This window comes from Psittacula echo (assembly GCF_963264785.1).
Source record: "Psittacula echo genome assembly, chromosome: 1".
NCBI classification, from domain to species: Eukaryota; Metazoa; Chordata; class Aves; order Psittaciformes; family Psittacidae; genus Psittacula; species Psittacula echo.
The window spans coordinates 85,786,540-85,844,907 of NC_137735.1; the positions used below are offsets into that span (position 1 = coordinate 85,786,540).

At 38.7% G+C, this 58,368-nt stretch overlaps 1 protein-coding gene across 2 annotated transcripts; it reads left to right on the plus strand.

Annotated features, from left to right (window-relative positions):
- Window positions 1-215: 215 nt before the first annotated feature.
- Window positions 216-49,485, plus strand: IFT56 (intraflagellar transport 56; the record flags this gene model as incomplete). Of its 2 annotated transcripts, XM_080635342.1 has the most annotated exons (17): window positions 216-353; window positions 755-847; window positions 7,495-7,609; window positions 14,972-15,021; window positions 16,634-16,779; window positions 20,241-20,412; window positions 20,799-20,873; window positions 22,089-22,191; window positions 24,902-24,957; window positions 26,751-26,804; window positions 27,165-27,228; window positions 33,494-33,582; window positions 40,406-40,489; window positions 42,728-42,797; window positions 45,569-45,675; window positions 47,412-47,545; window positions 49,097-49,485. In XM_080635342.1, 17 exons carry the CDS (start codon window positions 216-218, stop codon window positions 49,206-49,208), a joined length of 1,662 nt encoding a protein of 553 aa, XP_080491468.1. In that variant the 3' UTR covers window positions 49,209-49,485. The 2 variants fall into 2 exon arrangements, with proteins under 2 accessions (XP_080491468.1, XP_080491469.1); XM_080635343.1 differs by lacking the exon at window positions 755-847.
- Between the last annotated feature and the right edge of the window lie 8,883 nt (window positions 49,486-58,368).

A 58,368-nucleotide genomic window follows, 5' to 3' on the forward strand; every position in this document is an offset into this window, starting at 1 on the left:
TCCAGTCGTGAGCCGGCACCTATTCACAGCTGCGCTCAGGCCTGCGCCGAGGCCCTCCCCCGCTCCGCGGTTACCCTGGCAACGGCGCCGTCGGCGGAGAGAGGAGTGCGGGCCTGGCGGCAAGATGGTGAGAGGTGGCGGGATGTAGGGCGTGGCGCCTCCCCTATTTCGGTCGGGGGAACCTCTGCTTAGGCTCCGCTTTGATCTTTGTCCAGATGCTTTCCCGGGCCAAGCCGGCAGTGACGGATACCCCGCCGCCGTTAGACAGGCGAAGGAAGAAAGGGAAGAAGGTGCCGCAGCTGGAAGAGCTCCTAGCCCTGAGGGACTTCACTGGCGCGATCGCCTTGCTGGAGGTAACAGTGGCGACGGCCTCGGAGACCTCAGCCCGAAGGCGCCGCCGCCCCCCGGCTCTCCCGCTCCCCTCGGGAGAGCGGTATCGTTGTTGCCAGGCCTGTGCCCGACACGGCTGCGGGGCAAGGAGAACCCTTCCCCGCCCTTGTGTCCCCCTCTCTTCCTTCCGCACCCGTTAGGCCCTGTTGCAGCAGCTTTCCCCTCGGTTCGCAGGACTAGGTTTGGCATGTGAGAGTTGCCGGCTGCTCCCTCAGAAATGTTAGAGCAGCTCCACCCCTGTAGCATCCACAGCTGTCAAGCCGTCCATGAGATAAGATGGCCTAGTATTAGTTCGATGATCTCTGGGGCTTTATAAACTGTGTGGCAGCAGACAAAACTCTTACGTTATTTCTTCTCTACAAAGTTTAAACGGCAGGTGGGTGAGCAGGAGGAGGATACTGACCTTTGGATCGGATACTGTGCCTTTCATTTGGGTGACTACAAGAGAGCACTGGAGGTAAGGTGGGGAAATACAGCTCCCCGAGGTTGGAAATCAGAATGTGATAAAGTGATGACAAAAGGAGGAAGATGTTCTGTAGGGAACAGTTCTACCAGCCAGTTAAGATACAAATGTATGGTAATAAGGTAGGTTTATGTTTTTGTCTCATCGTGTATTCTTTCTCTAGAGGTTGATGCCCCTGCCCATTTAATGTACTTTCTTGTTGTTCTTTACGTTTTCTTGTATTGGGTAATTCAATGCAATGAGACATATTTATTCTCTAGAAGCTTTAAGTCACTAAAAGACATGCTAATTATTCAAATACGCATACATTTTTAATATTTGCACCTAAAATGCTGTTTTGTCACTTTCAGTGCATGAGTAAGAGAAAGAATACGCAATTCTTTCTCTTATGTCCATTTATGTCCCCAGTGAAACCCAGTTTGTTGCAAATCAGTTTGTTGCCAGTGTTCCTCAGATCCCTCTATCTTCTTAATTGTGCTAGCACATTTCTCTGTAGAAGTTTTAGCAAATTTTCATGGCTGCTTGGCTGTGTACCTCCAAGAGCTGGGGTACACAAGGGAGTGTTGTGGAGTGGTGTGGTGGTACCCACAAGGCTGCATGCTAGTCAAGATTTGAAAAACAACTCCATCTCTCCCTAAGTATTGTTTGTCTCATTGCTGTATTCCTACAGGTGTGAATTGCTGGGTCCTTGCAATGCTGTAATGCACCATTTAAGGGCTTATTTGTTTCAGTCAGTATCAGCTAGGGAGTTCTGCACTGCGATTCACTGTGAAGCAGAACTGTGAAGTATAACTGGTTTTGCAGATTCTTGCTTTCCCTATTAAGGAAATATTAAAACCAGATGATAACTTGAAGTATTAACAAGCAAAAATAACCACAGAGAAATACATTCTAGAGCAATGGCTCTAGTTTCTATCTTGGGTAAAATTAGGTGTTTAACTATAGTAATACATGGTCACATGCACAAGATGCAGATGTAAAACAGAAATAGAATTTCTGAAGTTTCCAAGTAAATTCACAAGTCACTTTCCCTCTTAAAAAACTGAAGAGGAGACAACCATTAGAGATGTTAGAAATGCTCAGTGAATCAAATTGGCAGTACAGAATGCAGAATAGTAGTACAAGACATAGTGGTAACTTGAGTTGCAGAATTTAAAGATTATGAATGTAACAATCAATTGCTGTAGTTAATTTATATCTAAAAGTTAGGTGTTAATGGGCAGCGAAAGTTTAAAAAAACAGAAAAATGTTTGTATACAAATGAAGAATAGCTTGCAATTTCTTTGAAATCATTTCTGCTATTTGGAATATCCAGTGGGTGCTTTTAAAGCCAGAGTAGATTTTTAAATGTTTCCTTCAACGAAAGAGTAAAAGCTTTTTTTTTTTTTGTTTCGTTTATTTGGGGTTTTTTTGATAGATTGGGTTTTGTATGTGGCATTTGATTCACCACTAGGTGATGCTGTTGATTCAGGCTTTTAAAAACTGTAAGTCCTCTTTTTCCCGGTTTTCTGCCCAAGTAAGGACAATAAAAGGTTTGTATGCATGGTTTTCGGTTGGTTTGTTTGTGTGCATGTTTTAAGTGAGAAATCCCAGGGCCTATCTTTTCAGATTTAAGACTTATCTTTGACACAGTGGTGAGTCCTGATAACTTTGTCATTTTGTGGTGGCATGTGGGAAATGAGCCTGTGCATCTCAACCTAGTTTCTTTTGAGACAGAACACCATAGTTGTAATTCCCAAGCCTGTAGTAATTGAGGAAGAGAGTGCTGACTGTAGAGGCTGAATTGCCTTTTAGTTCTGCTTCAGGGTTGAAGTATAATGCTCTATCTTCTCTGCTGTTACAAAGGCATTGCTGCTGTATTCTCAAGGACAAATTCCTTTATTATCTGTATCCTCTAGATTTTGGAGCACTCTTTAGGGAGTTCTAAGAGCACTGTAAATAAAATACTATGGGTAGAATATTCTGCAGAATTCGTCAGAGTAATATTCCACACAATATAAATGATTCACATTCTGAGTTGCCTGCAAGTGATAATGCATGGTCTATGTCACTATATTCCCAGTTTGTGGTTTGTAGTCCATATACCTAGTGAGGATCTTCAGAAATTATGCTGCTCAGTAATACTTTCATTTATAATGATCCTTTCATAGTGACCCAGGTGTGCTGGTTGCATGGCAACTTTTGGAGAAGGTTGGGAATTGGGGTCAGGTAGCCATCATCCACTGCTGGGCGAAGCAGGGACAAAAAGAAAAACACACAAATCTCCAGCTGCAAGAATATATTCAGAAAAAATGACAGCAAAATATGTGGCACACTCACATGAGAGATTTCACATTCTCTTATCATAGACAAACCAGCAGTAACATAATCTCTGGGTAGAGCACTAACCGCAGCTTCACTAGCGTCACACTTTCCCCTTCTTAGTAAGTAGATGCCTTTCTCAAAGGATATGCCACTGACACTGGCCTAGTGGGATCATCCCTCCTGCTGTACATCAGTTGACAAATGGTACTGCACTGGGCTCAAGTCTTCCAACAGTCATGGTGGTGGTCCCTCCCTGGGGACTTTCTAGCTTCCTTCTCTGACAAATTCAGTTTTATTAACACTGAGTGGCTAGTGTTTTTGTGGCATTGTATGGCAACCAGAACTCCCCTAGTAATGACAGCATCTAATTACTTTTCTGGAATCTTCCATATCTACTATTCCTAATGGGGAAAACCCCACCTGTCTTTCTGCCATGACTTGTTCACAGCACTAATCTTACAACTTTCCTGAAAAATTTCTCAATGTCACCCAAGGACCAGAATCAGTCCAATGATTCTTTTTCTGAGATGCCTGATCTTATAAATTGTAGCAGCTGGGGCCTAGCAGAGTTATAATATGTTTGAGGTATTAACAACTTAAGAGAGGAATTGGCAAGGGCAGGTCCACTGCTAGGTTGGATTCAAGAACAGGTTTCACATTTGCACTCTGCACCTTCTGCCTGGGTTTAGGAATGCAGTGGTGATGTGGTACAGCTGCCAGACATGGTAATGCCATTTTGGCCCATCAGCTGCACATGTGAGAGCAAAGCATGATCCCTGGGCCAGAGCCTTCAATGCATTATTTTGGTTAAAATCTCACAAACTACAGTCAATGATTCTTGCAGTCTCTCTGACAGTGTGTGCTTGCAGCCCACAAAGCCAAGTATAACTGGGGCTGCAACAAGAGGAGCATGGTCAGCAGGTTGAGGGAGGGGATTCTTCTCCTTTACTTGGCTCTTTTAAGATCCCCACCTGCAGTACTGCATTCAGTTCCGGGACCCCCAACATAAGAGGGACATGGAGCTGCTCAAGCAAGTCCACGGAGCAAGGCCACGGAGATGCTCAGAGGGCTGGAGCACCTCTCCTATGAAGACAGACTGAGAGCCTTGGGCTTGTTCAGCCTGGAGAAGAAAAGTCTCTGTGGAGACCTTAGAGCAGCTTCCAGTACCTAAAGGGGTCCTCCAAGAAATGTGGAGAGGGGCTTTTTACAAGGGCATGTAGTAACAAGACAAGGGGGAATGTCTTTAAACTGACAGGGGAGATTTAGGTTAGACATTAGGAGAAAAACTCTTCACTACATGGATGGTGAGACACTGGAACAGTTTGCCCAGAGAAGCTGTGGCTGCCCCATCCCTGGCAGCATTCAAGGCCAGGTTGGATGTGGCTTGTTGTAACCTGGTCTTGTGGAAGGTGTCCCTGCTCATGGCAGGGGGGTTGGAACCAGATGATCTTTAAGGTCTTCTCCAACACAGACCATTCTGTGATTCTGTCTGCTGCCTCCTTCCTCAAGGAGACTCGGGAGTCATTCCACTCTTCACTGGACTGGACTTCCTGCCTACCCTCAGGATAATTTCAGTCAAATAGTAAATCAGGAAAGGAATAGGGCTGTACTAAAGTAATGGTTCATCCATGAACAGAATCAGGTCTTGCTTGAGTGCTTTCGCAAGAAATGTGAGAATACAGGTACACTCAGTTCCTGAGAGATGAAGCTAGGAAATAAAAGATTAATTTTTGTCTTGGTGAAGTTTTCTAGGCTTCTCTGACATAGCCAGGTTACAATGAGTACCTCCACACCTCCTTTGAGCACTTGTGCAGCAGCTCTATAGGTTGGCCTGTTACTGGCTCTTCAAAATATGTGTTTATGGGCAGACAAGGAATAAGGCCACGAAGCAGAATCCTGCTGGCCACAGCATTGTCAGTAGGTGTCCACAGTTGTAGGCAATCAATCTGTCAGCCTGCTTTTGAGGAAAAGTGCATGTGTCTTGTGAAAGGCATGGGAGCTGCAGGAGGTTGAAATAGCAAGAAGTTGTTATGCTCCTGGTTGGCAAAAATATGTCACAGGTTGACTACTGGGAAAGCTTTTGGAGTATTCAGTTTGTTTGAGTTTGTTGGGGTTTTGGAGAGGAGAGTGAAGGTACTTGTGAAGTAATCCCTGAGAGACTGATGTTGAATGTCTTTTAGTGAGGAAAGGGGCAATAGTGCATAGTCTGGGCTAATGGCCCAAAACTACAGGGTAAATAGCACTAATAGTCCTAATTTTTATTTACTGTGTTTCCATAGGTTCACTTTGGTACTTCTAGAGCACTCTTTTATTTATTGCTTGCTTTGAATGGCCAAGCCAGAACATGACATGTGTTTATGCACTTTGTCTTTTCTAATTAATCTGCCTGAAGCTATAGTCAAAAGAGACTTTTGAATACATTTCATCTGGACAGGTTTTGAAAGATTCCAGATGGTCCCAATAAACAGCAGTGGCCTGTCTCTTAGAGCTCTGTGACAGACCTATATCAAGATTGATCTGGCCTCAGTAGGAAAGATTGGCCTCTAAGTAAATATTTTGGTTTGGTTGGTTGTTTTTTGTTATTTATTTTAAATCTTGAAGGACAGTTAGTCCCTGAAGTACTAGCAAGACTCAGCTGGCTTTTAAGAGCATACCTTACTAATATTTTCTCTGTTTTGGAGTGCAATTTACTTCTACTTGGCAAGAAAAGAAAAAAAATCTTTATGCTTGCAAACTATAAAGTTTATTGTTGTCAGCATATTTCTTTTCTTGGGATTCACTGACCTTTGGGCATGGCTTATTTTATCTGGTGCTATTGTTACATCTGTGCCTTTCCCCAAGAGGTAAGAAGTTTTTTACCCATAGCAGCACAACCTGGTAAATTCTTCCTAGGCAGAGGGAAATTCCAATTCATATGTTTGGAGAAGAGAGTACAGAGTCAGCAAGGTGGTTGTGTTGCTGGGAGGGATGAGAGGCTGATGGTGACTGGGAGTACATAGATGGCATTCTTTCAGATCTGGTGAGAACTTTGCATGACCCTGCTTGCTTTGCCGTATGTTGCTGGTTGGACATGGCCGAATGGAGAGCAGGAGCACCAGCAGGAGGCACTTTCACTGGGATGGTCCTTCCTAGTAATTAAACAGAAACCTGACAGAGGGAAAAAAAATATTCAGGAATGTCACTGTTCTGTAGCTGCAAAGTTGAGTTTTTTCGATTAAAAAAAAAAAAAAAAAAAGTAGATTGAAAAATTCATCTGTTAAATGTTTTTGTTCCACAAAGAGCAAGAAATGAAGCAGTCTGTGTGGCAGTATTAAGGGATATGTAATGAACATGGATGTGTAAGATATCACAATATGGTATCTACTGGTTTTCTGTTGCTGTTGGCTGTAAATCTTAAAATGGGAAACGGTGAAGTTATGCACAGTTTAGTAATGTTTAATTATATCTATTAGGAAATTTTGAATTTGAACAATACTGACTTGTAGGTTTGTATTTAATGCAGGTTTCCAAACAATTTTGGTCATGCATCCCATCAGTAAAAAAGTTTTGAACAAACCCACCCAATATACATATATGTATGTATAAATACATAGTACTATACTAACATGTAACTATAAAAATACACAAAATAGAAATTTAAAAATACAAGGTAAAGATTAAATAAGCACTATTTTTAAAATATTTACTTTAGTTATTAATGGTACCAAAAAAATTCTTCCTGCACACAATGGTATTGTCTTGCACCACTGCTGGGGTGCACTGTTGCATACACTCCACTTTGGAGACCACTGGTTTAGTCTATGCTAAGACACTACCTACAGGTTTACAAAAGCATGTTTTAACACTTGCTCCAGTAAATATTCACAAAGAGATTTCTCTGGCATTTATAGCTCCCAGGCTTTGACTGGAGGAGAACTTAGGAAAGCATCAGAAAAGACTGCTGAAAAGTGGGTTATTTTGATGCCTTTATGAATTTAATACATTAATCTTTTATAAATATAAAGAATGTACTTATATACAATTATTTATATTGTATTTTATATATATTTATAATTTCAGTATTGACAGAATTCATGCTCATACCAGTGAAGATTTATAGTGCTGCTTGTTCCTTTTTTTTGTTCCTATTGCTGTTAACAAAAAAGAGCTAGGGACATAGGTTAAAATGTAATAGTTTCATTGTTAGAACTGCAATGAACTTGAGAATAAGTCATTTAATCTTAAGAATTTAATGATACGTTGTAAAATGGTGAAAGAAATATGGTATACAGATGATATTTAACACAAGTCTGTGTGATTAAGCATTTTTAAAAAATCAACCCTCTCTTCTGTTACAGGAATATGAGGCCTTAACCAAACAACCAGCTTGCAATCCAAATGTTTGGGTGAACCTTGCCTGCACATATTTCTTTCTGGGAATGTATACACAAGCTGAACAAGCAGCCTTGAAAGGTAAGATGTATGTCTCTGATGGAAGGGATTACTCCTGGACTTGAACACTTAAAGTGATTTCCTGACAAAGTATTTAATGCTTTTTAATATATATATAGGAATAAAGGAAGGACACTTTTGAGCAAAGTTGGGTTGTTTCTTTTTTGTATGTTTGTTTGTTTGTTTCCATTTAACAGGAGACTTTTATTGCAGTTTGGTTCCTAAAAATACTGTGGGCAGGTGGAGCACCTGGAGCTGAAAAGAAGCACCTGGAAAATAAATTATCGTATTAATTTCTAAATACAAAACCTAGCATGTGCTGACCAGCAGCAGTAAGTTACTTTTCTTTTGACTGATTTAATGTCTCTGAGCCAGTGCAGATGAAGCTAATTAGGCAAGTGAAATTAGCACAAAATGCGGAGCTGAGAGAGTTCAGCATTATCCCTGATGTGAACAAGAGCTCTGTTTACATGGTTTGAGTGACTTAGTAGGTGGTCTTGTCACCTCATAAGTCAGATATTGGGTATGTGATTCTTCAAGGTGTGGAGTTCACTGCAATCACATTGTTACGTTTCTACTTTAATCTGAATGGGATAATTTAAAGAAGAGGAATGAAATTAGATTCCAAGGCAGTTTTCACTGCCTAAAAATGTTTCTGCAGTTGAATTGTTACCCATCACTTTCTTTTTATCTTTGTGATATATATTGTCTTCCATAGCCTTAAGTATCCTGGTGCTTTCTAAATAGAATTAATAGTAATGATACCTTGTTCAGCATCTGACTCTTGCCTTTGAAGGATAAAACTCTTACAGATTTTCTCCTCTCTTTCTTTCTGTATTTAGTCTTCTAGTCTTGAGCTCAAAATAGGGTAGGGAGGAAAATAACTGTACTTTCTGCTACTGTGGAGGAGTAACTTCAAAAAGGACAGTTTTGTAGTATCCCTTTAAATCGTCTGGAAGACCATTCTGTTTGGAAACAACACTGGAATGTTTTGCTTGTAACTATAAAAATTCACAGAGCTTTGTGGTCTGTATTCTTCAAGAGGTGTGTCAAATTCTAATATTCACAAATAATTCCATTTTTAATGTACCACAACTTTGATCTTTAGAGATTACAATATAGGACTTGAACTGGAATCTGAAAGTACTTGGACAATACAGCTTGAGGTGTCAGTATAACTCAGACCATGGGGGAAGCAAGCAGCTGCACCCTGTACCTGTTGGAGTCATTGTCATCAGCTTCTCATCATGTGAATTACAGTAATCTATTTTAGAGGTGACAGATGCACATCTGGGCATGCACCTTTATTAACTGTGAGTTTGCTCATGATGAGTGGTAGGGTAAGAGGTGCTGTTAGTGGTACTTGGGTGCTGGAGGCAAAGGCAAGGATATTAAGAAAGGAGTGTAAGATGTAGAGAGCATAGCCGAGGGAGCTAACAGAGAGTAACTGAGTGCTCATGCTAGTCCTGATTTTATGTAATTGTTTAAAGGCAGCATGCCAGTTCTTTTAGTGAGGTGCTACAACTTTTTTGTGAGTACTGTAACACTGATGATTTCTGGCTACTTAAGCTTGGTGAGGAGGCAGACACAGCTGAAGATTTGTAGCACTTGTCATTTCTCCATTGAAGGCTTCAAAGTATTGTATATTCCTCTTCCCACTCCCATCGTTTCAGTCTTTCTACATTGAGATTGAATGGTTTTCTTTTCACTCAAGACAGACAGATCCTCTTCTAGGTTTTCTTTAACATCTCAGGATTGCATCAGTGATGGCTGTTTGTAATATATTATTGACAGCTGAGGCCATAACATCTAGAGACATCTTACATGATTTTGCAAAGATCCTAAAGAAGCAAAATATTTCATTGGATATAGACACAACAGGTGAAGTCTCTAGAAGAATACCATTTATCCAGTACTGTCTTGAATGATAGACAGCGTTAGTGTTGGGCTGCTTATCTTTGTTATTTTGGGATTATTTTCCTAATTTCTTGCATATTGCTTGCTGTTTATTTCTGCAGTTATGTTAAGCTCCTGAAAGTAACATAGTACTAAAGCAAATGAGGGAGAAATAGTTAATTTTCAGCTATAATTCTAAATTACTACAGTGATGGAATCTCTTTGTGAAAGGGAACGTAACTGTCAGCTAGCTTTCTCTAATAAATCTTCTACACAAGCATGTAAATATCTAGAAATCAAATAGAAGCTCCTTCTTGCCATGTGCTGTTGCTGTTGCTTAAGAAAATTATTGTTAACTGTCTGAGGAGAAACATGAAGGATACTTAAAAATTAGGAAATTAGCATTAAAAGCCATAAGGTAATTATTGCATTTCATATGAGATATATAGTCCATAATCTCTTGTAGAGCAAGGTTTTACATTTGGTTTGTAATATATGTGTTCTTTTAGCTTGTCGTTACTTTATTGCAACTTCATGGTACATTCTCTCAGGAAAGTATAAACCTGTATATCAGAAGTCATATAAACCAGAATTAATGCAAATATAACCTCAGAAGTAGAGCAAAAAGGCAATAAAAAAAATCTTTCTTTGAAAGTTTTTCATTACAGTTGTACTTTACCTCCTCTAGGCTTTCTTCCAAATTCCTTTCATGTATTTCTGGCTTCTCCCTTTTCCCTGCTGTCCTCTTACATTGCAGTTGTTAATGTTCTGTATCTAAGGTGGAGTTACTTCAAGGCAGCTACTGTTGTTTCATAGTCATCCCATAGTGAAGCTGCCAAGGCATGCTTTTTTTACTCCTTCTGCCTCTCTGCTGTCATACATTGGCTGAATGTGTTTTCCATGTGTGTGATAGCCCTTCTAGCCTTGGGAGAATAAGGCTGAAAGTCTTCATCTTGGTTTAATAAGTAATAACAAATACATATTTCTTTTTGATTATAAAACCAAATAACCTTATGGTGCATTTACAGTTCATGTGTCTTGCAGAGGATAATGAGTAGAAGCTTAGCCTGGCACGTTTGCATGGTGGTCCTGGCAATTGGTCCTAGTGTTTAGAAGCCTGCGTAGTGCTCTCAGAAGCCATTGGCTAGCACTGCATTAAGAAAAACACAAGAACTAACTGTTCTTTTAAGCCACAAAATGTACATAAGTGAGGCTGCAGTTAACTCTGTTATGAAAGGCAGTCTTTTCTGGATAAACGGGATTTTACAATTAAATTAAGGATTCATGTGCAGACAGAGTTATGTTGCTCAACCAGTCATTAAAGTTGTTTGTAGTTTGGGGATTTTTTTATTTTTTTTTCCTCCATTCTAATTTTTGATGGCAAACTTTGTAATTACATTACTTCTTCACAACTCTGCATGTGTCGGATCTGAATGTGGTTTAACTGAACAGTTAAACTTCTCATTTCACAGCGTATACTGGAAGGAGCAATGTTGTACAAAAGCAGAACAGAAATGGGTTAGTAAAAGCAATGACGTTTTCCAAACCAGTTTTGCTTGTGCATGTACTAATGTTTGCCAGGTGTCAGAGAGTTGTCACCAGTGAAAATGTGCAGTTACAAGCGGGCATGGAAAAGTTGCTTGAGAGCAGTAATTCGTTTTCATTGCATTTAGCTGTGGTTTTGAACCGGCAGATTTAGATATATGGAACTTTCAAAGTGTGTAAGTGAAAATATCAATTTACACATATTTAAACTTTAGAAACTACTAACCCTATTTTCTTGCTTTCTTTTTAAAGTATCGTGAAAGCTACAGAACAGTAATAATTGATAGTGTTTGCTTCAGTGATCTTTAACTTTCTGTGTTTAAGCATGACTGAAATGAAATGTGTATATATTGCAAGTAACTGAACATAGCTGAACTAGCTTTTATGTATTTGGGAATGGGAAAATTTCAGTGAGTGTCCTCTGTAAATTTCATTCAGGAAAATTCTAAACAGTCGAGCTATTCAAGTGTGTGTAAGTGTTAACCTTGCTGCCTCACCGTGGCTTTTCCAAACATTTTTCCCATACCCTTGCATATTCCTTCCACCATTGAAAATGTGGTTCTGAGGCACAGAGGGCTTCATTCAGCTACTGTATTCAGGTGAGCAGGGTGTTGTTTCTCAGGAACAGGAGAATATTTCCTCTGGTGCTATTTTCTGTGCTGTCAGGCTGGAGCCTTCTTAACCCTGTTTCATTCCTACCAGCTCCTGCTATGTATAAGTTGTGTTCTATGTCCGTTAATGTGTGAAGTGCTGCTACAGCATATGCATTACATCTGCTAGATGGGATTTGTTAATACTGGATGCATGACCAGCATTGCCTTGCACTTTTACAAGAGGGCACATATGCCACATTGTCCATTACTGTGTTTCATGATCTTCTTACTGCCTGTGGCAGCAAAATGGAACCCACAAGGAGTCTGAGCTGCCATTTCTAGTGAGCTTAACTTTTTGTTTAGTAATTAGTGAAGATAACTGTCTTCTGTTCATTATACTTTTACGAATACTTCACTGGTACCTGTTCAGTGTCAGCACATAAAACTATACAGAAAACTTTTAAGATCAATGTCAACTATGACTTTAGTGCCTGGAACATCAGCACTAATCATGACAAAAATTCTAGTGTAGGAATATTGATGCGTTTCCTAGCTTGAAAGAGATATATTCTATCTAGCTATCTCAGTCATGTCTTTAGCACAAGGACAATACTAGATTTGGAGCAGGATCCAGTTTATTGCCATGCAGCATTGTCATCATGTTTGTTATTATCCCTAGATTGCTTAGTACTGATAAAAAAAGTAATAATTTACAATAATCTTCTTGAAAAAGTAGAATAGGAAAAGATCGCGCTTCCTTGTGACGTCAATACATCAGCAACGATGAAATTCAGTAGCAGCAAAGAGTAGTAAAAGAACAAGCCTAATGTCCCTTAAAAGTCATTATCTCTGATGAGGCAGTTGTATCACTTCCTGCTTCAGTGATTGACAACAGCTTTATCCAATATTCATAACCATATTCTCTCTGGAAAGTAATCTGATCTTACGCATATGTTTCCTTGTCTTCCTCAAAAAATGCATTTGGCACTGGCAGAAAAGAAACTGCTGATATTTAATGTTTCCATGGCTCTGCTTACTATATCATAGGGGCTGGTTTTTTCTTTTGTTTTTTGCCCTCTCCTTCTTTGGCTGACATTAAGTGTCTTATTTTAAAGACTATCAAATGGATAGTATCATATAATATCATATGACAGAGAACATTTTTTTTCTCCCTCCGTATATCCATGCCCACCATCAGTACTCGGGTTTCATCTTTTGCCTGGTTTTAGATGTAAAATAACATGGACTAACCCTTCAGTTTTTGCCAAGAAGTAAATAATAATTTTAATGTCAGATCAGATGCCAGGTTTAAGAAGGCAGCACCGCAGTCATTGGTTGACCAGTGAAACAAGAATTCCTTGGTTTAGATTCTTGAGGGAGTATTGCTTGCAAGTCACAATTTTCACAGCAAAATTAATGCTAAAAACCACTCAAAAAAAAAAAAAAAGAAAAGAAAAGGTGTCTTTGCCCATAGCACTGTGATTATACAATACGTTATTTTCAGTGTAAATCCCACAATCTGTCCTGCTTATATTTTTGGAGTCTTTGATGACCGAATGTTTTAAATTGTGAGGGGTTGTTGTGGTTGGTTTAAATTTCACACAAAAGCACATGTGGGGTCCATGTGCAACCCTTCTAAACTTTGATATTAAAACCTATCAATTAATGCTGGGGCACATGTAGAGTTGCCACACTATCATTACCAACAACATTTTGAAGAACATGCGTCTACATTAAGGTACCTTAACTTTCTAACTCAGTGAATGAAAAAATTTCTGACACAATGGTACATTCTAGTTATACTGTTGCTACTGTTGCTTATACAATATTGATTGTAGATCAGAAAAAAACCTTTCTGTTTTTTAATAATTAGGCTAATGAAAATTCCCATTTTTTTATCCTAGATTGAAGGCCATGTAACTTCTTAAAAACTTGATGCTCTGTTGTTAAGATGTGGCTTTCTGGGAGCGCTCTCGTACTGCCTTGGCTTTTTTGGGACATTTGTGTTGTAGCAGTTGTTAAAAGATACAACTCTCTGTCCTCTTTTTCTAGTAACGGGGTAAAATAACACAGCTTGGGAAGGAGGAAGTGAGAGAAATAATTGCTGTACCTATCAGGAGTATGTGGGCAGGCTTACACTGCCAGCCTGATGAGAATGTCCTGGGTTTTGGCAATGTCCACTGTTACAAAGGGTGTTTTTACTATGTAGAGAAAGAGTAAGAAGCCTGAAAATCTGATCTTACATGCTTAAAAAAAATAAATAAACCTAACTTATTACTAGAAAATTCCATCTTGGGAGGGCGGAGGGAAGAGGTTTTGGTGGTTTGAGCCCTCTTTCATGGTTTAGGATGTCAGAAGAATTACAGCCTTGTGTTACAGGCCATTGCTTTGCTAACTCTGCAACTTTTGTGGCTTCATAAACATAGTAAGTCATTCTGTTTTTTTGAAAGATTCCATGTTCATCCTTTCTGTTGAAACATAGGTTGCCAGCTGGTTGGTCTGAGCAAGAATGAGAGTGCTCATTAGCTGAGCAGGCTAAAGAAAATACAGGAAACAAGGGAAAGCTTTTTGGAAGATTGCTTGCAAAAGAAATTAATAGCTCTGTTGGATGAGGACCTTTGTCACTCTCAGTGAAGCACAAGTCTCTCTCTAGTGACTTGAAGCTCTACAGTTAACAATTTGTGTCATATGGAGTGAGTTAAATGGAATTTCTAATCCTGCTTCAGCAAGAAATTTCATGAACTTCAGGGGCTTTATAAAGGATATGTCTCCCTTAAATCTCTTTCCATATCTTAGTTTGAATCTTAGCTGAGCATAATATGATGTGCATACATAACAAAATGATAGCAGCAATGGCTTTCACAATACACTGGAAGTTGACAAGATTCCTAAAATTATGAATCACAACTTATTTTAAATGTGACACATTGTAGAAGGAGCCTTGATTATGAGCTTATCTGTTGCTGCTTTTTATTCTCTGAAAGATGCTGTGCTATGTGTCACAAAAAAACCCACAATTATCCAGACGGCCCTGCAGGGAAATGATAGTGCAATTCCTAGATGTTTAAAGGCTCGTGGAAGACAGAGGCCAATGAAAAGTTACTTTCAAAAGAGATTTAAAAAGAAATGGTATGGGAATGAAGATAGGAAGCAGGAAGACCCTTAAACCACTCTAAAATTGGCAGAATATGCCATGGGGCATGACCTGCAAAGGCTACATCAGTGAAGAACTGTTCTTGGTCTAGTTAATGAAAGAATATGGGTGCACGCATGTTTGTTGAGAAAGAAAGTTAAAAATAAAAGACAGCTTGAGTTCTGTGCAGCGATAATTACTGAATTTTCCTTTCAGCACCTAAGAGTCGTCTTCAGAACCGTTTACTCTTTCACCTGGCACATAAGGTATGATGTCTTTTCTTCACTCCTGCTTTGTTTGTTTTCTTTTCAATTTGATAATGTGTAATTTATGCTGGCAACCTGGCAGAATAATTAAAATGTCTGTGACAGCAAGAGAACATTTTCCATAACCACCCTTCTGTATTAAAATGTGGATGAGAAAGTGAGTGTGAAAACATAATCTTAAAGTCGGTGCTCTCAGCATGTATCTGAGGAAAGTCTTACAAACACACTTCACATAAGTCATACAACAGGAACCGCATGATATTTTTGATCACTAGGAACCTGGAACTCAAATAGAATCAGAAATGTATAAGCCACTATTTTTCTTCTTCTGTGTACCAAGTTTTTGTAAGTTGCAGCTGCCTTATATTTAGCAGTTTGACCAAAGTGCTCTGTATGCTGTTACTGATCCTCCTAAGTCATTCAGTATCCAAGAAGTTACATTGTTTATAGCATGAAATTTACATTAATTTCAACAAGAATTAAATGCTTATTTCATTTACCACACATAGCTATGTTCCCTTAAATTTGGGGTTATGTTATACTGTGTTATACTTAACAAGTATTGTGCTACTGAAAAGACTGAGTTGAAAGAAAGTATAAATCCTGAACGTTAGCTTCGACATCAGATTCTCTTTACTTAAATCTTTGTTAAGAGGGAAGTCTTAAAACATTTTTCCAGTGGGGCTGACACTGATGTTTGTGATAAAGAGAAGTTGAGTAATTGTTAGTTCATTTGATTAGTCTTTGGAATATAAAGGGTTTTATAAAACTGTGAAGCTCATTGCCTTTAGTTCTCTTCAGCAACTTCTCTTGCCTTTATGCTGGGGTATCATTTTGTGACTGGCTTAAAGAGAGAGGAAAAGGATTCGAAGAAAACCTGAAAGATAGACGAAAACCAAATACATAATATATTGTGGGTGAAAGAATTCATGATTAGTGTTTAATCGGCAAAGGGAAGCACTGGAATAACTAATTTGAGTAGAGGGATTAGGTGAATAGCTTCACCTTTACTATTGTAATACAAATATAATGGGTATGTTTAACTCTATTCCTTGATTTTATCCTTGTGTGCATGTTATGTGCTATTCAGCAATTCTTTAAAAATAAACCATTTAGATAAAGAAACTGGAATTTTAAGAAGCTAATGAAAGAGATTTAATGCTGTAAATAAGTCTTGTGAAAATTAGTGCTTGTGTGTTGGCAAGTCTTGAATTTTTGTGCTATGCGTGAGAAATAAGATTTGGATCTGCAAACAGTAAAATTTCTGCTGGCTCACATAATAACAGTCAAATTTTGTGTTGCAAAATTCTGTTTGTGAAATAATTTTGCTCTTTCCCTCTTATCCACCAAGGCATGTGACATGTAATTATGTATAAATCACACTTTAAAGGAAACTGTCTACATAGTTTTCAGCCTCACTATTTAGTTTTAACTGGCCTGCCTTCTCTAATATTTGCTTTCTCCACTGGTCAAATTAACTTTAATATAACAGAGGTTTTCCAGATGTTTAGTATTAATCACCTGCTGTTTGCCAGCAAGGACGAAACTAATCCAGCTAATTAAAATGTTTTTCTCACTGAACTCATCTGAGAATATGTCACATTCTTTTTAGTTCAGTGATGAGAAGAAACTGATGAGCTCTCACCAGAATCTGCAGGACATTACAGAAGATCAGCTTAGCTTGGCATCTATCCACTACATGCGGTCCCACTACCAAGAAGCTATTGATATCTACAAACGCATTCTTCTTGATAATCGGTGGGCACCTTTACTCTGAACCTTATTGCAATTTCTCTGATGCTGTTGGTATTTGAATTCTATTTAGCTGCTTGGTTTCTGAAAGTAGGAAATTTTCCCAATCACTATGTCCCTTTCCCACCAGAAAATGCGCACAAGTTGCAAACCCCTCAATTTTGTTCATTGCAAAGCATTATTGAAAAATTCATTTTTAAAAAAAGTCTGCTCTCTTTTGCTTTAAGTGATATTTTTTGTAATTAATTCTGAGATTATTTTTTTTTCATTTTGTTACTTACTTCTGAAATGATACATGGTTATGTACCTGCTTCGTCTTTTTCTTTCCCCCCCTGTGATGGCCAGTCTGGTGACTCTTGTTTGTGGTTACTGACTTCTTCACCTTTTAGCCTTTCTAAGAAGGGTTTTTATGTAGAGAGTTCCTTGTATTTCTTTAAGTCTGGAATTCTTTCAATTTCTGTTTAGCATAGAATCATAGAATGGTTTGGGATGGAAAGAACCTTAAAATCATCTAGTTCCAACCCCCCTGCCATAGGCAGGGACACCTCACACTAGACCATGTGGCCTAAGGCTCTGTCCAACCAGGCCTTGAACACTGCCAGGGATGGAGCATTTACCACTTCTTTGGGCAACCTGTTCCAGTATCTCACCACCCTCACAGTGAAGAACTTCTTCCTTATATCTAACCTGAACTTCCCCTGTTTAAGTTTAAACCCATTACCCCTTTTCCTGCTATGACACTTGCTGATGTTTTTCCTATCGTATTCTGCAAGTTTTTAATTTGGAATTTAACAAGTAACAAATTGAGTTCTCAAGTGGCTGAAATAATTGTTTAGTAAAATAAAAACTGCTGTCCCAGGATGCATAGCTATCTTTTTTCCATTTGAATGCTTTAGAGAAGTCCATGATAATGTGTGTATATATGTTGCGTAATGCTCAGGAAAGAGAATTTTAACTTCCAAGACCCATAGAAAGAAACACTCAAAGCTAAACGGGTAACCTTCACAACAGTAACACTTTTATTGTTTCCACAAATGCCTGTCTATCTTTTGTGTCTAGTTCTTCTGGCTTGATAGCTTGTAATGGCAAGGATTTTTTGAGATAATTGTACTTGATATAAGATAATAAGGTCCATTAAAATATTTTCAAACTTCTATGTCATATTGAATGTATTTGCATAGAAAATCCTGTTCTGTCAGGCCAAATAGTGCTTGTCTTCTGTGGATTGTCTTAGTGTAAAGTTGCCACCATTTCCCCAATTTGCAAACCAAAAGTTTTACAGGTAATTCTTTAAAGCTGCAGTAGCTGCCATTGAAAACACTAATGCAAATCTGGATCTGTGCAATCTTAGCTGACTCCTAGAGCTCTAATAACTATAAGCATTTCTCGGAAACCCCAGTTTAGGCTCTTCAAAAGGGTTAAGCAAGGAAAAAGAGATAGTGGGGTTGCATTGTATGTCAGAGAGTGCATTGACAGCCTTGAACTCGATGTGGTGAGTGAGAAGGCTGAACATTAATGGGTGAAGATCAGGGAGAAGGCCAACCAAGCAGATAATCCTGGTAGGAGTTTGTTACAGACCACCCAGCCAAGATGAAGCTACAGATGAAGTGTTCTTCAAACAACTGGAAGAAGTTTCATGATCACTTGCCCTTGTTCTCGTGGGGACTTCAACCCCCCACTTGTCTGCTGGAAGTACAACACAGCAGAGGAGAAACAATCCAGGAGGTTCTTGGGGAGTGTGGAAGATAACTTCCTAATCCAGCTGGTTACTGAGCCAACTAGGGGAGATGCCTGCCTGGATTTGCTGTTTGCAAACAGAGAAGGACTGGTGGGTGATGTGATGGTTAGAGGCAAAGTGATCAAGAAATTACTGAATTTTCAGTCCTTAGAGAAGTCAGAAAGAAAGTCAGCAGAACCTTCACCTTCAACTTCCAAAGGGCTGACTGGCCTGTTTAGGATTCTGGTTGGCAGAATTCCTTGGGAAACATTACTGAAGGACAAAGGGGCCCAGGAAGGCTGGATGCTCTTCAAGAATGAAATCCTTAAGGTGCGGGAGCACATGGTCGCTATGTGCTGAAAATCAAATTGGTGGGAAAGAGGCCAGCCTGGCTTAACAGGGAGATATTGCTAAAACTCAGGAAAGAAAAGAAAATTTATCACCTGTGGAAGAATGGACAGTTACCCCATGAAAAGTACAAAGATATTGTTAGGTTATGTAGAGGAAAAGTTAGAAAGGTGAAAGCACAGGTGGAGCTAAATCTGACCACTGCCATAAAAGATAATAAAGCATGGCCTGGATAGATGGGTTCTTTGCTGGGTTGGAAACTGGCTGGATGGTCAAGCCCAAAGAGTGGTGGTAAATGGCATCACATCTAGTTGGTGACCGGTCACTAGTGGTGTCCCTCAGGGCTTGATGTTAAGGCCAGTGTTGTTTAATATCTTCATTGATAATCTGGATGAGGGAATCAAGGGTACCCTCAGTAAATTCGTGGACAACACTAGGTTGGGTGGGAATGTTGATCTGCTGAAGGACAGGAAGGCTCTGCAAAGGGATCTGGACAGGCTGGATTGATGAGCTGTGGCCAGTGATATGGAGCTCAACAAGGCAAAGTGCCGGGTCCTGCATTTGGGCCACAACAACTTCATGCAATATGCCAGGCTTGGGGAAGAGTGGCTGGAAAGCTGCTCATTGAAAAGGACCTGGGGTGCTGATTGATGGCTGCTGAACATGAGCCAGCTTGTGCCCAGGCAGCCAAGAAGGCCAACAGCATCAGAAACAGTGGGGCCAGCAGGGCCAGGGCAGTGATCATCCCTCTGTATTCAACACTGGTGAGGCCACACCTCGAATCCTATTCAGTTCCTATATCCTCGAATTCAGTTCCAGGCTCCTCACTACAAAAAAGACATTGAAGTGATGGAGCTGGTCTAGAGAAGGGCAGCAAAGCTGGTGAAGGGTCTGGAGAGTAAGTCTTATGAGGAACTGCTGTAGAAGAGAAGGCTCAGGGGCGACCTTGTCTCTCTCTACAACTACCTGAAAGGGGGTTGTAGTGAGGTGAGGGGTTGGTCTCTTCACCCAAGTGACAAGCTAATGGACAAGAGGAAATGGCCTCAAGCTGAGGGTAGGCTTAGACTGGATATGAGGAAAAAATTCTCCACAGAGAGGGTGGTGAGGCATTGGCACAGGCTGCCCAGGGAAGTGGTGGAATCACCATCCCTGGAAGTGTTCACAAACCGTGTAGATGAGGCCCTCAGTGATATGGTTTAGTGGTGGTCTTGGCAGTCCTGGGGTAATGGTTAGACTTGACTTGATGATCTTAAGGGTCTTTTCCAACCTAGTTGATTTGGTGATTCTGTGATTTGACATGCTTGTAAAAGATGTAGACGTGAGAGCTTTATCACTGATTTTAATGTTCTGTAGTATAACTGTGGTGGAATTTAAATGTTCTCTTTAATCCTCTTTCCCACAGGGAATACCTGGCCTTGAATGTATATGTGGCCCTATGCTATTACAAACTGGATTACTATGATGTATCACAGGAAGTGCTAGCTGTTTATCTTCAGCAAGTTCCTGACAGTACCATTGCTCTTAACCTTAAGGCTTGTAACCATTTCCGCCTTTACAATGGGAAGGCTGCTGAGGTATCTATTGGACAGCCCTTCAGTTCACTTTTATTTTAGCTTGAGATTCTGTACAGGGTTGTTTTGGGGTTTTTTTCCTTATCTGTCTTAATGAGTAATGTTGATATAGGTCTTTATTTTGTCATTGTGTCCTTCTCTTAGGAATGTCACCTCTGTCAGTTTTCCTGGTGTTAAGCCATCTGTCTGCATGTGTGCCCAGTAGTCTTACACTTTTCCTACTTACGACCTTGTGTCTATATATATTACCCAATTGCTAAAACATTACATAAAACTGGGAAGGCAAAAACCTTCCAGTGATCCAGCACTGCTGGAGATGTCTTTCTGTCAGGCTCGTATGAAACTCCATTTATGCTTGTGTTAAAATTTTGGAATATATGTAATCCCAGGCAGAGCTCAAGAACTTGACAGAGAGTGCTTCATCATCATTTGAGTTTGGCAAAGAGCTCATTAAGCACAATCTGGTGAGTAATGTATTTCTTGGGCTTAATATGAACTACACTCAGTTGTAGAGCTTTTCTTGATGATTCATAAAATGGAATATTTTGGGACTTGCAGACCAAATTGAATCTCTGCTGCCATGTAAATCCCACTCCAGACATCCTACCTATATAGTCAATGCACCATCAAGTGTATTTTTTATCCATGGCATTTTTTCCTGTCAGTTTGAGACTGTGTCAAGAAAATTATAATGCTGTTGGTTTTAACCCCAAAGGCATATTAAAATAATTTATGTCCTGTAATAACACCTTTGCAAGATATTTTGTGGAACCCAGTCAATAAGGACACTGTAGAAACAAGTCAGAATGCATGACCCTGAACTCTTAGTACAAAAACAATATGAGTGGAATTAAGATTAGTGGAATTAAGGTAACTCAGAGAAAATGGTCTTCATCCTAAAAGTACTTAAGAAAGAGTTGTCAGGAAAAAGCTGCAGTGTTCAGCACACTGCTGTGTGTTCTGCAGTTAAAAGGACTCTGATCACCTGTTAATCTTGCCTGCAGTGGTATTATTTGCTGATCAACCCCTAACAGTAGATTGCTTTTATTTAACGATGAGGAGTTGCTTGCTTTGTATTTTTTCAAGAGTAGTCACAACAAGCTAACACTTTTTTCCCCAAGAGTTAAAGCTGCTTTCCAACTGAGCTTTTGTAAGTCAACATTATTTATTTTGAATTTCTGTCTTTTTGCCAGTGGTTTACTGAATAAGTATGTTAGATTCTGTTGGAGGAACTGTTATGTGAAACTGGAATGTAATTGACTGCTCCTAACCAATTTAGGATCTTGTGGCATTCTAAATAAATGCAGAGTTGTTGGCCTAATTTTTCCATATGAACACTTCATAAGCAAATTGTAATTCTATGTGTATTCCCCTCACTCTTGTCTCAGACCATATTATTCTTTAAAATCTTTGATATATAATGTATCACTGCTTTGAGTTGCTAAAAGCTGGAATAAGTTATTCTTTACTGATGAATTAAGTACTTTATATTCTTCAGGATAAAGATTGTCACACAGCATAATTCTGTAGTTATATTAAAGTAGGGAATATGGTAATGTCAGTACCACTGCCCTTTTCCTATTGTTAATATAGGAATTTCAGGATTAATTTCCTTGAATTAAGAGATCATAGACAAGGTTTTGATAACAAAATTATCAATATGCTGCTTTTCTCTGCAGGTGGTGTTCCGAGGAGGAGAAGGGGCTTTGCAGGTCCTGCCTCCTCTGGTTGATGTAATTCCTGAGGCAAGACTGAATCTTGTGATTTACTATCTCCGGCAAGGTAAATAACACTTTTCTCTGGCTCTTCCATAGCTTCAGGGATGACATTAATTCATCTGATCTCAACTGACTATTCAATTAAATGGTTTTTTTTGTCTTTGTAGTGAAATGCAATTTATTTAATTTTCTGTTCCTCTGGAAAATAATGATCTAAGAGCTCCCATGGTTTGTAGAGAAGGGCTTTCATTGTGTGCAGTCAAATAAATCTACTTCAGCAGAGTATTAGAGGTTCTTGGGCTGCAGAAGATGACTTTGGGGATGATGGTGTTTATATGTTTATAGTGAGAGTTATACTAGTTACACTATTTCTGTAAATATGACACAGAGTATGAGCCAAAATCACTGTAAAAAAAGGCTATAGTTCGTGAGCAAGAGATTTCGTTCCAAGTCTACTATACAACTCTCAAAGAATGTGGGTAGATAGTCAGAACCAGTTGGAAAGCATTGTTTCTCTTCTTAGTTGTCTGGCTTCTTTCAATTTTATATGAGTTTACTTTCAGAGCCATTCCTATTCCTTCATTGTGTTCCTTTATTCAACTGCAGCTTGACTGGCTGAGTACTGAGTAGGTGTTAACTGCAGTCATCTAATATAAGGTGATGTGATAACTGCTTTTCCATCCTCTACTTTTTTATAATGTTATTTTGTCACCTTTTAAAGGTGACAAAAAAACCAAAACCTTTTAAAGGTGACAAAATAAGTTTAGATGACCAGAGCATCTGAAAGCAGAAAAACGTATTTTATTAATTTTTAAATAAATAAAGTCCATGCCTATTTTTATATTTTTCCCCCAAAAAATATTGAAAAATTACCAGGAAAAAAGGTGATCTATACTTCTGACAAAAGTAAGTCACACCACCTTGTTCTTTGCATCACAGTAAGCTCATCAGACAATCTGAGCATACACAAGCATAGTACATTGAAAAAGCTTCGTGAGTGTGATTGACTTGGAGTTTCAGATACTGATTCTGAGTAACATCTGTAGGATTTGTAATTAACAAGACTGGTGAGATTTAATCTTTTTAGTTGAAATAAGTTCTCTTTGGTGCTCAGTATCCAGGACTGCTTCTTTTGTCTTCATATACAATTGAAAAACTGCCTCATTGTTTCAGTTCAACTCAGATTGTGGCAAATTTTAGAATATTCCACTACTGATAACTATTAACTGTTACAGAAATTTGTCTGGTGGCAAATACAAATTTGCCACAATACAATAAAATCGCATTATACAGCGTCCACTACTATCCCCTTATCCATACAAACAGTCATACATTGGGTTAGTCAGTACATTTTAGCATTGGTAAATCCATGCCTGCTGTTCCCAGCCACCTTTCTGTGCGGTATTTTGTTGCCAATATCACCATAGGTAATACCAGTATTATTACCAATAGTATTGTTAATAATACTATGTTTCAAATTAAGTTTTACTTACACAGAAGGAAAGTACATCTTCTGCATCACTTAAGAATCAGCCTTGTTTACAAATTTGCTGTCAACCTAGCAATAATTTTCATTAGTTCCTGTTCCTCACTGTGGTATACAAATGACTTGCATACTGACAAAGGAGCCAGTACAGCTTACTCTCCAAAACTTAAAGGTTTCTGATAAAGGTAGGCTTGTGTTACAACATGCTCTGAGCTGGACTGACTGAAGTACAAACATGCATCCCATTTTTTTTTCAGCTTTTTAAGGTAGTGACTTTTAGCAGAGTTTGGGGGCTGTTAGAGCCTGAAGAGCATAATTCCGTGCTGATGGTCTACATTAATGAAAATTAAGGCTGCTGTTATTTTTTTTTTTCTCCTGTTGGTTAATGGTGAGCTGAGCTAGCCAAAATTAACAAAAAACCCCCTATTTTTAATTAAAAAAAAAGTCTTCTGGCTAGTCTGATACCTTGTGCTGGCTTACTACATGACTGCTCAAGGGAATGGGTACAGAAGCAGAGGGGCTGGATGGGAGCCCTGCAGCTCCAATATATATTGCCTTAAGTCACACTAGAGTACTGTCCCCACAGTGTATGGATGGTATGTACTAACAAAAAATAGTTTTGCTTGATGAGGCTGGTACAATGCTGTATTAACAAAATTTTGCCGATAAAAAGGGCACCTTCACTAGATTGGTTTATGAAGCTGACCATAGTGCCAACGTCTTTTTTGATTTAGGTGTTTGAGATCTTTACAGTTTGTTTATTTCTTGGGTGGAAGGAAGTTGTTCATTGAATTTAAACTTTACATTTAAACTTCTATACCAGTAGTGCTTTTTGCTTGTTAGAATTAGGATCAGGTAAGAGCTGCTAGATAGATTTTGAAATGTTGACAAGGAAGAGATGAAGTTTACCTCCAGATTCATGTTATCCTATCCTCCTTAAGGGGTAAATAAATATGAGAAGAGAAAAGACAGGAAGATGATGGATTTATTATCTTGACCTTGTACTGTTGAGAAGGCAGCCACTGGATAATGAACAAGGGGAGCAAGTCATCTCTACTAGGAAGATTGTAGTAATAAAGAAGCTATTACTTGCTCCATGTTTGTTGAGTTCTAGAAAACCATCACCATTGTGATATAAATTCACAGTGATTTATAGTTATCTTTCTCCTCCTGTCTGACTGCTTTATTTCTTAGTCTATGACTACTGGGGAAAGTTGTAGAGGACAAGTGACTTGTTCTAATACAGTGTGCTATGGGTTGTCATGCATTCTAATGTCCGGTATTTCAGATGATGTGCAGGAGGCTTATAACCTGATGAAGGACCTGGAACCTACAGCTCCACAGGTAATTGGAAACTGATGTCATGGTACATAAAGACAGAGGTTATAAATGGATATGAAATCTGCCACATACAAAACTGGTATCCTGAGGACAGCTTGTCCCATTCCCACTCTTAAAACTCTTGTGTTTTGCATCTTTATCAACAATAGACTTAATGTGCATGCATAAATTATATATGTGCATATATGAATACTTAGGATGTTTTTTACTGTACCTCTTGGGGTTAACTAAGAATACAGCTCTGTTGTGTACAGACTTGATTCTGGGGAGCTGACCATTAGTGCATAGATGAAGGCCCTCTTCCAACTACAGCTACTTGTCACTTCTGCCCTGGTGATGGTTACCATCCCTCAGATCTGCTAGCTTAGATGCTTATGTGGATTATCCTGAAGCCATTTCTGTAAAAAATAGCTAGATTAGATTAAATGGTTTAAGTAACAGGTCCTTTCTAATCCTATCCCACTTTGGCTGCAATGAGTGAGAAGTGCAGTGTCCCTTGGCTGCTACTGTAATTTTCTTTTGTGGCTGTTCCAACATCCTTAGTCTCTGATCTATTCCTCTTTGCAGTTTATTTTCCAAAGGTCACACAGCTGGGCATGAAAGGGACCTTTCATGAGTCTGTGTGAGGATTAGATGGAGGGAGGGGAAAGGAAAACCTCAAGAACACAGATCTGGTGATTCAGTGCTAAGGAGTGTCTTCTGCTGTTGCTTTCCACTTCTTGCATTTTTCAGTATAGCAAGACTTGAACGGTTTTCAGCATCTATTGGTCCTTTAGCCTCTGTTTCCAACATACGTGCCTAATATACATAACATAGTGTCATTCTTTTCACATTTTGAAACAAGAATCTTTGTGGGTTTTTTCCCCCTGTTTTCTCACACTTGGAAGGAACTCCCCACTAAGACTTGCAAAACTACTTTTATATCCTTCTTCAGGTCTTCACAGATTTCTTGTTTGTCGTGATACCTATAGGGTGGCAATTTAGCGTCTGTAAGACAGTTGGTAAGAGTGCTAAAATTATTGTTTAGCATGCTGCCTAGTACTTTGATTATTTCTTTGCACTCCATTGCTGGTCTATGTAGGTGTTTCTCCATGTTTACATCTGTGACATTGCTGGCCAGATTTATCAAAAGTACCTATTAAAGCAGGCTTATAGAAATAATTCTTAATTAAAAGATTTTAGTAAGACAAATGAGTCTGTTAAATGCTGAGAAAATCTTGTTTAGAGAAGAATTAAACTATAGTTGTATCTCAGAGTAGAGATTACAGGGTACTTTAGTCATGTTCCTAATTTCAGTAGAGTAATAAAATGACCACAGAGCACAAACCTAGTGACATTTTTGCCCTGATGAAAAGTGCAATGCATTTTGGAGCAAGGATGTTAGTGGTTATACTTAACCAATACACATACTTGATCTGAGATCTGTGCCTTAATATAACGATATAGCACTTACGATTCTTGGTTATATGATTGTGAAGAAAGCATGATAGTATGTTATGGTGTTCCTTCTGGTGCATTGTCTTTGAGCATAAGACTAACCAGAAACCACATTACACCTTTGCATCCCACATACTTAGCAGAAGTGACTAACTAGTGAGTAAAATGCATTTTTTGGGGGTAACTTTGTCCTACTGTGCTGAAGCACCATCATAGTATCATGTTAACCAGCTACCTATTAAACTGATTTGGGATAGAGTTGAATTTAGGAAGAAAATATGTACACATACGTGGCTCTTACTCGTCTCCTGAAATCTTCACTTTGTCCTCTCTAATGCTTTTAACTTTTTTTCCCCCAGGAGTACATCCTCAAAGGAGTGGTAAATGCAGCAGTTGGACAAGAAATGGGCTTGGTAAGTGAAGCCCATGAGATTCTCCAACTTCTCCAAGAGCAGAATATGAACAGATCTGTAGGGACTGGAATGGAGTAAAAGAGCCAGTCATTTAATTGCAGGATCTCTGAGTCTCTTAATCTTCTTCTGTATAATATTCAATCTAGAATGAGTGAAATGCAAATCTCTGTTGCTAGTCCTGACAATAAATCAAGATGAATTTGGCTTTTCTATCCTGCTTACAAAAGGCCTGTTTGCCTTCTAGGCATATATAGTGGTACATCCCCGTCTGTTCCTCAGAGTGTATTTTCATTGTGTATTGGAGCATCAGCTCTGGAACTCATGGTGGGTTTGTTGTTTTTTTTTTTTTTTGTCTCCCAGAGAGATCATCTGAAAATTGCTCAGCAATTTTTCCAGTTGGTGGGTGAATCAGCCAGTGAATGTGGTATGTTTGAAATGTCCTTTCTCCATTATGTAATCCTTTTTACAGTATCCAAATATATACCATCATATCTCTGTCTAACTGCTGACTGTTAGCATGACACTTGCTAGGTATTTTATTGCTATAGTGTGAGTAACAGTCTAACATAGATTTGAAAACAAATTTGCAAGCTTAAATTAGGAGTCTCAATTGATTCTAAACCTTACTACGTGAATTTGGCTGGCAAAGAGGCTATACTGCAAGCTGCTAATCTTCACTGATAGATTCTGTGGCAGTTTGCCTTTAACTAATAATCCCTATTACAGAAACAGAAAACAACAGCATAATTAGAGGAAGCGTGTGACTGAAACCTCACAGGTACAAATCTAGGACTGCTAGCGGATGCCTGTCGAGTTCATAGAGTCCTAGCACTGTGTGTGCCCTGGAACTGAGGATGATAAAAATGTAAAGAATTGGACTACAGAGAGAAATGGAGGCTCTGTGACTAACTCTTTGGTGGCATTAAAAAAACAAGAAAGCAAAAACAAAACTTAACAAAATCAATATATTTTCAATATGTACTTATTCAATAATGTACCGAAACAAGACTTTGTTTTCCTTCTCCTTACCAAAGTAAAACCAGAATCCTAAATAAAAAGACAGTAGTTGGAACACAGAAATTAAGCCAAAATGGCACTTCGATTGCAGGCATTGTCACTAGGACTGTTTCTTTAGGTGGATAACTTAAGCATGTTTATGGTGCAGAGAGCTTATAGTCCTCAGAGACAGAAGGCTGTCTCCTGTGTCCATGGTGACTAAAGAAAAGGGGCTCAAGAGACAGAGCGGCAGCACTGATGAAACTTTCAGAAATACTGTCGAGCCATTATGTTCCTCTTGCTGCCCTTATTCTGTTGAGATTATGCAGCAGAGCGCTTCATGTTGGAAGGCTGGAAGTGATTCCATAGATGAGGTTTTTCTAATGCATTCCTTTTGCATCGGGGCTTTCCCTTTGGAGTTGGATCCAAGTTAACAGAAAGGAGCAATATGAACTGCAGTAGTGGAGAATTCAGTGGGCATATAACTAACAGGGCTTGTGATGCCAGTAAAGTCACAGCATGAGTGATAAAATGGTGGTAGACCTCTTAATGCCCATAACAGTCATGCAGGTGTCATGAGTGACTGTAGCACACATAGATAAAAATAATGCAGAGATAGTCTGAGAAGAGATACCCTGAAAAGATGTATAGTGAAGATGTAGCCGAAACCCAAAATTGAAATCGTTAGGAAGCTAGAAGACTTAATTTTATTGTGAAATATTTTTAAACCCATATGCAGAACAAGATAGAGAGGCTGAGACTTGAGGTATGGTTGAGAGGAAGAGAAGAGGAAAAAAAAAAGAATAAAAGAACAGAAATGTAGTTCAATTAAGAAGATGGGTTATTTGGGAAAAAATGAGCCTATGGGAAGGATCAGTTCCAACAAAAGGTAAGTGGAAACATTGGTTTCCACTGCAAGCATCTTAGAGTCTTGGTACTTCCATGTAAAAACTGCTTTGTCATCTTTTTAGAAACCTGTGGGAGAGAGCTGACATACAGAAGAGCAGGCAGTTCAGAGTAACTCCTCCTTTAAAGGTGAAATAGTGTGGGGGGTTTTGTATCTTCAAATAAAGGACAGGTGGCGGTAAACAAACTGTAGACAGGAAATGGAAGAGGCAAACAGAGTTCGCTTTAGATAGGACAAAACAAAAAGCAAACACATGAAAACCAAATATGTAAGTGTTTTTAGACAAATATTAGATGTTTTAAAAGAAGATGAATAAAGTAGAACACCTGGGTTTAGAAGAGGGAGGTATAAAACTAAAATAATTTTTAAATGTGATAGGAGGAAGGTAACATGTAGAATATTGTTCCTATTTAATCTACAATGCGGTATTACTAAATAGATGATGCCAGTGGAGAAGTGGTTCTAAATGTTATAGAAGCCTTCTCTCAGAGTAAAGTAAATATATTTTCTTTATCAGTGAGTAACATGAAATTGTTTTAAATTACATGCTCAAATAGGAGAGTTATCATATTAAGGCTAAATATTCACCAGCCAGCCTGGATGGGAACAGTGAGTGGCATATTAAAGAGGTTAGAGATTTTATATAGAAAGATAATTAAATAATTGTTGGAGACTTCTATTCTGCCTATATTGCCCTACTAAATGCAATGACATAGCATGATATAAAGAATTTATTTTTAAATGCTAAGTTTTCATCTTTCTTACAGGACACACAAGTGAGCAAGTGACTCTAGACCAATACAAAGATTACATAGAACCTGATTAGAAATTTTATAATGAAAATCCCATTCTGATATAGTGATCTGAGTATAATCAAATTCAAAATCCATATGTTAGCAAATACCTCAAAAAAATCCCACAGTACTAATTTCAAGAAAGGAAGCTACATAATAACCTTTCTCATTTCTAACAGAAATTTTTCATTGAAGTAGCAGCAAAAAGGATAAAATGCACCTGATTTGAACACTTGAAGGAACCTTTTGTTTCTTTAAAGAAAGGGCTTGCATTCATAATTAATGAGGTATAGGGGACAAATAATGACATGACTAGGTTTGCCAATGGTACGAAATTACCCAATGAAGGAAAAATGAAAGCTTTCAGAATGATGAAAGCTGTGGAAGAATATCTGAGGCTGGGTAATAATATGCAAATTGAATTTAGCTTTGATAAATGCAAAGTAGTCCGGGGGGGGGGGGGGGGGCCGGGACACCTTAAACTGTATTTACAAAATTATCAGAAAAGTTGAAGAGAATTTTAGGAATTGATGAGGAAAGAGAGAACAAAACAAAATAATTACTGTGTCATTGTATACCACTGCGGTTTCCTTTCTTGAATACTGTCTGCAGTTCTAGTTCTTACATTTAAAAGAAAATGAAAGGGTACAATAAAGATAGCAAGAATGATCAGAGAAAGAGGATACATGGCCTGGAAAGTAATGACTGGGTTTAGTTACGTTCACAATATAGAACATCATAAATGACAAGGAGAAGAGAAGTAGAAAAGAATTGGTTACTGTACCATACGAAAACCAAGGAGCATTGGCATCATGCAAGACAATTAAAGCAAAGAGCACGAACTACTTTTTCAAATAACACTTTAACACTTTTTTGATACAGAATCTTGTGAGAATGAGAAGGTATTAAAAAAAAAAAAAAAGGAAAAAAAAAGAGAAAAGAAAAGCCCAGTGGCTGCTTAACGCAATATTTCAGTGATGATTAGAAGTCTTCAGTGCAGATTGTTGGAAGCTAGGAGAAACTTCAAAGGAAGTGGCATTACATAGCGCAGCATGTATTACGTGTGAAATCAGAATATATTCTTTCAATACTTATATTCTTATTCAGCAAGCTTCTGAACCAGATACACTTTGGCTCCAATAGGATAATTTTTATGTTTTTTATGTAACTTAGCATGTTAGCCACTATGTTGTATATTTGTGGTCATTTTTGTTCTGCTGGATTTAGAATTAAGAACAGAATTCTTGCTGTTTTCTTTGCTAAATAGCCAGCTCTGCTCCTGCTATTCAAGCATGTAAGTCATGCTTCAACACTTCTCACTGGGCCAGTCCTTGCAAGGAGCTTGTGCCACTAGATTGTCTGTTTAAGATCTTTATCAAGTCACTTAGCTGCTTTGTTACAAAAGTAGGTTGTGTTCACTAAAGTGAGGAAAGACTTTGCTCACAACTGTGTCTACAGGGCTCCTGAGTTTAATGTGGATTATCAAAAATTAATGGACTAAAATGAAGATGTGGAATATTTTTTCATTACAAATTTCTTTCTGACTTGCTCTTGTTAACTGCAGAAATCCCATGACTGCATTAAGAAAAAAGCAACGTCAGAGAGTTTAGGAAGAATACAGTGTAATGTGTTTGTCCACGTACACATTTCATCTCATGTTGAAAGTTATGTATTTTAGGAGTATTAGGGACACCCAAACAAACAAAAAAAACCCAAAACAACCCCAGAATCCCTCAAATCAGGAAGCACTTACAGTGTAAGAGTCTATACTCTCCCTCTAGCAGCAATAAATAACACCCAGAACAGCAGCTTGGTTTACTGCTTTGGGGTTTTTTTTTAAGCTTATTAAAAATTCTTAATCCCAGTGACATGAAATAGAACTGGCATTACAAAGAAGGATATAACTAGATTTTTACAATTAATTCTCATGTTCTCCCAGAGTCTCAACTGGGTGGAAAATTAAGCAGACCAGGTTTCTGAGATAAGTTAAGGATGAAATAGGGCAAGAGGAACATTAGTGAAAGTAAATTAACATCAATATTTCCATTAAGTGCAGTGTTTCTTGGTGCTTAACATCAGTCTTACAAACTATCCTAAAAACACTGGAAGGATAATGGCGGAAAGCACTCCTTTCATTTTCACTGGTCCTCTTTTAGGACCAAGCGAGGCATATGTGGTGTTGGGTGGGAGGAATGAAACACTTCTTCTGGACTTTGTGCAGTGTTTTCTTAGGTCACCCAAAGAAATTTTTCAAAATGAGAACTTATTTCTCTTCCTGCATGAGTCACATGGGATGAACGAGGACTATTAAAATTCTAGGGGTTTTGCCAGTAGCTTTTGCTGAGATGTGTGAGATTTACAGACGTTCTACTTGTTTTTTTAATGAAATCTTTCACTAAAAATACATGGAGGATGGTATACTGTGATAATGATCATTTGACATCATGAAGTAGTAGTGATTTGACATCACTTGCATTTGTGCATTCCTAGCTGTTGCTTGGGTTCATCCAACAAAGTGAAATGCAAGGTCCTACACCTGGGTTGGGGCAATCCCAGGCACAGCTACAGGTTGGGCAGAGAAGTGATTCAGAGTAGCCCTGCAGAGAAGGACTTGACCGACATTGACATGGCGGTCAATGAAAAACTGAACATGAGCTGGCTTCAGTGTGTGCTCGCAGGCCAGAAACCACCCATATCGTGGGCTGCATGAAAAGGAGAGTGACCAGCAGGTCAAAGGAGGTGATCCTACTTCTCCACTGTGCTCTCGTGAGACCTCAGTTGTAGTATTGTGTGCAGTTCTGGTGTCCTCAACTTAAGAAGGACATGGAGCTGTTGGAGCAAGTCCAGAGGAGGGCCACGAGGATGATAAGGGGGCTTGAGCACCACCTCTCATATGAAGACAGGCTGAGAAAGTTGGGGCTATTCAGTCTGAAGAAGAGAAGCTACATGGAGACCTCATAGCAGCCTTCAAATATCTGAGGGGGGCCTACGAGGATGCTGTAGAGGGACTCTTCATCAGGGACTGTAGTGACAGAACAAGGGAGGCTGGAGCTAGATGATCTTAAGGTCCTTTCCAACCCTCACCATTCTATGATTCTATGATCCATCTCTGACCAGTCTCTGCTGGTTGAGTCTAATTAAAATTAGTCTTAGTAAGCTTACTTCAGAATCTCTAAAAAAGTTTTAAAATAGTTCTCGAGTAACACAGCATGCAATTTTGGGGTAGATGACAGCATAGTATGATGGCAATAACCTTGCAATAACATAGTGGCCGCAAAGTTTACTGACAGGTATTTGTACTGATATGCCTAATTTATTTATGGCTTCACCACTTGTGAGCAATGTGGTAATCCCAAATGCATGGAAGTTAATTTTCATATTGCCTTTTTTCATTCAGTGTTTTTCCTGTCTCTTTGGTTTTGTTTCGTGTTTTTGTTGTTGTTGTTGTTGTTGTTGTTTAATACCAGTATTTTCAGTGTATCAGATTTACTTTCTTAGTGGAACTAAAATTAAAATATATTGAACTTCTTTGTCCAGGATAACTGAAAAGCTTAATTTTAAAGGTTGGACTTGATGATCTTAACAGGCTTTTTCAACCTAGTTGATGCTATGATTCTATGGAAAAAAAACGCTAGCTAGGTTAGAATAACAAACTCAGGCTTTGTATGAAGAGTCCTAAGGGTGAGAATAACTCATGGTGAAATTATGCTATGGAAATTGTGTCATGGAGAAGGCCTGTTACTTAAACAGTTTGTCTCTGTAGAATTTGCTGTTGAATACAGTCTTGCAATAGATATTGCATGCTGTAGAGAAAGTTGACAAGATGAATTAATAGTTTTTCTAACCTCTAGTATGGTCCTTTGCCTGAAAAGGCAAGCTATGCTATTTTTAGAAGTTAGCTGATTTCACAGTTGCCAGCAACCTTGGCAGTGATTTCCATTACCATGTGACTTTTAAGTTCTACAAATTTGCATTTCTCTTTTGAATTTTAGATACCATTCCAGGAAGACAGTGCATGTCCTCCTACTTCTTTCTTCTTAGACAGTTTGGTAATGTCCTGATTTACCTCAACTCAGTCAAGGTTAGTGTTATTATTTAGTACTCTAATGCATGTAATGAATACTAATGGAATTAGACTGTACTGTATGAGACACTCTGTAAACATAAAAGGATACAGAAACACAACAGTAACAACAAAACACAGGAACAAGTGAGATGTAAGTGGTCAGGTACAGCAAAAGGCTCAAAATATGAAGAAGCAGTTTTTAAGATAGCATTGTGCAGCATGATGGGTATGATTGTTTCCTCATACTTGCAATTTAACCATTTTCAGGCTTTCTGATGGCATCACAGAACATGGGGATAATAATTAGAGGAAGACAACAAAAAAATGTGGGTATTTATGGAGTGGGCAACATGGAAAAAAGCCAATGAACCAAACAAACGTTTTCTTAAGACTTACCGAATAAGTGATGGAGATTATTGTCAATTGCCATATTGGGGGCATCATTTTAATGAACAAAAGTGTGTAAGGAATATAGTACATGAAGGACTCTGAAAGTAGTAATGCTTATATTTTACAGGGAAAGCAGCCACTGAACAGCTAAGATAGGGCATTATTACCAAATCAGTAAGCTAAAAATATTTTTTTTGCAGAAATAATCTGAGTGGTACCCTTCGGGCAATGCTGCATTTTTCAAAGTAAGAGAAGGTGTTTGTGGTTGTCATAATACAGCATTATCAGATTACCAATATTCAATGGATAAAATGAATATAACTTACAGATACCCAGTTGTAAGTCGGATGTAAGGAAAGAGAGGGAGGCTGGAGTGTGATTATAGAGTTAGACAGCTGGAGTTTTGTTCCAATTATTTGAAACTAGACTTGTAAGAACTCTATATTTGGTAGGAAGAGGAACAAGTATCTCAAAAGAAATTACTAAGGAGATACATGTGATAAGCAAAATCGCAATGTTCTAAGGTGGGTGAGATCTAAAGAAAAACTATGCCCTGGCGGTGTTCAAGGCCAGGTTGGACAGAGCCTTGGGTGACATGGTTTAGTGTGAGGTGTCCGTGCCCATGGCAGGGGGGTTGGAACTAGATGATCTTAAGGTCCTTTCCAATCCTAACTATTCTGTGATTCTGTGTAATGGTGGCAAAAGCATCTGGTGGGTGAAAAGGTGCAGTGTTTTTAAACTTTATCTGGAAAGACAACACTGAAGAAATCCCAAGTGGCTGTAGGCACTGGAATGGCTCCATTGTAGTGGAATGAAGACACACCATCACCACCCCAAACTGGAGTGTGAGTGCAATTGAAGGAAAGGAAAGCTGGAACCTTAACAGTGAGATTTGTTTTGCCTAACTTGAGCCATCTAAAAGTCAGATTTCTAAGTTATAATCAATCATCTGGTCTCAGTCTTTAGCCAAGGGGGGCAGATGGTAATTTCCAGAGGAGAATTCATCCTATATATTTCTTACACTTACCTTAGAATGCAATGAGTCACCCCATAGAAATGCCTTGCTCTTGCCATTTCCTTTAAAAAGTTCTTAAACAACTAGTTCTAACCTGAAAAGTTTAAAGTTAAATGTGATTACTCACCACCTCCAAGGTATTTGGAAAAGCTTAGAAATGAGAGAGAGGGTATCATCTGGGGAAACAAATGGATTTGTCATTAATATTGGAAAGTAAGGCTAGTATTTGTAAAGAAAAGAGCCAGAAACAAACAAAACATTGAACAGAAATTAAGAGGGTGAAAGTAGGCAATGGAGTGAGCAGAGGATAGGTCAAAGTCATGAGGCAAGAGAATTGCTACAGGGAGGGGATTAGGTGAGACAATTATGCATCTGTGAGGGTATAAAGGAAAGTGTCATAGGAAGGGTTGGAAAGAAAATCTGAAGGGAAAAGGAAGAGCACAGAATACTCAGTGTTATTTTGTAAGATGTTAGTAAGAGCCTATGCAGTGGAAGTATAGGTGAGGAATAGATATAATGTTTAAAAACTGTCAGGAGGGAGGCAGAAATAGTGACAGGTACAAGTATGCAAGCCTTCAATCCTGCTATATTTATCAACTAGAAGGAGCGTTCAACCTTGTGAGATTTGGGAGAAACAATTTTATTATGTGTGCATAGAAGAGGGGAAGGGTTATCTGACTACTTGCATTTGGGTGTTTTGTTTTAAAAACTTACCTATTCTGAAAGCATGCAGAACTACCGTAACACACAACATACATATGTGGATCTCAGCTTGCAAGCTGGACTTGCCCACATATACACACCTTGGCATCAGTAACCATATATCTGTTTTGATTTGACCCATATTTAAGCAAAGATAATACTTCCTTGGTTTTCACAGTTGTAATGTGAATGAATTTATAAGGGTGAAACAAAATATTAAGCTAGGTAAAGAAAATTCAGTGTAAAAAAAAGATTGATGCCTTTCATTGCACAGTGGTGTACTCTTATTTGAAATACTGACCACGACCCCCTCAAATTCTGAAAGTAAGGTGATTTGGAGAATAACTAGAACTTGAAATATTATCTAAAGAGATCTAGAAGATAGATATTTGCCACAGAAGGAAGTTAAGAAAATAAAATTATACAAAATAAGGATTAGAATAATCAAGGTGTATTTGATATCTCCATTTGTATTAGGAGAGGCTGAAAACAAGATACAGCCTGTTGGAATTACGGCAAACTCAGTGTCTTTTCCAAGAAAATGCATGTTGTCCCACTCAGAACACAGTTGGTTTATTGAACTCATTGTCATAGTTCAAGGTAGGGTTGAGGTTGCAATTTTGGATGGTTTTATAGATTGAATCTACCAAGTTGCAATACAATTAAGCTTAAGTAAAATACGTATTTGTTAAATTCTTAAAGGGAATCATAAATACTGGTAAGTTGAGACATAATGTGGTTGATAAATAGCAAGGACTAAGGACAAAAGTCTTCTGCCTACTACCACTTTCACTGCATGATCCTTTTTAAGTAGTTCATAATTCTCATAATTTTTTAGCTGAGACTAGCCACTGCTCAGATTTACTTAGGTCATTCCCTTTCTCTTCAGGGCACAGGGATGCAAACAGTTCTTCCTGTGCCATGTTATAGGCAAGGTTTAGGTGGCTTTACAGTGACTGTTGTGCTTCATCCACAGGAATAAAGTTTAGTAGAATCTCTGCAGCTCTTTAAATGGAGCTGTGCACTTGTGAAGATTGTTTGCATTATATTCTCTCAGGAAACACTACCTTCGTTCATGATTGATTAAAACTGCTGTAGGCATGAGAAAGTCTCAAAGGATACCTTATTATAAATGTATTGCCAGCTGCCCTGAGGGTGACACAATAACACTGACGATCGACTGAGAAGACAAGCTAATTCAGGCTCAGCTGAGTTCTAGCCACAAAGAATGCTTCATTGTTCAACTGAGTGTCTACGCATGTCATTGAAATGGACATCACTCAGAGCACAGTTAGTTTTATGAAATGATTGAAGACCACTAAAAAGACCTCACAAGAGTGAAGTGCAGTACATGTAATGTAGTTTGAAAAAACAAAACAAAACATCTAGTTGCTGTGAATGTGTTGCAGCATCAGCAGCACTAGTTCATTTCTATTGGTTTTGGGTTTTGCAGCAGGTGTGGTCTCTAGCAATTATGCAGTTAGGATAAAATGACATTGTTTTTGAGTTTTGTTGTTGACAGAATTACTTTTCCATTTTCATTAAAAAATACGTAGGGGCTGTTTGAACAGAAGAATCATAGAATCATATAATGGGTTGAGTGGGAGGGGACCTTAAAGATCATCTAGTTCCAGCCCTGCTGCCATGGGCAGGGATATCTTCCACTAGACCAGGTTGCTCAAGGTCTCATCCAACCTGGCCTTGGAACACTTCCAGGGATGGAGCAACAACAGCTTCTCTGGGCAACCTGTTTCAGTGTCTTACCACTCCCATAGTGAAGAATTTTTTCCTAATATCTAGTCTAAATCTCTTCTCTTTGAGTTTAAAGCCATTCCCCCATGAAACTACTCATGCAGTAAAAGAAGAAACTATTCATGCTGTAAAACTAGTATTATGCTCACCAGCTTTGCTTAACCTGGGACTTGTGCTGATTCACATGAAACTATCGTTGAGGAAGAATACAGTAACGTGTTGTAATTCTCATATGGTGAAACCCATTAATTCACCCTAAGGGTACTGAAATGTTTTCACAAACTAAGCTTAAGATTCACCTGATTGGTTCATCCTCATGTTTTCACATAGCTTGCTATATTTGCTATACTTGCTGTATTTGAACCCTAATATAGACATCTGAGAAAACACGCTCCCTCTCCCCCCAGTCTCCTATCAAGGCACTAGCTTGATGTATGTGGTGGACGGGATCAATACCCATTGTTATCTGCCTGTGACAGGGAACAGAAGAAGTTCCTCAAGTGTCCCTACATCATGAAAGAAGATAGAGAGCTCTGGGAAGAGGGTTTACCCCTTGCTTTCCATATCTTTTGTACAGTCCCAACTATGCCTTTTGCCTCCTCCTCATGCTTAATGAGGGAACAAAACAAAAATCGTATCTTCCTACGCAAGTTCTGTTTCTTTTGTCAATGCTATATAAGGAAAACCATTTCTTCTTGCTGGAGTGGGTCCAGAGAAGGGCAATGAAGCTGGTGAAGGACCTGAAGCACAAGTCTTATGAGGAACGGCTGAGGGAACTGGGGTTGTTTAGTCTGTAGAAAAGAAGGCTCAGGGGGATCTTATTGCTCTCTACAACTACCTGCAAGGAGGATGGAGCAAAGAGGTGGCTGGTCTTTTCTCCCAAGTAGCAAGTGATAGGACAAGAGGAAACAACCTCAAGCTTTGCCTAATATCCAACCAAGGCCACAGCTACAGGTTGGGCAGAAAAGAGATTCAGAGCAGCCCTGCAAAGAAGGACTTCGGGGTGTTGGTCAATGAGAAAATGAACATGAGCCAGCAGTATGCGCTCGCAGCCCAGAAAGCCAGCTGTATTCTGGGCTGCATCAAAAGGAGTGTGACCAGCAGGTCAATGGAGGTGATCCTGCCCCTCTACTCTGCTCTTGTGAGACCTCACTTGGAGTATTGTGTGCAGTGCTGGTGTCCTCAACATAAAAAGGACATGGAACTGTTGGAACAAGTCCAGAGGAGGGCCACGAGGATGATCAGGGGACTGGAGCACCTTCCATATGAAGACAGGCTGAGAAAGTTGGGGCTGTTCAACCTGGAAAAGAGAAGGCTGCTTGGAGACCTCATAGCAGCCTTCCAGTATCTGAAGGGGGCCTACAAGGATACTGGGGATGGACTCTTCATCAGGGACTGTAGTGACAGGACAAGGGGTAACGGGTTCAAACTTAAACAGGGGAAGTTTAGACTGGATATAAGGAAGAAATTCTTTACTGTGAGGCTGGTGAGGCACTGGAATGGGTTGCCCAGGGAGGTTGTGAGTGCTCCATCCTTGGCAGTGTTCAAGGCCAGGTTGGATGAGGCCTTGGGTGACATGGTTTAGTGTGAGGTGTCCCTGCCCATGGCAGGGGTGTCAGAACTAGATGATCTTAAGGTCCTTCCAACCCTAACTATTCTATGATTCTAAGTTTAGATTGAATATTAGGAAAAATTTCACCAAAAGGATGATCCGGCATTAGAACAGGCTGCTCAGGGAAGTGATGGAATCACTGTCCCTGGAAGTGTTCAAAAACCATATAGACAAGGCCCTTAATGACATGGTTTAGGGCCCATCCCAGGACTTGGCAGTTCTGGGGTAACAGTTGGACTGATGATCTTAAAGGTCTTTTCCAACCTAGTTGATTCCACGATTCTTCCACACACCTTGCTGTTATGCATCCGGGAAGGCTTTTGGTACACCAATTATACTGCATAAACCACCCTGCTTTTTTCCATGCTCTTTCATAAGCACTGCACCTCTGCTCGGCAGGGATCCTCAATTCCATCTACGCTTGTAGTTGTGGTATTGTGTTCCACCTTAGCTCTACCAAGTCTACTGGGTGCAGCAGTGTAAGACAGTGCTGAACAGAGAACACAGTCAGCTTTTGGTCATCTGAGTTATCCTTCAATCTGGACATATGACCATTATCAAATCTAAGCTATTTGGGTCAAACCCAAATATCAGGCTAACTTATACCTAGAGTTACATTTCCTGTTTTGGCACATACAGCTTTTCTGAAAAGATGCAGATCAACCTGACTTGTCATTAACTGGGTTTGTCCAGTCTAATATTACGGGAGAGAAAAATGTGGTGTTGCACATCGGATAGAGCACATGTAAGCAAAGCCTGAGCTCAAAGAAGTCCCCTCGCACCTATTACACACCAGGCAGGTGTGGTGCCTGCCTACAGCTGCTACTGCAGGTCCACCTCCATCGTGGGATGCAGTGTGTCAGACTAGCGTGTATCACACAACCAGATACACTGGATCTCTTGTTGCACCTTGAGAAGTCCTGGAAAAACAAACTGTTCATCTCCTTAAGCCATTAGGGAGTCAACTACTTATTTACCACCCTAGTGGTGAAATAAGTGCTTGAGAGGTGAAAGAGACCATGGCAGCACAGCGTGTCTTCACATGCCTAAAGTGAAAATTATACCCACAAAGCTGCCACTGCAATTTTGATCTTGGAGCATTCCCCAGACATCTCATGGTTAATACTGTGGAATGTTCCAGCTGTGTTTGTAGTCACGAATGTAGGATGGAAAGCCAGTCCATAATTTTCTACCCACTCTTTATAAATGCTGTATGTTCATAATGCGGGATTTTCCTTTTCCTTCCCATTGTCTTGTTATAGTCTAAACCAGATTGGAGAGCAGGGGTATTTTTAATGTTATTATACCATGGGAGGAGGGTTTTTGTCTTACTTATTTGGATTTTGACTGTGCGGCTTATTTTCCAGAGTTACTTCTACAATGATGACACTTTTAACTTCAACTATGCCCAAGCCAAAGCTGCCACAGGCTGTTTTAATGAGGCTGAAGAGGTACGCGTTCACTTTCTTTAAAAAACAGTGGAAACATTTCCCACATACTTTCCTCTTTCCTTTTTTCCTTTTTTTCGCTCCAGATCTTCATGTTGGTTGAAAATAAGCAAGTTGTGTAGAATATCATCTTCCTCTTCTTCTCAGAGGAAGTGAAATTCTCAGTGAACACCATTCAGAAAAGATTATCTTGCTAATCTTGTAATGTGAGCAATACGGGAAGTCATGCTGCTTGTGGTGCATCACAAGAGTGCTTGCAGCTATCTCTAATTGATCAAAGAATGCCCTCTTAATCAGATTTCCTAAGCTTTGTCTGGGATCCCAGGCAGTCTCATTGTTCAGGCTGACTAGGGCATGCTGGGTAAAAGACATCAAATAGTTAGGAGCTTCTAGGTGTCCCTAGAAAATTGTATCTAAATAAATAAATAAATAAATGTGTTCCTCTGGGAGATGTGCGAGGAAATGAGGAAGTGCTCACTGTCTTATTCAGCAGCATCCAGATGCAGCTGGAAGAGATTAACTTCTACACACACCATTTTTTGCGTCTGTGTGCACTAGAAACTTAATTCCAACTAAAATATGCAAAAGCAAATAGCTATTATGAAGATGGAAGCAACATTTTTCACAAGACCAGAAAGAAGACAAGCCAGAAAAAATCCCAACAAAACAATCATGTAGTCAAAAGTGAATCATACAGGGAGTTTTGGTTTGGGTTTTGGTTTTGTTTGTTTGTTTGTTTTGTTTGTTTTTCCTGTCTTTCTGACTTTTTAACTCTTCACGTTTCTCAACAATGGAGCCCCCCAGGTTTTTTCTTTTTCTCTTCCCCCCTCTGTCCTCACACCCACGCCCTTAATTTCTGTAACCTGAAATTGCATCTGTCTTTAAGAAAAATATCCAAGACTGTCATGCAAATTGGATATATATTTCAATTCACCTACCTTAAATTTAGTTAGCTTAATGAAAATGTAGGTGACTCTTTCAAAACTATGCTACCTGGCTACAGTGATTCCTGAGACTTCATAAAAATGATAATGCTGTAAGTAAGCTTTAGCTGCAGCCAGGCAACAAAGAAACACAAAGCTGTAAACTGCTGTTAATCCACATTTTACCTCTTACGTTCTTACAAATGATTCTATATAAACTTGGGCTTATAGCTGATGCATTTAAATAACAGAATTATGTAATTACATTGATTAGTCTGGCCTAATGTGTGATGTTTGATTGTGATGATACTCTCATAGGAAGATCACCCTCCTCCAGTGTCTCATAAACTTGTAAAATACCTCCACATACAGCACTTACGTTATTTAAAAGCTTACCTCCCTGGAAGTAATGAAACAAACCTATGATAAAATGCTACTTACAGTGACAATGCTGGGTTTTTTTTATTTCTTCCCTCCTACCCCTTCCCCTCCTTTCACCACCGCCTTCCCTCTTCCCCCCGCCCCTGCAGCCCAAATTAGGGGATCAGCAATGTTTAGCCAATAAAAATGTCAGTAATTTGTCAAACTTCCTGTTCCAGCACATATATCTGTTCCTATAAAGGTATTTGGAGTTTTGACAGTAGCATCCAATATAGCTACAGATAAACCTGCAGAGGGGCATAAATAGCTGTTTTCTGTGAGAAAAGCCAGAATACACTTTTAAATGTATAACTTTTCCACACACATTCCTTTAGATGTAGAATGTAATAAACCGGTATTTGTACAGTAAGTTACAAAAGACAAATGTTTTGGCTCAGAGCCTCACTGAATCCAAAATGGTTTGAAATGGTTTATTCCAGGCTGACCTGGAATTCTCTCTGACATGTATGGGGAGGAAAGGCTCATATATATGTGAGACTTCCGGTATTTCAGAAGATGCTAATGTAATTGCTTGCACTGCTTTCTAAACAAACACATTCCAAATAGCTTTTCCCATAGGCCCAGTGTTCCTTTGTGCTGTTTGTGTTGCATGGCCGCCCACTGGCAGTTGTTCAGAGTAGGCTGCACCCTCCTCACAGCTTGCTGTTTCGAAGCTGGAAAAGTCCCTTGATAAGCATGGCCCTGTTTGAATCCTCCACCTACTAGACACAGAGAGATGAGATACCCCCCCCACTGCACTTGCGTACCCTATCTCTTCTCTTGAAGCAGTCGTTCATGTGGCTTCAGCCTTAGCTGCATGTTGAAACGAGGCAGGTCTGCCTTCTGTTTGTTTAAAAGTACGTGCATGTATAATCTTTTATTTTCCTTCTTCCTTCAGGTGTTCCTTTTGATCCAGAGTGAGAAGATAAAGCGTGATTTTGTTTACCTTAGCTGGCTAGCTCGCTGCTGTGAGTCACTTCACTCTCAATGTTGCAGAATACAGATCCTCCTCTATTGCATCAGTCTTGGCAATCCACTTTCCTAATTGAATTTAATGTTGTAGGTGGATTCAGAACTATGAAAGTGAAATGCTGATTGCACTAGTTACAGTGTGGGTGGTTCTTGCACCTTTCATACATCTAGCTTTAGTAAGCAATTACTGCTTCACTGCAATGCTGTTAGAGCTCTGTCAATGCAGCTTTGTCCTAACCAGTGACCCTTTTTCTTCTCAATTGTCTACTCAATTGCTTGAGTGAAGATTTTCTGTCTCAAAAGACTGAGTTGCAACTTTTAAAATGTTCAGACTAAAACACAGAAGCATCCATACTGTGTCAGTCCCAACGGTCTATCTACCTACAGGAGGAGCCAATGTCACTTGTCTAGGGAAGAGAAGAATCAGGCAAACTTTCACAGTATTTTTCTTCCTACTGCATTACTGTTCATATTCTCCAAACTTCTGTGCCCGAGAGACGTCCTTTATAATCTCAGCATGTTTTTTCTTCCAAAAACTTTTCCGTTCTTCCCTTGAACCCAGAAAACTTTTTCTATGTTTACTATCCTATAGCAAATTATATTTAGGTTTTTTAACAGTTTTTAAAACATTGCAGAGTACACCTCTGTACAGATACAGCTATCGTGCCACATGTAAAATAGTATAGAAGTGAGCTTGTCTAATAGTTCAAGACTGAGACTCCATAGGTTAATTTGTTTTCCTTACAGTGCCTCAATACAAAAATGTTCTCTTATCTAACCATTTTCAGTAGTTGTACTTGAAATGTAAATATGCATGTTTTGGGACATTATGCCATACAGCAGATGTGATAAACATCTCTAACATGATCTCTCAGGCAGGCACATCTATGACTCCATTTTAGGACATGCCAGTTTATTTCCTTTTTCATTAAGCTGTGGTACCTGATTGTGTTTGAGTGCTTTATATGTGAATGTTTTATGTGAATTTTTTTGATGGGAGAACTCTCATTGAAAAGTGAATAGGTTGTTTAGTAGACAGTGTTCATTCCTGTGATTCTGTGCTATAGTAGTTCTTTGACATACATCTGGGGATGCAGAACTCTTTGAAGGTGCTACTTACTATATAAGTGGATTTAACACCACATTTTCAATTAAAAATTTTCTAGCTCTTTCATAGGAGTTACTCTTTATTTTTGAGTGCCTTTTGCAATTCTGAATTCCTGCTGAAGTTTCCATAGAGCTGCTGTATTCTTCTGTGTCTGTCTTAAAATTTGTTTTTTCATTCTGTGCTAGTATTCTAGCTGCTAGAATTCTTTGCAGAAACAACTGCTCAGTGATGAATATAGCTATCTTTTTGTGGCAAGTACGTAAATCACTATTAGATCCTTCTGGATAAAGGCTGCTGTAGAAATTACAAAGGATCATAATGCATTCATGTCAGAATATGATTAGGTATTGAGTCGTAAACAATTCAATGCTGAAATATTTCTAAAGGGCAAAAAGTACCAGAGATGCATCTTTTTTGGATGCAAGATGTAACTGTACTATTTATATCAAATTCATCTTGAGAAGGTAAAAAAACCTCTGAATTAGCACAGTACTCAATTTCTCTAGACAGATGGGTTGGTATTTGGAGATTAAGACCTGGCTGTTTGCCACTGTGTATGGTATCTGGAGCTGATGAGAGAAAAACCTGCTTTGATGTCTTGCTGTCTTCTAAATTAAAAGTGTCTATAAATCCTGTGATTTGGTAATACATGTTTATTGTTGATGACTGCCACCCATTCTACCCGCAACATACGCTTTAGAACAGTGGTCACAGATATAATAAGCTAAACTGTCCCTCTTTTGAAGCAGCATGAGTGGTACATGTGTGACCGGCCAGCTACTCTTTGAGTCACTGATAAGACTTGAAAAAGAAAGGGATACTTAATTTCATTTTCTTTTCTGCCAGTACTTGAATGAGTCTGGGATTACCAGTATCAACCTCAGTAGTAACAGAATGGGTTCTTATCTCCAGAAAATGAAATATTTGCACTTTTTGTGTTCAGAGACCCTAGTAGAATTTCCACTAGCTGAGATGGAAGATTCATATTCTTCTATTTCTATTTGTGTATAGCAGTGGTGTTTAAATTTAAAGGCCAAAGAAAAATTCTAGTCATATAGACAAATATAAAACCAGCACAAAATCTCAGGAATTTGGAAACATTTTTTCTAGTAGACGTATAACGACAGGTTTAGTTACATTTGAGGGGGCTTCATACTCACAAACACACACACACCTTTTTGGTTTGTTATGAATCATGGGAATTGAATGTTTAGATCAAGGTAGGCATCAAGTATTAAAGACCTCGGTTTGGTGCCAATTAAAATTTTTCCATGTGTAAGAATACATAATCCTAAATCTCACCATCTAAGTGGATTTCTACAGTTCATTGTCCTGCATAAAATAACTTCTCTAATGCTTTCCCTTCTGTTCCTTAATCACATCTTAAATCATGAGAGTTGTGCTTATTGCTGTATCAGTGAAATACAAACTGAGATGTAAATGCTATAATTATTCCTCTTTATGTTGCTATTCTCTGATGAATTGGCTGCTATTTCTAGTAAGGCAGAAGATAAGGACAAGTTTCCCTTCCCAAAGTCATGCTCACGGAGCGAGGCAGACATTTACATTAACAAATTTTGGAACGTTTATTCCACCTGCCACTGAGTATTATGTGGGGCATATTCTTTTCACAATCCCAGCTTTTTGTTGTTATTGCAGATATTGTGAATAAGAAACCACAGTTGGCCTGGAAGCTCTATCTGAAGATGGAGACGTCAGGAGATTCATTTAGCCTATTGCAGCTCATTGCCAATGATTGTTACAAAGTGAGTCTTCTCTTTAGAACTTGGTGTATGGCATGTTAATTCAGTGATTAACTTTTTTTTTTGATACTTTTCAACATTGTCATCACTAGTGAACTTCTTTTTATAACAGCGGGATATTTAATAATGTGGATGAGTTGGCAAGGTTTAGTCAGTATTTTAACCTACAGACCTTCTTGATAGACAGCCCTCTGAATAAAACATTGATAATTTACTCCATGCTTGAGCTGTCAATAACAGTTTCTTATACTGCCATTATTGGTAGAAATGACAAGAAACTTCTTAGAAAAAAAAATAAATCTAGCATAGATTCAGCAAGGAGCCTTATGTTGCATTTTTTTCCCTGGACTTCCCTGCATTTTTTTCCTTAAAGCTTGTAGTGGCTTCACTCAATAGAATGCTGAATGAATGTGGATGGAGCAAGGTCAACAGCATCCTGAGACTAGCTGTAGCTTGATGCCCCATTGCTATGTTGATAGCTGGGATGCAGGACTTCTGGCTAATGTCTTGCTGCTTGTCATGTAAGATCTCATCTTGTCCATGTAGGGAACAGGACATGACTTGGGGTAAAGCATTTCCTGCTTTTGTGTCAGGTAGAAGAAGGACATTGAACCAGTATCTGCTTATTGGAACTAGGTCAGATGCCAGTTTGGAGAGATCGGTATTATTTTTTTATCTTTTTAGATGACAAGTCTGATATTGCTTATACTCACTATCTTTATTCTCACCCATTTAAGTGCTTGCCAGTCACCTATGGTTAAAATCGCCATTCCTCTGAAGAAAATTGTATTTTCTATTCATCTGTTCATCCTGTAGTACCTGTGTTTCTCTGACTAAAGTAACTCCCACAGCCTATCCAGGATTTTTCTCAGCAGATGCAGACTCCCAACCACCAAAGCATGGGAGGTTGTGCTCAGCCTACCTTCCGTGCTCTGTTATGGGAAGATGCTAGCCATAAAGAACATTGTTCTTCAGTCTTGCCCAAATTAAGAATACTCACAGTCATAAATAAGGTGTATGAGTTATGCTGAATTAAAAAGTCAGTTAGTGTGGTCACTCCTTTCACACTGACTGTTGCCAACCAACTTGCCTCTTGTTTCCATTTACAAATAGAGAATTGAAGGAAGAAATGATAGGGTACAAAGATTTTCCTATGCTTAGGAAAATTTTGGATTACAGAGTCACTGAATCTTACTTTGTACTGTACTGTAACAGTGAAGAAAAAAATTTAGTTCCAAGTTAAACCCAAAAGACATCAAATATGTCCCTGTGACCATTACGAGGTCTCTGTGACCATCCTCTGTGACCCACATGAGGAAAAGTGGTTCTGTTTTAAAATGTTTGGACTAGTTGGAAGTTGATGTTTTTTCAAGGACTTCAATATAGTCAGTACAACACTGGCTAAGGCACCTCATAAAAAAAGAAGTTCTGTAAGCTAGTGTTATCTGTATATGATTAAAACAACAGTGCAGATCATTGCCAACTAATGAAGCTCACAGTGCAGTTTTTCTATAATGTTCAAAGACATTGACCAGTAATGTTACAATATCACCTCTTTCCCTATGTAGAACTGAAACGTGCCTGTTCTGTATCACTTGCTGCCTGCAGAAAAACAGCAAAATGCACATTGCTTCTGTGACTTAGTGCTGATTTCAGAAAACTGAGCTCACGATTTTTAGTCGCCTTCTAACAGATGGTCATATAGTTAGTCAGGAATAATGTTTCAATTTTCTGTGCAGTTGCGTCAGTTTTACTATTCAGCCAAAGCATTTGATGTTCTGGAGAGACTGGACAGCAATACCGAATACTGGGAAGGCAAGAGAGGTGCTTGTGTGGGTGTCTTTCAAATGATCTTAGCTGGCCAAGAAGCAAAGTGAGTATTCTGTGTTGTATCTGAATTTATTTTGCTCTTTTCTTACTTCCAGTCAGCTGTAAGCCAGAATCATCATCTTACTGTGAGGGTGGTGAGGCACTGGAATGGGTTGCCCAGGGAGGTTGTGAGTGCTCCATCCTTGGCGGTGTTCAAGGCCAGGTTGGATGAGGCCTTGGGTGACATGGTTTAGCGTGAGGTGTCCCTGCCCATGGCAGGGGGATTGGAACTAGGTGATCTTAAGGTCCTTTCCAACCCTAACTATTCTATGATTCTATGATTAGCTTTAGGTCTACGTATCCTCTTCCAATTCTTTATTGACCTTTCAGAAAACAGACACTCTGGCCGGTGGTTCCGTATGCAGCATTCAATTTTAAGTGTATCTTCCACACCAACAGTTCTGGAATATATAGTGGAGAATAACTCATCAGTTAATGCCATGAACTGTATGAAACCAAAATACATTAGTCATAATACTAGGATGAGTTAAGTTATAAATGTACTATATTCATGAACTGAGGGAAAAGCACCTCATTTCATGTTAATGGCATAAGAATGGAAAACTGTCCCATGATATTTTAAAAAGTTCACAGAACAGAACTAAGAAAACATTTACTCAATGCTGTTGGAAGGACACAATTTGTCTAAACAATGTGAGTAGATGCGACTGTGTTTTCACTAAAATTTGCTTTCTGAAGACACTGTACATGTCAGATAAATATACTCACTTGAAAGCTTAAGGGAAATTACCTGTGTTACTGATAATTTTGCTTTCGGCCCATTTCACTGGATGGGAGAATAAGACAGAGTAGTGGGGCTATATTTAAGGACTGATCCCTCATGAATATTCTGCTGTAATGCCAGATGGCCATTCTCCCCTGGCTGAAGTTGCTGTTTCATACATGACTAGTAGGTGTCTATCTTGGCTTCTACACCCTTCTTGTATTCCCTTCTCTGCTGGAGTAATCTCATTACTACTGCACCCTTCAAGTGTCCTTTTAGCAATTACTGCAGTAGATGCAGTGAAATACACATAGGTTGCCTGGTTTTCAGTATGCATACAAGTTCTTGTAGTAAACTAACTGGTAAACTGGAGCTTCGTACTGGTTTATCATATTGGTAATGTTCATTTCCATGTTATTTGTATTAATGTGTAAGGTGCTTTGGCAGTATTAAGCTAGATGTTTCCATACTGAAGACTAGCAAACAGCATTAAAGTCAAAACCAAAAAAAGCTTACTTTATTCTGGGGAGCTAGTTTGCAAAAGTAAAGATTTATATATGAATATACATATATGCAAACACTAAACTCCAAACTAATTACATTTTTCTGACTTTCTTGCTTTTAATTTCTCATTGCAATGGAATACAAGGTGGGTTTTATGTGTTCCCTGGAATCGCATCTACTGTGCATTTTTACCTCTAACTGCTCTGCAGATGAATGGACCCCTCTGTCTAGGAACCATGCTTTGCAAACTAGTTTGGATATGGGTAGTTGTTTATTGTATAAGCTGGGTCTTGCCCTCATTTAAATCTTTGCTTTTCACCTTTATAGAGAGACTCTACGGGAAGTATTGCATCTTCTGAAGAGCACTGGCAATTCTCAAGTAGAATACATTGTCCGCATCATGAAAAAGTGGGCCAAGGAGAACAGAGTCCCTGTTTAAGTCAGTGTCACAGAATGAACTGGGTCAGTTACTACTCTGTGTGTGTCGCTTCAAGATGTGGGTCCTGGTTTCTTCTGTGCATTCTGGGTATCTCCTTCCTTGCAGAACTTTAAACAATCAAGCAGATTGACCCAGCTGAGCAACAGTGGAGTGGAGTGAGATTGCAAAACATGCAGCAAGTTTGGTTATGGGGTTTTTTTGGTTGGTTGGTTGGTGGTATGTTTTTAAACCTTTACCGGTACTTTTTCCATTGCATCAGTCTCTATTCCTCATTCTAATTTTCAGGTTTTTAGTAATAATTCCAGCTGTCCCCAAGTCAAAGTGCTCCTCAGATTTTTCCACACAAGTTACTGGACTGCTTTGTGGGCTTTTTTTCCAGCAAGCCTTCTGGCCTCTGGAGAAGACTCATTTGTTGAATGACTGAGACAAATTCATTCAGCGAGTGATGGAATGTGCATGTAGAGAAGATGACAGTGACTAGCAAAAGCGAGCACTAGGGTATCAGATAATAAACAGTTATGTATATTACCTGTCTGGAGTAAAATACAAACCATATTCTGAGCACTATCCTTTTCTGGATAAATCTCAATAACTAATACCGTCATTTATTTGGCTGACTGTATTGTTCAACCTTGCCTTGAGGTTTGACACTCAAAACACTTATTGATGTTAATATAATTCATGTGAGTGATCCATTTAGTTTGGCAATCTGATGGATAAAAGAGCAGGATGTTTTGAATAATTTTCTTCAGCATTTACCACCCTCATTAGCAATATATTTATTATACTTGGGATTTATTATACTCTCCTGTTCTTTAAAGAGAACAGTTCAGGGAATACATAATTCTAAGAAGGCATCAGTTGTAACATAGAAATGTGTTATACTTTTTGTAGTGTAAAACGTGTACATTGTTTCTAAAAGGAAAATTTACATTTTGTAGATCTGTAAAATACTGACAAAGTATTTTTTTATCTTTTTAGGGGAAACTCAGAATACTGTATTCTCTACTGTCTATGCTTTGATTAAAGCTCTGAATGGAATGTACATTTGAATGCCTTGTTGGTCTGTGTTGCTTCATACTGCAAAAGTTGAAATAGTATATTCATTTTGCTATGGAAGAGGGTAGATTTGTGACTGGTTGTTAAATGCATGTTCATTAATCTGTCTAAGGTAAGCCAGTGGCCTTGATCCTGATTTTATGGTAGTTTGCTGAAAATAAGGAGGCTAGGTGTATGTGGAACATACACACATTTCTGCCATATAACATTGGCTCTTTTTTGCTTTAAGCAAAAACTGTGGGTATCATCATTCAGGTATCTAGAAGTACATTGATAGTTGTGGCTACTTGCATTTATATCTAGAAATCTGATCCATCATACTAACAATAATAGAGACTTTCAGCACAAGCAGGGGACATGTTGCACTCATTCAAAAGAGGTGCGAAGGCAGCAGTATTTTCACTGAAAACAGTTATAAAACAAAAGCAGTTACAAAACATGTTTCACTTGTAAAAGGCATTTTTCTTTTCCCTCCCGGTTTAATTAACTTGGAAACTGATAGGGAATACAGTTACGAGTCTTGGTACAAAGCTTCAAAAAATCATGTTGGTGGCTTTGTAGCAGATGTTAAATGCATGTAATTACTCCCTTTATCGAAGCTCAACCTGCAGAAGAGCTGAAGAGCATCCAGGTCTACTGCAGACCATTTTACATGTTGGTTGAATCTTCTGAAATAAGTGTGGTGGCATTGCAGCATAAGGGCCTGGGGACTAATTTTAAATTCTCTGCCCCTGACCAATGAAAAGGTTTTTAAAAACCTCACCTTTATTCACTAGAGTCACAAAATCCTATTTGATAAGCTAAATCATGTGGGGGTTAGCACAGTACATTTTATTGACTGGTGATAAAGCTTTTGTCATTTAAGGCATAAAGAACAGGGGACTGCAGGGCTTTGCCTTCAGCAGTGATGAAATGAAAGACATGTTACATGTTAAGGATCGTGGAAATGGAACAGATATGTAGGTACTATTAAAATGCACAACAAGGAAAATGCTGGAATATTGGTGCTTATTTTACCTTAGAAATGCGTTCTAAGAACATCTTCCATTGTTTAATCTGAGATCACATTCAAAGAACAGGGATGTGAATCGGAGTTGCCTTAGCTGATGCAGAAAGAGAAGTTAATCAAGAATTTCTAAAGCTGTTTCTGAGGCAGAGTTAACAAAATGTTATCACTGTCCTTTTGCATATTTCCCTGAACTGTGGAAATTTAAGGAGTCAAGGTACTCTAAATAGAGCAGCTAGAGTGAAGGTAGATGTGGAGGAAAAACAACCGCAAAAGTGAGCTACACAGAACAAGTAGGCAGTGAGGAATGTGTATGCAGAGTCAGGGAAACAGATGAGTTTATTGGGTCAGGAATAAGTGAATAAAAAATTGAAACAGCATTTCACATAATGTAGGAGAAGAGCAACTAGGGCAGAAAGAAATTGCTGCGTCATTAGAATTTCAAGGCAGAGTATGGGAAATACAGTTATTTCTTATACTTCAAGTAAGCATCTGAGGTAGTGTGCTAGCAGTCAAATCATTGATAGTTACTGGCAGAGAAAGCTGAAGCACAGTGTGTAACTGCCTTTAGTTGGGTGCTGACCTATTCCTGACAGATAAGGAAGATGACCTTTAATTAAACTCAGTAATACCTGAAGAACATTTATGCCAATAACATGTAAGTGAATTACTCTGCAGGAGAGGATATTTATCCTGTCTGTTGTTGCAAGTGAGTTCCAGGATGACATCTGCTTTGGCCAGCATCTGAACTGATCCAATATAGCATCTTGGACTAATTGTGGAATCCAGCATATAAATTCTAAGCCCACTAAGAGTAACAGGTTGAGCCAAGTAATGTACTCAAACTGGAGGTGGCAAGTTTGTTGTGAAGGAAAAGTCATGTCACATTCCAGCTCTGCGGGCTGCAGCAGGCATTTACATTTATGTGGTTCTCTCAGCTGGAAGAATGTTCATTGATCTTCATATGAAAATTGTCTAAGGTTGAATAAGGAACTTGGCCATTAGCTAGCAAGACACAAATTAGACTATTACATAGCTGTTTTACATGTAGCTTCACTACATGGGAGCTATACAAACACTGAGGAACGCTTCAGGGGTTTGCCCATTGGTTTACCCTTTCACTAAATTTTCCCTGTGTTATCTCCAGAAGTAATTTCCAGTCATTCTTGAGTTTCACTTCCAGACTTCCCTCTCCCCATTTAAACTATTTATGTGATCACTGATCAAGTACATAATTGCATGAAAGTGTCACCAGTAACCACTAAAATCAGGTTGTTAATCAACTACTGGGTAATCTGGCCTGACCCTATGTAGTGCAAGATGGTGGATTTCATTGGTAATCTTTGTTTTGAGTCCAACAACTATCTTGGCTTTCCATAAAAATACTTGAGAGAAAACCTGAAGGTGGCTAGTGAGAAAACGTGTTAAAAAAATCAAATTACTTTGCAATTTGTTCAAATTATTAAATTGCCTTTGCTCTTCATTCTAAATTCAGCTTGTTTTATAATATTTGATTCTTCCAACATCCATCTTTGCTGTTAGTCATTAAAGCCCAGCATTGTCTTGTTTGATTTGGGGTTTTGGTGGTTTGGGTTTGGTTTGGTTTTTTTTTTAATCTTTTGGTACACATAAACTACAAGCAAGTCACCTCAATCTGTACGGAAGACAGCATCCCTTGTAAGGATATTTTCCAGGGTGGAAAACTGGCAATCAGTTTGTCAACAGAAAAACATGGGCGTGTAGCACTAGGCATATTTATCACCATGTGTGATGTTGGAATATGCTCATCCATACTGCTGCTTGCTGTTCTCCTACATGTGTACTCAAAGACTGCATTCATCCTTTTTGTCATATTATCACAGGGGGAGCTTGCATTAAATTGCTTCTTGATTGTGACATGACATTTAGGTTTTTTCCAGAGCTGGTATTTTCTAGGATACAGTCTACCCTTCAGAAGACACAGCCTACCTTCAGCTCTAAAATATAGATTTTGTTTGAATGGGGTCAGTTTTTCACCTTAGGCAGATCACTCTGAGTGACTGTCTTATTATCACTACACTAGTGTCTTTCTCTGCAGTCTTTTATTAGTGCTGGTTTACATCTATATCTGGATCATCAAGGGATATGTTGGATCCTCCATCCTTCCAGGACCTACTAAAGTAAACCCCCAGAACGTTCTAATAATGATGACTAATGGCTACTTCTCATCATTTGTCATTCTCAACTTGATTCATATGTACTTTACGGATACTGTATTACACTATTTTTTTAAATTAGGTATATGACATCAGAAGTGTATGTAATTACATTTGTATAACTACAATATTGTATTGAGCTAAATTTAACGAAAGATCCATGTCACAAGAGCTAATACTTCCCATTCATTCTTTATTAGATAAACCTTACAGCATCACAGAAAGATTGATGGAGTCCAGTTGTTTAAGGCTGCTTGCAGAATTTGAAACAGCCCTTTTTTGCCCTGTAATCACATTTAGAAGCCACAAACTAAAAGCTTACTTTTGACTTTGTAGAGTTTAAACTTTCATTTGGAAAAAATAAAGCAGGAATTTCACATCTCTAGGCAAGGGATAGTTCCTAAATTCCTTATAATTCTTGCTTAATTGATGAATTACACTAGCATCTATGTATAGATTTTAAAATAAAAATCTATATTTAGTAAGAGCTGTGACTTTTGAGAAGACACCATGTATTCTTCAAATAAAAAAGAAACTTCAGTTCATACTTACATATTTTATTGTGCTTAATGGCTCCACATATTATTCTTGGTAATTCTTTGAGAGAATTTAATATAATTAATGCAGTATAATGAGTAATGGTCTTTAAAATGTTTTTACAAGGAGATCTTCAAGAACCTGGGATTTAAGTTATTTTGACATGAGATAGTTTATAGCAGTTTCCAGATACAGCCAAAATCTAACTGAAAAGTGGGATACTACCTATGCTGTTGTCTCTGAATTGCACTTTCGTGGACCTAAGAACTGCATTGCTTTTTTTGGAGTCCTCAAACCGCACTTTAAGCTGGCTCTTAGATGAGTGATGAGCCTGAGATTCCACCATCTGTTCCTTGATCACTGTATGCAACTTCCATGTGGTCAGAAAAAACACATACAACAATGCAAAATTAAATAATATACAATAACATATTTTAAGAATACATATAATAATGTTGAGATGGTTTATGTCACATAGTAAAGAACCATGCTTCAATTCTAAAAGTTACATTGTAACAGCTGTAATTTTCTTCGATGATTTTGCCCTTCCTAAGCATGATGGAATCATTATGCCCGTCGACTCTGAAGCTACCAGTAATTTTTTTCTTGCCTGACACCAGTGGGTGAAGCCATTATATGGGCAGCCATTATGTGACAAAACACAGCGTCTAACTTCGCAGAGCTGGTGAATTAATTCACATGAAGTAAATGTATCTCTGGAGTATCAGTCCATGTGTGATAGCTGTGTCTAGGAAGACTTTAAAAAATAAATAAATATGTATTGAGACAAGGAGGCACAAAAGCACAATGTAGTCAGTTCTAAGTAACCTTAAGTTTGATGGCTTTGTAATGGAAAATAACTGTGGTGCTTAAAGGTAGTTGACATAGCTTTAGGTCCTTAGGACCTTAGGACAAAAAGTAAGACAAGCAGAATAGGAAAACAGGACCTGGGGATGAGGAGTATCTGGGACTAGCAGATGTCCAGGATGGGAGCAGTTAAACTGACTGATAAGTAGAAGGGCAGGATGATTGCTATGTCTGTAATTTTAATTAAGTTGGTGCTTCAAAGACTGCCAGAAGTTATGAAGATTGTTGGAAGAGGTAAACGACCTTTGAAGACCACCATCACATTTTTGTATGCATGAGAGAAACTTTCTGGAAAATGATGTGATCCATGTGTAGCCTCAGGGATATGTATGTGTGCCCGGTAACTATGTAAGAACGGCCTGTATAGCAATACGGGGACACACGTTAGGAGGAGCTATCCCCCGTGTCTCCCGGCGCCGCAATAAAGAATACCTGCTTGTCAACTTGAAACGCTGTTGGCGAGTTTGTTCATGGAGTTTTCCCCGAATCAATATATAAAAAAATAAATAAACCAGGTCTTAGAGTGCCTGGTGTATTCCCAATAATAATGATGATCATCATATTGGTATTCTACAAGTTCAGTCTTACTTTTGCCTAACTTCTTCATGATGCCACATGTGATGAACTTAGTCCTCACTGAGCAAACTGGGAAGTTATTTATTTATATAAAACAACAGTGGTTTTCCCACCATTTAAAGGCAGAAAAGCTGTTTTCAGGTCATAGCAAAATAATTTCTGAGGCAAGCTTTACAAGACTTTCCACTTAGTTTAGCTAGGTATTCCCAAACAGGTTTTATCACTGTGTCTGCTTTTCATGTCTGTGTGTTCTCCTTCCTTACCAAGTGTTTTCCCTTCCCACCTACCCACTAACATGACTGGCCTTGCAGGACTACCACAAAGTACTGCCAAAGTACTGCTGCTTTCCACATATCTCTTCCTCCCCTCACTCCACCTCTGAGCATTACTTGCTTCGCTTCATTTCACAGGCATTTAAGGCAAGATTCGTTCACATCTGTAAAATATGCTAAGTCCTATGGAGGACTGGAAATCAGTATGACAGTAAGAACTCAATCTCTTAAAACGGTGAGGAAGTTCTTGGACAAGCACTCAGTTAAATCTGACTGTACTATTACTTACCAATGTAAGGAGGAATTCTTTTAAGGCCAGAAAAATTACATATGAAATGCACAGAAAATGTACAGAAAATGTAGCTTGTTTTCACACAAGCATTTCTGATACGTAGCATCCCCTCTATTCTTAAAATCACCACTGCTATTGCTGCTATTATACTCTTGCTTTAATATGCTCAAAAATCTTCAGATTTCATAAGTCTTCTCAAAATACAACTTGAGATGGTAAGAAAACAGAGTTTAATAAAATTCCATTTGTCCATCTAAATTATTCATGTATGGAAAATAATTTTTCATAAGTAATTTTTCAGATGCTATTTTTAATGCTGTGACAACTCAAAAGCAGCTTTGTGTTGAATCTGCAAGCTCAGTATGTAGTTAATTCTTGGTGATGGATACGTGCTTTGCTTTTTGAAGGCAATTTGGCTTGGAAATAAAATCATGAAAGTATGAAAATGCTGAAGCGTACATGAAAAGTATGCTTCTGACTGTTCTGATCGTAAGCTTGTATAAATGTTAAAAATGTGGTAATTTGTTTATGCAATCACCCTCAGCTGTCTGTGATAATGTGCACTTATTTAGATGTAGAACTATCTATGTAAAATATATATGTAAAAGCAGTTTCCAAAGTGCTGAGAGGCACTGGGGAGGGGGGAGGGAGGAATGGTTAGGAAATTGGATTTTTTGTACAATCAGTCTGGAAGTCAGAGGAGAAACTAGAGAAAAATTAAGACAAGAAAATGTCTCCAATATCACTGCCAAATAATACGGTGTAAGTCTTTATGATTCCTAGGAGGTTGCTTTGCAATCTATACGTGTTACATGTAATTCCCAAATATTACACTGGTGAGTGACCAAAGCCAGTCCGGCCTGTCTGGCCTGCAGCCTGACTGGCTCTGTTTTCATGGGCACTGAGAAAGTGTTTGTCTTGTCCTAGGTCAGCACTCGCAAGAGAAGCTCACAGCAAGAGCAAATATATGGCACATCAGCTTTTGTATTGCAGAAAATTATTTGCAGACCCTTTTACCTCATTAAACAGCATTACTACTGTTTTTAGGGCAGAAACTGCCATTCAAGCTGAGACTTCCCTACAAGGCCAGTCCTTCTCATTCGTGCTACAGGTGGGTGGGGTACCTACTTGAAATTGTGACTCATATTCGTGTGTGCTTTTAATTACTATTGGAAGAATAAACCCAGCAGACAACTGTACAGAGATAAGATAATAACCTGACTCCAAAGTTTCAGACAGGCTGGTAATCTTCGGCTGCCTCCAGGGGTGCTAGCCTGATGGAACAGGCTTTTCAGCGAAGATAAGCATCCCATGCTGCAAGCATCTTTACAGAAATGGTGCAAATGAGGAAAATACTGAGGGACAACTCCCCAGAGCACATAATCCCTCTCAATCTCTTTAAATATCTATGGTTTTCTGCACTGTCAAATGAGCAGGTGTGAATCATAAAAGAGCTATCATTAAGGAAACCTATTCTTTCCTAAAGCAGCTCCTCTTCAATTTTAAATGCAGCTTAAGTACGGTTTAAGTGACATTGTTAGTCACAATCAATAAGTGACAGGCAGATGCGCCTCCGTTTAAATTTCTTCACCAGTTGATGAATTCTGGTCGCTTTATATACATTTGTATTTTTAATAAAAACCAGTTTTGTTCGGATGGTTTGGTTTCTTATTACCGGCACTCCTCTACAAAATCTCTTCTGTGTTTATTTCTGCTGTAACCCTTCTTGCTATTCTTTGTATCTACAACAAAATTCCAGGATTTTGGCTAAAGGGTTATTTTATCTTTGCTAATTAAGTGGTTTTAATTTTCTTGTGACCACTTAGAAGGTGCCGATTTTTTCTTTTCCTCTCTTTCTTCTTCCTTCTTAGAAAAGTGAAGGGTAAACCTGCAAGGAGGAATTCCTTAGTGATTTTAGACCTGAAACTAATCTTAACTGCTTGGCAGAGAAAACCTCTCAGATGCTGACATCCCCAAATTAATTTCAGTTAAGACACGGAGTCCACACTGCTTCACCTAAAATTATTACTACTGGAGAAGTTTACAAGTTGGTTGTCAGCCTCAACTGAGTTTACCCTTAACATTAGGAAACCTTAAAGATGAAAGTTGTGTGCTTGCTCTAGCAAGAAATCTTGACACTGGAAGAAGAAACAATTATTAAGAATTAAGTAAAAAATAAGATATAACTGTAAAAGTGTTCTTATCTTGTTAGTTACAAGTGACTTTAGTATGGTTATCTGAGGGAACAAATTAGCCCCGTTCTGCTTGGTAAATGCACCCACTTAAGAGCTGATATTTAATGTTTTAGTACCTCACCTCTCCAGGATCAACAGCTGTTCCCAACAGCAGCTTCTTT